The following is a 72,089-nucleotide window of genomic DNA, read 5'->3' as shown; positions in this document are numbered from 1 at the left end:
TTGCTGCATCCACAAACGGTCGGTTACTAGCAAGAAGATTAGCAGACGGCAATAATTACTGGACTGCAGGCTCATGGGTTGCGGAGCAACAAACGCTAACGACGACGACACGCCGACAGTATTAGTTAAGAGCCGATACACTTAATGAATGCCAGAAAACCTCAACTGTCGTGAACTACTGCTGGAAAGAATTTTGTAATTGTTATTTGTGTTAAAGCTATGTTAGTTCCTCATTTTTGCTGTCTTTCAAGCAATTTAAATGCCACTTAATTTTGAACAGCATTTTCCTGTAACTTATTTCGTGCATTAAATAACTTTTTGTACAGACGTTACATTTTTGCAAATTCATTATTTCAAATGAATACCTACTATTATTAGCAGTAATACTAAAGTCCAGTGTCTTTACTTTTCATTCTCTTTATTACATGTAGATATATACTTTTTGTTGTTTGATAGTGTTATTTTCTACATTTCCATGTTGCCTTGGTTTTGCTTCACTTTTGTGTTAGTCATTTCCGCGTGTTGAGAAACAGGTGTGTTGCTCAGTGTCCGCCATTAAGCTAGCGGGCTCTTGGTAAAACAATTTGGTAGGGGGCAAGTTGTGATTTTTCTAGATGTGCAATGATTTGCGTTTATTGAAATATCGGTATTCGTTATGCTACTCTTTTCTGTGCATTTTTGCGTGTGTGTCAAAGATTAGTAATTATATCAATCTGTGTGGGTGCAATATTCAGTTAATTCTGGGAAAAGGTAAATATGCTCGGCTTCAGTTACGTACATGAGATACTGGGAACACGTCTGGGTAGACTTATCAGGATTCCTCCACTTTTGTTACCTAAGCACTGTCATTTCCAGTAAGGTTAATATTCGAGGTGGTTTCTGTTGCGCCACAACATCTGTAACTGGTTCAAAAGCTTGCTTTAAACTAAATACAATTTTCTGTTTAGCTGCTGGTGAAATTAGAAATTAAATTTTAGATTATAGGTACCACCCGCCCCTCCACAGGCCTGCCGGAATCGAAGATAGGTGCGCCACATTATTTTCAGAGGACGTTGGTGCTCGCAGATCGGAAACAGAAAAATTCTGTATGGTGTTAGCAAACTGCAGAATCATCCATGGTGACGTCCCAGAATTAGTGTCGCTTGTTAAACGTAATAATGCCCAGATAGAAGTGACTGAAAATTGGTAGAAACCGGAAGTGAACGGCAGTGAAATTCTAAATAGAGATTGGAATATTTATCGTAAGGAAGCGTTAGACGTCAGTGTCGGCAATGTATTTATTGCAGTAAAGAATTCATTGTTGCTAGTGAGATTATAACGGATGTGAAATAATCTGCGTTAACCATGAAAGGTGGATGAAAAATATTAACCGCATACTTTTGTAGGCACCCTGTGTCAGGAGCTGTAGTGGCTGAGCGCTGCAGAGAGAACTTGCAGAGTATTGTAAGTTTCCTTATCACGCAACTGTAATAAGGGGAAACTTCATCTTGCTGTCTACAGAAAGGGAGTGTCATGCGATCAAACTGACGCCAGAGACGAGGATTCGTGTGACGTTATTATGAATGCCTTGTCCGAAAATTACCTCGAGTAGATAGAAAACGAACTTGTGAGGGTATCGTCTTCGACACCGGTAGCAACAAACAGATCTGAAATTTTCGAATCAGCTAACATAGAGGAGGGCATCAGTGATCATAAGACTGTGATAACATGAGTGACTACGGGTGTTATATGTACTGATAAGAAAGGCAGGAAAATAATTTTATTTAGCAAGAGTGATAGAGGATCTGCGTAGCCAACCTCAAATATTCAATGTTGAGGACGAAGATGTGGGGTAGAAATGCATAAAATTCAAAAGCATCGTTCAATATACCTTAGAAAAATACGTTCTGAAGAAGATTTTAAGGAATGGGGAAGACCCACCGTGATTCGATAGCCCTGTCAGAAAATTGCTACATAAATAAATTTTAAGAGAAGTCAAAATGTAGCTGACAAACAACAGCTGCACGAAGCGAAAGTGAGCGTAATGACAGCAATGAGAGAAGCGTTTAGTTGACTATGAAAGTAAAATTTTACCAACGGATCTGACTAAAAACCTTAAGGAGATTTGGTCCTATGTAAAATAAGCAAGTGGTTCGAAATCGTCTATTCAGTTAGTCAGTGACTATACTGGCAGTGAAACGGAAGATGAGGGAGAGAAGACCGAAATACAGAATTCAGTCTTCCGAAACTGTTTCACCGCGGAGATCGTAATACGGTATGTCCTTTAAAACATCGCACGCACGTCGAAATAGCAGAAATTGTGATAAGTGATCGCGGAATAGAAAAGCAAGTACAATCACTTGGCAGTGGAAAGGCGTCTGGACCAGATGAGTTACTTGTTAGATTTTGCAGGGGTTATTCGGAAGAATGTGCTCCCATCTAGCAGCAGATTATTATCATAGGTCGATGGAGCAACGAAAGATAGCTAACGACTGGAAAAAAGCGCAGGTTATTCCCGGTTTCAATAAAGGTCGTAGGACAGATGCAGAAAATTATAGGCCTATATCGTTGAAATCGATCTATTGCAGAATTTTGAACATGTTTTATGCTTACATATCGTGTCGTTTTTGGAGAACGAAAGTCCCCTCTATAAAAATCAACATGGATTCCTCAAACAGAGATCTTGTGAAACTCAGTTCGCTCTGTTCCTCCCTAGGATCCACAGCACCTTGACTTCAGAAAGGCATTCGATACAGTCCCGCACTGTGGAAAAAAAAAGCTTACCGAGCATCGGACCAGATTTGTAACTGGATTCAAGACTTCCTTGCAGAGAGAATTCAACACGTCGTTCTTAACGCAAGAAAATCTGCAGATGTACAGGTAATTTCCGGAGTACCGCAAGGAAGTGTGAGAGGACAGTTACTGTCTACTGTATATACAAACGATCTATAGCAGAATCGCGCTAATCCGTCCTTTGGGGGATCAGGATCATGGTAGGAACGCAAAAAAGAATTATCAGAGGAACACTTTCATTAACCCGTAACATCACAATACAGTCCTGTAAAACCGTCGGTACATTAAAAACTCTTACACGAAAGTGAAATATACAGTAGTGCCTATACAGTAAAATACGTCTGCATCGTTCGGTATATTCTTACTGTGAGTTAAAGTTTAACAACTGTACATACCTTATTAGAGTATTGCAGTTACACACAACTGACTCATTTTGGGTAGCAAGAGTTCTTGTAGGGAGCATTTTGTACACTCCTGGAAATGGAAAAAAGAACACATTGACACCGGTGTGTCAGACCCACCATACTTGCTCCGGACACTGCGAGAGGGCTGTACAAGCAATGATCACACGCACGGCACAGCGGACACACCAGGAACCGCGGTGTTGGCCGTCGAATGGCGCTAGCTGCGCAGCATTTGTGCACCGCCGCCGTCAGTGTCAGCCAGTTTGCCGTGGCATACGGAGCTCCATCGCAGTCTTTAACACTGGTAGCATGCCGCGACAGCGTGGACGTGAACCGTATGTGCAGTTGACGGACTTTGAGCGAGGGCGTATAGTGGGCATGCGGGAGGCCGGGTGGACGTACCGCCGAATTGCTCAACACGTGGGGCGTGAGGTCTCCACAGTACATCGATGTTGTCGCCAGTGGTCGGCGGAAGATGCACGTGCCCGTCGACCTGGGACCGGACCGCAGCGACGCACGGATGCACGCCAAGACCGTAGGATCCTACGCAGTGCCGTAGGGGACCGCACCGCCACTTCCCAGCAAATTAGGGACACTGTTGCTCCTGGGGTATCGGCGAGGACCATTCGCAACCGTCTCCATGAAGCTGGGCTACGGTCCCGCACACCGTTAGGCCGTCTTCCGCTCACGCCCCAACATCGTGCAGCCCGCCTCCAGTGGTGTCGCGACAGGCGTGAATGGAAGGACGAATGGAGACGTGTCGTCTTCAGCGATGAGAGTCGCTTCTGCCTTGGTGCCAATGATGGTCGTATGCGTGTTTGGCGCCGTGCAGGTGAGCGCCACAATCAGGACTGCATACGACCGAGGCACACAGGGCCAACACCCGGCATCATGGTGTGGGGAGCGATCTCCTACACTGGCCGTACACCACTGGTGATCGTCGAGGGGACACTGAATAGTGCACGGTACATCCAAACCGTCATCGAACCCATCGTTCTACCATTCCTAGACCGGCAAGGGAACTTGCTGTTCCAACAGGACAATGCACGTCCGCATGTATCCCGTGCCACCCAACGTGCTCTAGAAGGTGTAAGTCAACTACCCTGGCCAGCAAGATCTCCGGATCTGTCCCCCATTGAGCATGTTTGGGACTGGATGAAGCGTCGTCTCACGCGGTCTGCACGTCCAGCACGAACGCTGGTCCAACTGAGGCGCCAGGTGGAAATGGCATGGCAAGCCGTTCCACAGGACTACATCCAGCATCTCTACGATCGTCTCCATGGGAGAATAGCAGCCTGCATTGCTGCGAAAGGCGGATATACACTGTACTAGTGCCGAAATTGTGCATGCTCTGTTGCCTGTGTCTATGTGCCTGTGGTTCTGTCAGTGTGATCATGTGATGTATCTGACCCCAGGAATGTGTCAATAAAGTTTCCCCTTCCTGGGACAATGAATTCACGGTGTTCTTATTTCAATTTCCAGGAGTGTAGTTTAAGACAAACAAATTCACATAAAACAAATGGCATACAAAGCAGGTGCCAGACTGATATTCATAGGAAGAATCTTGATGGAATATAATTGATCAGCGAAAGAAGTGGCACACTAGGAGCTTGTTGACCGATCCTTCAGTACTGTTCAGCAGTCTGGGACTCTCACCAGGTAGGACTGATAGAAGAGAAAGAGAGAGGAGATCCAACGAAGAACGCCGCGTTTCGTTGCGGGATCGTTTAGGCGGTGCGAGAGCTTTATGCGAATGCTCGACAAACTTAAGTAGCACATGATACAAAAGGGGCATTGTGCATCACGGAGACGTTTATTTGTATGTAAATACATAAAACTTATAACCGCTCTGTTAATTAAGAACAATATTATCTGGCTTATTTTCGTATAGGGAGAGGTGATTGATAATATTGGTAACAATTAATAGCATTGAAAAAGTTTTAATTAAAATTATGGGTATATAATGTCTCATCAGAATAACGCCCGTACCAAAGTAGCGCTTCGGAGAAATCAAAGAGGGTTTAACGCCGCTACTTTTGTTTCTAAATCCTACTATATAAACCATGCGCGGGTATTGTTTTTTGTCTTGTTTTCTATGCTCTGAACGAGTCTACGTAGCTGAGGCGTGCGATATAGCGGGCATTTCCGTGTGTTATGCTACGGAACGGATCAGGGCGCTTTTGTTAAACTGCAAGAAAACTGACTAGAGTTAATTTTTACGGGACAGACTTTTGTCGTAAGGTCACGGACTAAGAATATCTGAGGAATTGTATGTGCGAGAAAAAGTAGCGCTCAGTATTAAATTCTATTATATGCCGAATAACTGATAATAGGATCTGTCGACTATACGAAGGGACGCAAAATTGAATATAGGAACGGAACTGGACACTTAGCTTTATGAAAGTAAAAGCGTACGAAGCCTGCCTATATGAATGCAAACCTAAATAATAGTCATGGCGATACATGAAAGCGTGTTTCATCTTCTTGTCACAGAGCCAGCACCTAGCATTATGTTAGAAATAGTGAGGTAACTTCCAGAAAACAATGTGAAGATGAACCTGAAAAGGTTCGAAAACCGGGTCACGGAATAATAAATAACTATTCAAAAAAGTGACTGGTTGCAGTTTTATGTATTTACATTGCATTAACAGTAACTGGTTCTAAAATATTCGTAATGAATAAGCTTAATCGTTTACTTGTACTTCTGAGAGAATATGTTAGGGAAAGAGTCGGACAACATTACTTCCTTCCACATACGTCTCACAAAATGACCAAAGCAAGAAAGTTTGAGGAATTAGGGTAATACGGAGGTCTACCGACAATCATTCTTCCGACGCGCCACGATATGGAACAAGGAAGGGTGTCTCGGACAGTGGCACCAAAAGTACCCGCCGCTATACACCGTCAAATAGCTTGCAGAGTGTTGATATAGATTTACGAGTGGAAATTGATGGCCTACTGCGACGACTTGATGGACTTTGGCGTTAAGCTAACAGCTGAAAGTCGAAAATAGTCGCTCATAAATACGCCACAAGTAATAGTTCCTTACTAAGGCTCGATCACGTGCAGTCGAAACCTATACCCCCTTTCTCAATATGACAGTAGTGCAGACGAAAGTTCTAGAGCAGTTGTAACTACTGTTTGACCATGATAACTTTACGATTTCGCTATGCTGCCAGAAGCGGAGAAAATCGCCACTACTTGAAAGATACTCATTTGTCTCCAAGCGCTGCCAACATCAAGCTACCGCTAGATGCGAATTATTACAAAATGTCTACGTCCACTAGCAAGTGACATCGGTAAGAACCTGCTGACGTGTTTACATTAGAAAATTCAAGTTTGTTTCTTCGAAGTCACTGGGGCAAGTTTATTTCAAGAACTCGCCGCAAGTACTTGTTACAGAAGTGCAGTTATTCTTAAAAACCATAGCAGTCGCCATTATTATTAATGAATAATAATGAATAAAGATCTTGACAAAACAGAAAAAATTTAGAGCGTACATATTAATGTCAGGCAAGAAACACCGTTCAGTTAACTAAAATCTGAGGCCTTCACTTAGATTAAAAAGTTTGAGGATATCGTATGAAAATTCCGAACATCTCTTGTCTATTGTCAAATCAAATTTTCGATAACAGGAAACAAAAATGTGGCGAAGCATCTCACCGAAGAGACTGCCTTTCAATTGCTCTTCGATTTTTGCAAACAGTATTTACTACTTTTATCACAAATGTAATGCATCTATGTTTATGTTAAGAGCTAGAGATCTTCACTGTAGCCTGACAATATATATATATTCACTTATGAAATTTGTTATTAACAATCCGAACGAATTCAAAAGTAATAGCAGTGTACATGGCCACAACACTAGGAGAAAGGATGATCTTCACTACTCAAGGTTAAACTAAGTTATCATCAAATCCACGCCCTCAAGCGATGATGATAGTGATCTTGAATCTAACAGAAATGACAGTGATCTTCAGTGAACATCGTTTTGACAGTTCTTCCAGGCACAATTAATGACACTTTGTAAACAAACATTACTACTGTGTTCCGTTTAATAATTACCATTTTCAAGCAGATGCCAAAAATCAATTTTTGACATTCGATTCAAAGTGTCGCAAGTTATACATTCATTTTTCATTGTCTTCGATGCATAGATAATACATAAAATGTAGGGAAAACTCTCGAGCATGGATATGTCAACAAATTAGGCGATTTCCGATCCGATGGAAGTGTGACTTCAGCGGGTAACAATTCCGCGAGTGCCGCCTCCGATATCGTGTTAAGCGCAAAACGCGGGCAGTGGTACCAGGTCTGCCGCAAGCAGCGGGCGCTGCCTTCCTATCACCGCTCCTCTGCCCTCGGCAGCCGTAATGCGGTGGCACGGCCGTTCCCGATAGCCACCGCGCCAATCGTCAACTTATCGTGGACAAACAGGCTCAGCACTGGTGAGTACAACACATGTCCTGAAGCGATGTTGAACTGAATGTGAGAGAACTAGCGAAGTCAGGTGAACATGAATAAAGGGCAGGTAGAGAGTCGTATTAACATTATAATATAGTTCCCTTAAGAACTGTGAATGAGAGAGTTCAGTCATTTTTTTTCCTATTATACTCCAGCACTGCTAACGTGATGAGGATGGAAGACTTCTTCTATAGCAAAATCTAGTATAACATGAAAACAACTTCAAAAAAAGAGCGTGGGGGTTTCCATCTTCGAATTGCATTACATACAGCGCATTTTTAACTTTGCTGCGTGAATTGTGCACTCCAGTCATATAAATAATGTGATTTGTTGCCGTATATGCCGTCCTGTATGAGCTACTGTTCGGCTAATCACGGCCGTGATTTAACTTATTTTTCATAGATTTGTTTTAGAAAAAGTATTCTGCAAATAGAGTGTCTCGTAATTCGAATATGGCGATGAAATAGTGTCACATTGTACGAAACCGTTAACTTGATAACTGTCAGGAAACATTATGCAGACGTCACCTCTGTTACGCTTGCTTCATTCTGCTTCCCAAACGAAACAGAGAAAGATTTTTGTTAAAAGCGAAAATTTACCTGCGCCCATCAGACATTAGACGAGCCCTTACAGCATGGGTGTACAGGAAACAACTTATATGTTGCACGTTAGTCGTTGTTGCCTGTACTGGTTCTACATTACTGCAAATCTGAAACATTTCTTTGTTAGTCCAGTGATAACTTGCGTCTCTCATAGTACTGATGAAGCCTATCATGACACGTCAGTATTACTGTTGCAGGGTTGCGTTGCATCGAACTATGCTGTGATGCCAAAGTAATGTTTGTTTTTCTTTCCATGACATGTTCATATTTTTAAGGCGGGGCATTAAATTTCGTGCTGCGAACAGATTTAATAAAAACCTGATTTAATAAATTATTCACGATTCATTTAATATACTGTTTTAATGTACATGAATGCTCGTAGTGGAGTTATTTTACTCTGTTTTGTTGCATTTCGACACACACTTAGCAACACAGAGCTCATTAATTATAAAAGCTATTTAGTTCCTGGAAGACGTTGTCTTGGAGTTAATCGGGAAGTAAAACGTTTATTACCTTCAATACATTAAAGAAATTACGAAATTGCGGGTTATCAGCCCAAGTGGATCGTTGCTACTAACTCAGGGAAGATCAATAACGTCCTTGTGTTGTTGGTCCTCTACGTTTCCCTTCCCTTCGCACGACACTGTTCGCAGCGAAGCTCTTAAAGGAGAATTAAAAAGTAATTGAAAGTTATAAACAAAGTAGAGCTAAGAACTTATTGTAAACACAGTGTACAGTGGTGCAAGATGCAAAATTCCTGATAGATCATTGTAATGCTGCCTAAGACAGTCAAAGAACCGTTGGTGGCGTTGTTTATAGCTGACTGGCAATCACGATTATCCGACACGAAAATGAATCGACGGCAATATCCACAGACAGTTGCTGATCTCTCTCGCAGGAACAACGATGCTGCACTGTTGATCATCACGAGACCACTGTATTCACTGTGGGGAATTCTTGGTCTTATGCCGATGAACTGCAAAGCTTTAGGGTTACTATCATTTTTATGGTTTTTGATCGCGCTTTGCGTTATGCTGTTTAGCGTATACATTGTATCAGTCGAGTTTCAGATCCTCCCGCGTGTCATCGTCGTAACGAGTATGGGTTTCAGGTTGATTCAGTGGTCGGAGTACATCGTTCTCTTCGGAAGATCAGCATTTGGTAAACTGGGGCACATCAGGATATATCTTCATAGACTAAAATATGTCGACCATCGTCTCCAGCTTGAGAATGGGAACAGAGGAAAGCCTATTGGTGCAATCATATCTGTGAGCATGATAACTACACTTGTTATTTTAAGTGCGACAGTTACCAAGGTGTATGACAGTATTATAGAGCAAGATCGTGTTTTATGGTACGTGACTTACGTCGTCTACGCTGTCTATTGGACACTTGTCACTCCACACTTTACATTGTTGGTGATGGAACTACTATTTCGCTACAGAGAGTTGAATAGGCAGCTCGTCTTGGCAATTTGTCCAAATACTGGAACAGCAGGGTGTGCAAATGAATGCCTTACAGACATCCTCCTCTATGAACCTCAGATGTGTCAGGGACCGCGAGGTGCAAACATAAAAGACCTCCGTGCCGCGTACGCTGTTCTCCACCGTGCGGCAGAAACGCTACAGCAACATTACGGTCCTGCTGTGGCGTTAATGGTGGCCGGTGCTTTCTTCGGCGTCATATACAGCTCGTACGAAATAATTGCACTGCTGATGGAAGACATCGGTAGGAACACCGGTGCCCTGAGTCATTCCCTGCTCGTCTCTTCCCTGTGGCTGGCCTACCACGGAGTGAAGCTGGTGGCGGTGTCCATGTGCTGCGCCGCAGCGTGCGACGAGGAACGCCGGACGGGAGTCCTGCTGCACAGGGCGGCAACGGCGTTTGCTCTGTGTGGGACGCCGCTACCAGAAGCAGAGGCCTTCCTGCGTGAAGTGCGGAGGGGACCGCCTCTGAGCTTCACCGCCGGTGGCTTCTTCCACATCCGCAGGAGTTTGGTCATCTCCGCCTTGGCAACCGTCATCACCCACATAGTCATCCTGACCCAGTTTGCAATCGCGCCACTGAGGACATAATTTTGGGCCGTTGTAGCAAAAGTAAGCACGTTTTGAGAGAAGTGAAAAATCTCTGACTGAATTTTTGTGCGTTTAAACTGACGACAGAAATAGTTTTCCTCATGATTTACACTTGTTAAGAAATGAATCGTCTTGTATCTAACACACTAATAAGGAAATACTTTTAGTTCAGTAATCAAGCACTCGGCCTATGGCTGCTAGGAGGGCTATTATTTTGTGTAGTGTAACTTATTAGTGTGTAGGTTAAATTGTAGTTCTGCTGAAGAAGTTCAGTTTTACTGATGTAGTATAGATATCACACCAAGTGTGTTTATGTACACAACCTATCAATAAGTAAGTATCATGTAGTGATTTCATCACCCAACGCAGAAAATAGTAGACTAATTTTCTGAAAATTTTGTTTCTCATGTAATAATAATAGAAAATCCAAAATATTCAGCTTGAAATTATACATCATCGATGATAAGTGTAGTCATGAACAACAGTGAATAAGGGAGGTAAACATTACAAAATTTAAGCTGTAACGTGTAAAATTTAGTAATAAATAAAGGGTATCTCATTAAGAGTGACACTTCTTAAAATTTAGGAAAAATGAAACGACATAATGTATCAAAGTATGATGATAATGATGATGATGATGATGATGATGATGATGATGATGAAGAAGTCCCATACTCCTTGACAGAGCGTAAGGGAACGATGCGGGAGACCCACACCGCCGTACGAGGCAAGGTCCTAGTGGAGGTGGTTTGCCATTGCCTTCCTCCGACCGTAATGGTGATGAATGGTGATGATGAAGACGTATCAAAGTATACTATGCGTTATTTTGAAGCTTAGAACTGCAGTTACGTTGTGATGCTCACCCACTGACACACACGACGTGTCGAATTGTTAATCGCTCTGTCCCACGTTAGTGACGTTATGTCTGGGATAGCCTGGCGAATGTTCACCTCAAAATGTTCCAAAGTTTGTGGCTTGTTAGAATAGAGCAGGGCTTTGATGTAGCCACAAAGAAAAAAATCAGGATCACCTTCCAGCAGCCGTACGGCTCAATCAGCGAACTCTTTACTCGTTTGGCTTCAAATCTTTAGTCAATACAACTTCGTACAGATACATACCCTCCCAAATCCTTTATCAGTATTCGACAAGTTGATGTCTCAGCCGGCCGCGGTGGTCTCGCGGTTCTAGGCGCGCAGTCCGGAACCGTGCGACTGATACGGTCGCAGGTTCGAATCCTGCCTCGGGCATGGATGTTTGTGATGTCCTTAGGTTAGTTAGGTTTAAGTAGTTCTAAGTTCTAGGGGACTAATGACCACAGCAGTTGAGTCCCATAGTGCTCAGAGCCATTTTTTTGATGTCTCAGATAGCCTCAACCGTTGAGATCGTCTAGAAACTCAAACATTCGGCTCTTCCTTAATACTGAGCGCTGCTGCTGCGATGTTGTGCTCAGTTTGCGCTTTTCGTTGTCATTTTGGTGGCTTCTGGTCGTGTAGAGTGAAATTCCGCTGGAACTTGGGCAGAGTGCGGTGTATAGCCTGAATAGAGAAACGGTGTTGGCGACCCAATTCTCTGGTGAACGAACGATGAGCACCAGCAACCGAGCTGCCACTTCGATAAACATTTCTTATGGTTGCTAGACGTTCAGGAAGCATCATTCGCAGCAGGATTAAACTGCAGATTCCACTAAATATATTCACACACAGAATCATACAAAAAATATGTGTTAGAAACTTGGGTTACAATTTAAAAGGTATCTCTCTTCATGAAAGACTCTTTATTTTCCTGAAGTTCTTGGAAATACCCAGTTCATTTACTTTCATACTATAATATGTGGTTTTCACTCACTATCGTCATATCACACAACTAAAGCTAAGAGCTAACAAAACGAAATCATTGTGCTCATGTTTTATGAGGTACCGAAAGATGGTAAGCAGTACAATAGGACACGGCTACCACTGCAGTTTTACTTGTGAACTGTTATAACATAATCATTCCAATTAATAAAGAATTTTTGTTCATCGCTGTACTTTTTACTACTGAAAATTCGTGATCATGTTTCAGCTGATGTGATATAGTTCGCAAAGGGACAGTAGATACCTATATTCCTTCCTTTCATTTATACAAGTGTAGAATTACCTCTTCGAAGTCCCACAGTACAGGTGCATATTGGTTCAACAGTGTAAGTAACTAAGTCCAGTCTGAGCTTTTTCTCAGGAACAAGCGCATTTCTTGAAATTTATGCAATTCTGATCTGCTGTTAAAGGTTTGCTCTTGTTCTCTGTGTAATAAATACTAATACATAGTTTGGTGTAAAATTTTGTTAATGCAAACATTGCAGCACTAATATATTCACGTTTCATTGGAAACCTGTAATTAGTTTCTGGTAACAGCCGCACAAAAAAAAAAACTGTCCGAAACAGGCCCTGAAGGCCCTACCTACCGTGTCATTCTCAGCCCTTAGGTCTCACTGGATGCTGATATGCAGAGGCATGTGGTCACCAAACCACTCTTCTGGCCACTGTCAGTTACTGTGACCGATGTCGCTACTTCTCAGTTGGGTAGCTCCTCAACTGGTCTCGCAAAATCTGAGTGCACCCCACTTTCAAAGAGCACTCGGCAGATCTGGGCGGCTACCCACCCAAGCGTAAGCCAACCCTGACACTGCTTAACGTTGATTATCTGATGGGAACCGGTATTACCGCTGTGGCAAGGCCGTTGGCGATAATAGCAGCATACTGAATATGAATTATAGGAGAACCAACAACTACAAAGCAAATGTAAGTAAATGATATTTAATAGTAAATGTATGGATATATTGCAAGAGTTTTAGAAAATGCTTCTTTCTTTTCTGGTTTATATTTTACACATATTTGAATTATAAATGTAAAGGCATTGGGTACAACAGATTCAGATACAAAGATCAGTTCTCATCGTATATCACAAAAGGAAATTTTAAAAAAAGTAGTTTGTCGATATGTTACGCACTTACAATTTGTAAACTGATACTGCAATTATTGATAAGAGTGTAACTCTGCAGCAGAATGTGCACTGATTTTGAAACTTCGTGGCAGATTAAAACTGTGTGCCGGACTGAGACTCGAGCTCGGGACCTTTGCCTTTCGCGGGCAAGTGCTCTACCAACTGAGATACCCAAGCACGACTAACGATCCGTCCTCACAATTTTACTTCCGCCAGTACCTCGTCCGGCACACAGTGGGATGTTTCAATAGTGTAACAGTTGGCGTCGATGCTGCTGTAGCTACTTTGCATGTTAGTACTCACTTGGTACCTTGTGCAGTGATTGAAAAACAACTTTGTGTTTCATCCAAAATCCCACTTGTCCACCAATACTCAGGTAGTATCATTTCCTGAAACAAAATTTAAAAATTTGTCATTACTAATTAACCTATTGGATATAGGCATACAGCTAAAGTGCGAGAAAGAAGCATCCCACTACAGTATTAACTAGGAAATGGCTAATATTCGACTGATTGTTTGCCAAGTGGCCTGCGACTATGTCTCAGTCTGGTGTCCAAAACTGTATATTTTAAGAGCATCCAACATTCAAATAACAGCTATAATTTGCAAACCTGTGTTCTAAATTTCTTTGCCTTTTAGCGTGTTTAAGTACGCCATCTGTAATTTTATTCTCATATACCTAATAACTAATTTGCTTCAAATGAGCACCTCTGAAGGACCAGTAAGACTTTTTTGATAGTGTTATCCATTTAAAATCCTGTTTTGTGAAGTTTTAAACCCCTTAAATTGGAAATGAATGTCGGTCAACTGGATTCACTGATAGACGCCACAAATATGTATCTAACTAGCGACTCATCTCGACTTCACATGGGTAGCACTAGTTGTCTACAGTTGGACGATTTGTCTGGTGCAGCAGTAATAAATTAGACACACAAACGTACCACATGGCTCAGTCTGTCTATTAGTGAAAACCGTATCAAAATTCCTACAGTAGTTTCTGAGATGAGCCTTAACATACAGACAGAAAAATATGGCAGGATTCTTTAATTTATAATATGTATAAATATAGGGTTTCGACCTTATTTGTGAAAGTGCTCACTGCATTCACACTAACTAATTAGCATCAGTATCACATTTTGTGGATGACTGCACAATTGTAAAATACAGATCAGTTATTTTATTTTTGACTCTCCTGTGACTACTGTATTCAGTTATAATATTGCACAGCTTTGTGTTTCTGTGACTTTCGACTACGTTGTTGATGTTGTTGTCTTCAATCCTGAGACTGCTTTGATGCAGGTCTCCACGCCACTCTATCCTGTGCAAGCTTCTTCATCTCCCAGTACCTACTGCAACCTACATCCTTCTGAATCTGCTTAGTGTATTCATCTCTTGGTCTCCCTCTACGATTTTTACCCTCCACGCTGCCCTCCAATGCTAAATTTGTGATCCCTTGATGCCTCAGAACATGTCCTACCAACCGGTCCCTTCTTCTTGTCAAGTTGTGCCACAAACTCCTCTTCTCCCCATTTCTATTCAATACCTCCTCATTAGTTATGTGAGCTACCCATCTAATCTTCAGCATTCTTCTGTAGCACCACATTTCGAAAGCTTCTATTCTCTTCTTATCCAAACTATTTATCGTCCACGTTTCACTTCCATACATGGCTACACTCCATACAAATACTTTCAGAAACGACTTCCTGACACTTAAATCTATACTCGATGTAAACAAATTTCTCTTCTTCAGAAACGCTTTCCTTGCCATTGCCAGTCTACATTTTATATCCTCTCTACTTCGACCATCATCAGTTATTTTGCTCCCCAAATAGCAAAACTCCTTTACTACTTTAAGTGTCTCATTTTCTAATCTAATTCCCACATCATCACCCGACTTAATTCGACTACATTCCATTATCCTCGTTTTGCTTTTGTTGGTGTTCATCTTATATCCTCCTTTCAAGACACTGTCCATTCCGTTCAACTGCTCTTCCAAATCCTTTGCTGTGTCTGACAGAATTACAATGTCATCGGCGAACCTCAATGTTTTTATTTCTTCTCCATGGACTTTAATACCTACTCCCAATTTTTCTTTTGTTTACTTTACTGCTTGCTCAATATACAGATTGAATAACATCGGGGACAGGCTACAACCCTGTCTCACTCCTTTCCCAACCGCTGCTTCCATTTCATGCCCCTCGACTCTTATAACTGCAATCTGGTTTCTGTACAAATTGTAAATAGCCTTTCGCTCCCTGTATTTTACCCCTGCCACCTTCAGAATTTGAAAGAGAGTATTCCAGTCAACATTGTCAAAAGCTTTCTCTAAGTCTACAAATGCTAGAAATGTAGGTTTGCCTTTCCTTAATCTATTTTCTAAGATAAGTCTTAGGGTCAGTATTGCCTCGCGTGTTCCAACATTTCTGCGGAATCCAAACTGATCTTCGCCGAGGTCGGCTTCTACTAGTTTTTCCATTCGTCTGTAAAGAATTCGCGTTAGTATTTTGCAGCTGTGGCTTATTAAACTGATTGTTCGGTAATTTTCACATCTGTCAACACCTGCTTTCTTTGGTATTGGAATTATTATATTCTTCTTTAAGTCGGATGGTATTTCGCCTGTCTCATACATCTTGCTCACCAGATGGTAGAGTTTTGTCAGGACTGGCTCTCCCAAGGCCGTCAGTAGTTCCAATAGAATGTTGTCTGCTCCCGGGGCCTTGTTTCGACTAAGGTCTTTCAGTCCTCTGTCAAACTCTTCACGCAGTATCTTATCTCCCATTTCGTCTTCATCTACATCCTGTGCAATTTCCATAATATTGTCCTCAAATACATCGCCCTTGTGTAAACCCTCTATATACTCCTTCCACATTTCTGCTTTCCCTTCTTTGCTTAGAACTGGGTTTCCATCTGAGCTCTTGATATTCATACAAGTGCTTCTCTTTTCTCCAAAGGTCTCTTTAATTTTCCTGTAGGCAGTATCTATCTTACCCCTAGTGAGATAAGCCTCTACATCCTTACATTTGTCCTCTAGCCATCCCTGCTTAGCCATTTTGGAGTTCCTGTCGATCTCATTTTTGAGACGTTTGTATTCCCTTTTGCCTGCTTCATTTACTGCGTTTTTATATTTTCTCCTTACATCAATTAAAATCAATATTTCTTCTGTTACCCAAGGGTTTCTACTAGCCCTCGTCTTTTTATCTACTTGATCCTCTGCTGCCTTCACTACTTCATCCCTCAGAGCTACCCATTCTTCTTCTACTGTATTTCTTTCTCCCATTCCTGTCAATTGTTCCCTTATGCTCTCCCTGAAACTCTGTACAACTTCTGGTTTAGTCAGTTTATCCAGGTCCCATCTCCTTAAATTCCCACCTTTTTGCAGTTTCTTCACTTTTAATCTACAGTTCATAACCAGTAGATTGTGGTCAGAGTCCACATCTGCCCCTGGAAATGTCTTACAATTTAAAACCTGGTTCCTAAATCTCTGTCTTACCATTATATAATCTATCTGAAACCTTCTAGTATCTCCAGGGTTCTTCCATGTATACAACCTCCTTTTATGATTCTTGAACCAAGTGTTAGCTATGATTAAGTTATGCTCTGTGCAAAATTCTACAAGGCGGCTTCCTCTTTCATTTCTCTCCTCCAATCCATATTCACCTACTATGTTTCCTTCTCTCTCTTTTCCTACTCTCGAATTCCAGTCACCCATGACTATTAAATTTTCGTCTCCCTTCACTACCTGCATAATTTCTTTTATCTCATCATACATTTCATCAATTTCTTCATCATCTGCAGAGCTAGTTGGCATATAAACTTGTACTACTGTAGTAGGCATGGGCTTCGTGTCTATCTTGGCCACAATAATGCGTTCACTAAGCTGTTTGTAGTAGCTTACCCGCACTCCTCTTTTTTTATTCATTATTAAAGCTACTCCTGCATTACCCCTATTTGATTTTGTATTTATAACCCTGTATTAACCTGACCAAAAGTCTTGTTTTTCGACTACACTATTTGAAATTTCATTATAGTTTTTGTTCACATAGTAGTGTTGAGGAACATCTGTTTGGATATAGTAGATACGTGACTGTTCTCTCTGGGAAATAAAATTATATTGTACTTAATAAAGTTAGAAAATGAGATCATCTATGTAATTAGTATTAATATGAGGACATCACAGAGTAGTTGAAATCTGAACTTTGGGAGTTTATTAGACCCATATAACAGAGCTAACAGATAACTAGTGTGTGTGTATTTTACATGGGCTGAATGAGGTTAGTGAATGACTAGTTCCATTTTGACATACAATTCTTTCAATTATTTATTTGCAGATTAGAGCATCTGAAGGAATTGAAAGAGATGAGAGCAGGAGGGGAATAGGGCTTATGGACAGAAATTGAAATTTGAACTTCAGTTTGTCTATGTACAGTGACAGGGCACACACATGACATCATCTTGCCCCATCTCTCTCCTAAGCCACACCTCGTCACCATTCTCATCTCCCCTACAGACTACACACACACACACACACACACACACACACATTTATATCTCCCAATCAGAGCTCCGTATTTGCAGGCCCTTAAAGTGAAACTGCCAATTGCGATGTACCCTATTACTGTCGTATTACTTTCCGTTATGCACCTGGGGGCGATTAAAGTATGATATTTGTACCACACTTGATGCAAGACACATGGTCTCTCTTATCAAAATATGTAAAGACATTCACAGTACTGACTAACTTACAGGTTAGGATATACTTGACACCTGAAACACAAGTGTGGGCTCTTTTCTTTTCTACATGTAAACTGTATATATTATTTATGAAAAATATCTAAAGACATTGAGGCTACAGGTGTAAGCTACGTGTTAGGATGCATATGAGGTCAAAAATATTACTGTGGACGCTCACTTTAAGTGCCAAAATGTTAATATCACGGCTATTTCCACTGTAATAAATATCAAAGATGTGTAAAGATACTGACATTTCAATCTGAGGCTGTAGCTATATTTCTGGTACTGGAAGAACGGAATTTCATAACCTGACCAGGCACCATTTTATGGAGGCAGAAAATAATGCGTCATGTTCCACACTAAAAAAGTACAATTGACTTTATTGGATGGATAATACAGCCGTTTTTATTACTTTTGCTCTTGGACCTACTTGAGTTTATTTTCCACTGGTGCTATAAAAAAGAACTTTCATGAAAGGTATGAGATTTCTGTACGGACGTTCGCAGACTGTCTCTCCTTTCCTTTTCATAACCAGCCACTAAATAATACAAGATCTATAGCAAGTTTATCCGTCATTGTCATATATTCAGACGTCCGCCCCCGGTAGCTAAGTGGGATGCCGGCACGGTAGCTCAGCGTCATTTCATCTTCATCGACGCGCAAGTCGTCGAAGTGGCGTCAAATCGGAAGACTTGCACCCGGCGAACGGTCTACCCGACGGGAGGCCCTAGTCACACGACATTATTACTATATATATATATTCAGACATTTTAGCACAGCAAAGCATACTAAAAATGATGTATTTTGGAGATATCTTTGATGTTGTGTGTCACTTAAACAGCAAATTTTCGTAATATGCAAGTATAACTATGAAAAGACCAAATACGATGTATTAGCTTAGTAAACACTTGGATCGAAATGGTGGCTGCTTGGTTTGCCTCTGTCAAAGAGAACGATGGACAAGGTTCCATACAGAGCAAAGCACAACCCCTGATCGTGGATGAAAATTCGATCTTTGCTCGAAAATAAAACGGAAAAAATTGACTGCATTATTTTTCCACAAAAGTACAAACCACTTGTGGCTGGTTTATTGGCACTTCTGATTATTGTATCGCTTAAGGTGCTCTTGTCGATCACAATAATTTGACACCTGTACCCCACTAGATGAAAGGCCCAATGGCCCCTCAAATTAAATATCTCAGTGTTATTTCCATGTTTAAATCCGTTCTGTCGTTCTATAACAGCACAAAACATATGAGGGTCACTTATTGCCACTAGTTATGTAATTTGCGGGTTAAGGTATATTTTGCGGTGACTGACTGACTGATTTACTTATGCTGTTGTGCAATGGAAACTACTTGACGCTTCGATGAAATAAAATACTGAACAATGGTTTTAAGATCTAAAGTTTGTACACTTACATATAAATAAGAAACGATGGTTGCTACGCTTACAGCTACCCACATTCAGCTACGTTTTGAAGTCAGTCAACCGTTATAACGACTCTATGCTGGGGTATCAATTTTATCTTTAGTGCAAAGCATTTTCCATCTTCTACTGATAATGCTAGTTCATGCTTCACACACTGGAAGTCGACAGTTAATACACTTACAAAGGACTGGTCCAATCCCACATGTCAAAATCTACCCTGAATTTTTTCACACACGAAGAACACATAAAAAAATGCATTCTCCAAATTTTAGCTGCTAAGGCGCACTGCAAGTATTTCAAAAATATTAAAATCACTCATTTTTGCTGCACGAAGATTCGCTTATGACATCGGTTTGTAAAGCCTTTCCTGCCAAAAGCGCGAAATGCCTAATACACTCACATAATAGCGACAGGAAAACGTAGCGCAGCATAGTATGAACTCTGAAGTGCGTATACGTAAATTTTTAAGCTCTTCAGCCATAAGAAAAATGCCTCAAATCATTAATTTTTTGAGTAACTTGTAGTTCAATCGATATCTAAAATGTTGTAGATGGAACTGTTACACAATTGCCTAGAAGAAGAAAAAACTCAGGGCAGTGTAAGACGTTGCTCTGCAGACAATTTTCATCATTCGGGACTTTAATTTGTTGACTGAAATATTTTATAACAATTCCTGTAGCGCAGTTCTCATGATAATTTGTTATTAATGTATATTGTACTCATAATGAAGAAGTTCCTCGTTTAATCCATATAGTCGTCACAAAAATGTTTAGTCTATATTGGTTGATGGGAACAAATATTTTCCTTATAACACACACAACTGATAACAGAAAAATTAATGCATTCAGGCACTTCACACTAGTTATTAGTTTTATTTAGACAAAAGTAATGCCCACTTTTTTTTCGGAACGTATTTATTGTTAAGAGTCAGAATTTGGTGACAATATATATCAACATGTCTTGTCCAGCTCCTGTTTTTCCATTTAGCCTCCATCACGTTCTATGTCTGTACGCCAATGTTGTGGAAGAACATGTATTCACTGTTGGTAAAAGCTCTTGTCGTGTAGGTGTAGCCACGTTTTCACTGCATGACTGCCACTCTCGTCATCTTCAAATTGTGTTCCCCGTAGAGAATCTTTAAGTGGCCCGAAGAGATGGAAGTCGAAGGTGCCAGGCCTGGACTGTAGGCTGGATGAGGCAATGATGTCCAACCCAATTTGGCAATGTGTTCCCGGATTCCCAGACTTGTGTGTGGGCGTGCATCATCGTGTTGGAGCAATATTTCTGCTGGATTCTTGTCCGATCAAACACCTCGGAACGGTTCTTGAGTTTATTCAGTCTTTACGTATGCCTCTGAATTGATGGTTGACTTCTTGGCATCAAGTCCACGAGAATGACGGCATCACACTCCCAGAAGACTGTCACCATAACTTTTCCGGCAGAGGGGGTTGTCTTGAATTCCTTCTTTTGTGGTGAATGAGGGTGATGCCACTCCATGGACTGCCTTTTTGTTTCCGGCGCGAAGTGTTGCACCCAGTTTTCGTCTCCCGTAACTATACGTGACAGAAAGGCCTCTCCGCCGGTCCGAAAACGCTCCAACAATTCAGATGAAATGGGCTTACTTTTTATCTTGTGGTTCGCTGTTAGCATTCGTGAAACCCATCGTGAGCATCTCTTTGAATATCCGAGAGTATCGATCATTGCAGACGCACTTCGAATGCTGACCGACAATTGTAGAGCCAACTGTCGATTTGTGATGCGCAGGTCGGCACGATGTGACATGTCTGGAGCGGTGGCTGTGACGGGACGTCCCGAGCGTGGCTGATCGTGAAGCTCTATTTCTGCATTTCCTGAGGCTCTAATTTTCTTTACCCATCGCCCAACTGTACTCCTATCAACTGCAGCATAGCCATACATTGCACACAAACGTTCATGGATGGTCACCGCAGTTTCTTTGCTGGCCACGGTAGCCGAGCGGTTCTAGGCACTTCAGTCTGGAACCGCGCGGCTGCTACGGTCGCAGGTTCGAATCCTGCCTCGGGCATGGATGTGTGTGATGTCCTTACGTTAGTTAGGTTTAAGTAGTTCTAAGTTCTAGGGGACTGATGACCTCAGATGTTAAGTTCCATAGTGCTCAGAGTCATTTTTTTTTTTTTCAGACTCCGATGGATGTCCACCGGTGTTTGTCCTTCAGCAGCCAAGAAAATAATAATAGCACGTTGGTCTTGTTTGGACGCTTTTGGTAATAACGTCGCTGTAGTTTACGTTTCCGCATTTACTGATTGCATGTCAGAAAGACATGAATCCCACATTAATCCCATGCCTGCATGTCACTGCACGTTAGAGTCATACTACGTTGTATACGCGCTGCACAAAGACCAGAAACGGAAACCTTTTGTTCGCCCCTTATAGAATTGGAGCTCTTCCACAGTAAACTGTCTATTCCAATTATCTTATCGTTATTCACATTCACAACGCTGGTTCCCTGGTAGTCTTGTTCCACAAAGAAGTAATGATTAGATCTTAGGTATTATTAAATCTCCATTTTGTTAACAGTTTCAATAAGTGAGAGGGACTGTTTTGAGATGCGTATGTCACAGAATTAGTGCTACAACTTCGTTTTACAACGTAGATTCAGACACAAAGCAACCACCACTTGGCGCTTCGAACAAAATAAACAATCGAAAAGAATAAAACACATCCAATTTCACTATCATGTCAGTACGAACACACACTTCATACTTTTGCACTCACACTACATTTGAAGTAGATAGTTGATATTAAGCCATTTACTGAAGTGCAATGTAGCTGCCAGTTGTCTCTTAAGTTTCACTATGGTTATTGCTAAGTGCCATGCAACCTAATTCTAGTACTTTAATTTAAACCAACAACTACTTGAAGAACTTTAGGAATGTCCCTTTAACTTGGTAACTGCAGAAGTAACAATGGTTCACTTCGGTAATACAGCTGAGAGAAACAATTATTGGCTCTGGATTAAACATCCCGCAATAACAGAAAAACACATCTGAAATTAATTTTAAAGAACCGTATTGTTCTTGAGAAAGTGAACGAATTTACTGACTGGTCGGTTCACAGTCTATGTGGGGCCAACCTGAAGCATAATAATTTACGCAAATCGCTGACTGTTGGTAAAATGTCAGCGTTTGCAGCTTCATGAATATTCCAATCTAGCTTTGGTGAAACACACTAAATACTGTCGAATAATGACCTTATGGTGTCTTCCACATATAAAGTTTTCAACTGGATCATTCAGCAAAGCAGAATCATCCACAAGCATCTCCATGTTTTCGCGGCGCAATGAGTGCTCCATTAAATTTCGGGCGTGCCGCCACATAAATTACATTTCTTCTTCTGATATTTCAGCTGTGTATCGTTCAACGATTTTCAGAGTGAGCCGAATGACTCCTAGTACCCTACAAACCAAAAACTCCACACTGCCAGGTCGACGAACTAGCTAATGCTAAAGGGCATAATTTAATCAGGCTTCCTCCTTATCATGTTCATTTAAATCTGACTGTAAAAATATGAGCCTAGGTTGAAAGTAATGTGGCTAAAAGCAAACACTAATAAGAAGGCTGACTCTGGAGTACATACTGGCTGACTGTTTCTCTATAATATCTCGTAAAATACTGGGTTGTGATTGTGAGATCTAAGTATGCTTTTAACGGTTTATACGTTGTCTGATTGGCCGGCCTATTTCCAAGAAAGGAGCATTGTTTAGGAGTATTGATGGGAGGGGAGAGGGGAGGAGCGTGTTGTCGTCATGCATTTGCCCCTGAATGTGGGCCGTCCGAAGGTTCGAAGTCAATATTGGAGCAGAAACTCCATTTTCTTCCTACTGCTGAGACGTATTGTCTTGCTCCGTGATAGTACAAGGTATTTTAATAGTTATTTTTTGGAGTATCAGCGAATTTACCCTACTTCAAGTGCAGTAAATATACCAACTAAGGTAAGATGACTACAGAAATGTGAAACAATCTGAAGTTTTGAAATTAGACAAGTTGTGAAACTTTGTGATAAATAAAGCAAACAGCACCAACTGCTCCACACTACGAGCTTCATAATACACACTGACATGTCCTTCCAGTCACCAGGAGCAGTCTGTTGACGTTACGACCCGATCGTAGACCGGATACGTAGATGTGCTTGCTGAACTTGTTATGGCTCAAAATGCTATTTGATTCTTTATATCTCCTGAGGATGTCGCCAGGGCTCTTGACAACGATGAGTGTGTCAGAGGCACATTCTAAGATCTCTCTAAAGCTTTTTGTATTGTTGATCATAATATTCGACTAAATAAGATAGACTCGCTAGAAGTAAGAGGCATACCTAGTGACTGGTTCTGGTCATACATGGCAGATGGGGTACAAAGTGTGGTGATTAACAAGCTTTAAATAAGGCTAAGCTTTTAGTCAAACACTTATCAAAATCAAAATACATTAATGTAGGTGTTTTTCAGGCTAGTAAATTAGGACGAATACCATTTAAGATATACATTAATGACGTTCCCAGTAGTGTTAGCCATGAGGAAAAATTCTCTTTGCTGTTGGCAGTAATATTATAGTCATTTAGAGAACAACAGTTTTTCTTTCTGGGAAAGCAAACGAAATTCTTAAGAACATATGTAGTTGAACAATACTCAATAAAGTGACACCAAACACAAAGGAAACAAATTCCATGAACTTAAGTTCGAAGAGGGAAAGTGACACTGTTATAGACTGTGTAATAAACACAAAATTTCTAGGACTAAATGTTTATTCTCATTTTAAATGGCGTGGACACACAAGCACAATGTCATCAACATGTCCTGCCATCAATGTGTAACAGACAGTATCTTTTAGTTATAAGACATTCAGTCCTTTTCTGTGGAATTCTTTTCTAGGGAACGAATGCAAAAAATATGCCACAGTTTTCAAATTACAGAATAGGGTCATAATAACACGAGGGCTTGCTGAAACGTAATGCCTCCCAATTTTTACGTGGAAACTATAAATGCTTTTTAAATAAAACAGACGTTATTAACATTCTACATCTTTTTTCTTCTTGCCTACGTATTCGGAGCACTCTGCTGCTAGCAGCGTGTAACGTTAACTGTGTCGGTGCGTGAGAAACAGCATGTTGTAATCAAATTTCGACGTAGTAGAGTTCATCCACACACGAATCACCCTCTCCTTCAGGATGAGAGTGCCAGACCACACACGAGATCTGCGTCATTGCAACAATCCGACGCCTTGGGTTTTACTGTCGACTATCACCTCCCATACAGTCCCGACAAGGCCTCATCCGACGTTCATCTGTTTCCAGAACTGAAAGCAGTGCAAGCAAAGGTGAACTTGAGGCTCCATTAACAGAGTCAAGCATTCTACAGTGACGGTATCAACAAACGTCTCCCGCTGGGAGAAATGTGTTCGTCGCCAGGGTGACTACGTAGAGAAATAAATATGTAGACAAGAGGGATAAATATGTAGAATGTTAATAGCGTTTGTTACATTATAAAGCTGTAAGAGTTCTCATATAATAAAATCAGAGGCATTGCTTTTCAGTAAGCACTGGAAATAACAAAAACCCGTTGTCGAGCTCATTGCAAAGATCTGATCAAAGCACGAGGGATTTAATTACACAGTGTGAGTACATTTACCAGTAAGTTATGCACATCAAAAACAACATAGTAATTACTGCTCAAACATCTCTGTGCTTGACCATGGAACAAGATCTCGACTGAACGCGCATTTACCAAGAAAGAATAAACATAAAACTCGAAACAGCATTTTCTGCCGGGAAATAAAACGATGAAATAAATTGTCTAAGGAACTTGAAGAGATTTTCTAAAAGGACCACTCTTTCACGCTGTTTTTCCTTTTCTTTTTTCTTCTATTTCCTGATAAACCCTACTCTCTAAGCTATGCCGTAACGCCTTATCATCTTAGTCATTATAGAAGAATGCTGACTTAGTGTTTTAGGATAGAAAATGGGAACTTATGATACACAAAATTGAAATCAAACGTCGTCCTTTTGATCCTGATGTCAGTTAATAGTGTGTGTTGTATTACCTTATGAAATAATGTGGGTATTTTGAGTGCGGTGACTGGGAGTGACAAATGAAAGAACAATAAAACGCTCGCCTTTTACGTTATTAAATAACTTCTTTACAGAACAGTATTGCACACTAGGAATAATCTGAATGAAGTAGCACTGTCTTAAACACATTGACCTTGTATTTGCGAGAATGGTGAATCCAGTTTCATCCGGCCGTCATGTTTTAGGTTTTCTGTGGTTTCTCTAAATTATTTCTGTGAAACGTCGGGGTGGTCGGCGCTATAAGACCGCAGCCGATTACCTGTCCCATTCTTGTCATCTAGAACTCGTGGTCGTGCGGTAGCGTTCTCGCTTCCCACGCCCGGGTTCCCGGCTTCGATTCCCGGCGGGGTCATGGATTTTCTCTGCCTCGTGATGACTGGGTGTTGTGTGATGTCCTTAGGTCAGTTAGGTTTAAGTAGTTCTAAGTTCTGGGGGACTGATGACCATAGCTGTTAAGTCCCATAGTGCTCAGAGCCATTTGAACCATCAAACTAGAACTGCAAGCACGGAAATACCTGTAAATATGAATTACTTTGTTTTCGTTGTGAAATTATATCACCATCACATATCCAAATTCTCGTAGAAGCGATCCACATATGAACAAAACTACCGCCACCACAACTACTTTAAGCATTCTCACATGGGACATTGTACTAAAATGCTTCACAATTTTTTATTCTGCATGAAACTGTTGTTGTTGTGGTCTTCAGTCCAGAGACTGGTTTGATGCAGCTCTCCATGCTACTCTATCCTGTGCAAGCTTCTTCATCTCCCAGTACCTACTGCAACCTACATTCTTCTGAATCTGCTTAGTGTATTCATCTCTTGGTCTCCCTCTATGATTTTTACCCTCCACGCTGTCCTCTAGTACTAAATTGGTGATCCCTTGATGCCTCAGAATATGTCCTACCAACCGATCCTTTCTTATAGTCAAGTTGTGCAACAGATTTCTCTTCTCCCCAGTTCTATTCAATACCTCCTCATTAGTTATGTGAGCTACCCATCTAATCTTCAGCATTCTTCTGTAGCACCACATTTCAAAAGCTTCTATTCTCTTCTTTCTAAACTATTTATCGTCCACGTTTCACTTCCATACATGGCTACACTCCATACTAATACTTTCAGAAATGACTTCCTGACACTTAAATCTATACTCGATGTTAACAGATTTCTCTTCTTCAGAAACGCTTTCCTTGCCATTGCCAGTCTACGTTGTCAAAAGATTTCTCTAAGTCTACAAATACTGCATATTGAACCTGAATCTGTCGCTGTATTTCACAACATATAATTGTGTTCAAATGTGTGTGAAATCTTATGGGACTTAACTTCTAAGGTCATCAGTCCCTAAACTTACACACTACTTACCCTAATTTATCCTAAGGACAAACACACACACCCTTGCCCGAGGGAGGACTCGAACCTCCGCCGGGACCAGCTGCTCTCTACTTCGACCACCATTAGTTATTTTGCACGCCAAATAGCAAAACGCATCTACTACTTTAATTGTTTCATTTCCTAATCTAGTTCCCTCAGCATCACCCGACTTAATTCGAATATATTCCATTAACCTCGTTTTTCTTTTGTAGCTGTTCATCTTATATCCTCCTTTCAAGACACTGTCCATTGCGTTCAACTGCGCTTCCAGCTCCTTTGCTGTCTCTGACAGAATTACAATGTCATCGGCGAATCTCAAAGTTTTTATTTCTTCTCCATAGATTTTAATTCCTACTCCGAATTTTTCTTTTGTTTTCTTTACTGCTTGCTCAATATACAGATTGAATAACATCGGGGACAGGCTACAACCCTGTCTCACTCCCTTCCCAACCAGTGCTTCCATTTCATGCCCCTCGACTCTTATAACTGCAATCTGGTTTCTGTACAAATTGCAGATAGCCTTTCGCTCCCTGTATTTTACCCCTGCCAGCTTCAGAATTTGAAAGAGAGTATTCCAGTCAACACTGTCCAAAGCTTTCTCTTAGTCTACAAATGCTAGAAACGTAGTTTAGCCTTTCCTTAGCCTATGTTCTAAGATAAGTCGTAGGGTCAGTATTGCCTCACGTGTTTCAGTATTTCTACGGACTCCAAACTGATCTTCCCCAAGGTCGGCTTCTACCAGTTTTTTCATTCGCCTGTAAAGAATACGAGTTAGTATTTTGCAGGTGTGACTTATTAAACTGATAGTTCGGTAATTTTCACATCTATCCACACCTGCTTTCTTTGGTATTGGAATTATTATATTCTTCTTGAAGTCTGAGGGTATTTCGCCCGTCTCATACATCTTGCTCACCAGATGGTAGAGTTTTGTCAGCGCTGGCTTTCCCAAGGCCAGTATTTCTAATGGAATGTTATCTATTCCTGGAGCATTGTTTCGACTTAGGTCTTTCAGTCCTCTGTCAAACTCTTCATACAGTATCATACTTCCCATTTCATCTTATACTCCTTCCACCTTTCTGCTTTTCCTTCTTTGCTTAGAACTGGTTTTCCATCTGAGCTGTTGATATTCATACAAGTGGTTCTCTTTTCTCCAAAGGTCTCTTTAATTTTCCTGTAGGCAGTATCTATCTTACTCCTAGTGAGATATGCCTCTACGTCCTTACATTTGTCCTCTAGCCATCCCTGCTTAGCCATTTTGCACCTGCTGTCGGTCTCATTTTTTAGGCGTTTGTATTCCTCCCCGCCTGCTTCGTTTACTGCATTTATTTCCTCCTTTCATCAATTAAGTACAATATCTCTGGTGCTACCCTAGGATTTCTATTAGCCCTCGTCTTTTTACCTACTTGATCCTCTGCTGCCTTCACTATTTCATCCCTCAAAGTTACCCATTCTGCTTCTGCAGTATTTCTTGCCCCCATTCCTGTCAATCGTTCCCTAATGCTCTCGCTGAAACTCTCTACTACCTCTTGTTCTGTCATTTTATCCAGGTCCCAGCTCTTTAAATTTCCACCATTTTGCAGTTTCTTCATTTTTAATCTACAGTTAATAACCAATAGATTGTGGTCAGAGTCCACATCTGCCTCTGGAAATGTCTTACAATTAAAAACCTGGTTCCTAAATCTCTGTCTTACCATTATATAATCTGAAACCTTCCAGTATCTTCAGGCGTCTACCATGTATACAACCTTCTTTCATCATTCTTGAACCAAGTGTTAGCTATGATTAAGTTATGCTCTGTGCAAAGTTCCACCAGGCGGCTTCCTCTTTAATTTCTTACCCCCATTCAATATTTGCCTACTACGTTTCCTTCTCTTCCTTTTCCTATTATAAAATTCCAGTCCCCCAGGACTATTAAATTTTTCCAGAATGAGATTTTTCACTCTGCAGCGGAGTGTGCGCTGATATGAAACTTCCTGGCAGATTAAAACTGTGTGCCCGACCGAAACTCGAACTCGGGACCTTTGCCTTTAACGTACAAGTGCTCTACCAACTGAGCTACCGAAGCACGACTCACGCCCGGTACTGACAGCTTAAATTTTTGTCTCCCTTCACTATCTGAATAATTTTTTTATCGCGTCATACATTTCATCAATTTCTTCATCATCTGCGGAGCTAGTTGGCATATAAACTTGTACTACTGTAGTAGGCGTGGGCTTCGTGCCACTTGACCACAATAATACGTTCACTCTGATGTTTGTAGTAGTTTACCCGCACTCCTATTTTTAATTCATTATTAAACCTACTCCTCCATTACCCCTATTTGCGTTGTGTATTTAACCCTGCATTCCTCCTGGCACCCTGTATTCTTGCTGCCACCGAACTGCACTAATTCCCACTATACCTAACTTTAACTTATCCATTTCCCTTTTTAAATTTTCTAATCTACCTGCCCAATTAATGGATCTGATATTGCACCCTCCGATCCGTAGAACGCCAGTATTCTTTCTCCTGATAACGACGAGTAGTCCCCGCCCGGAGATCCGAGTGGGTGACTATAAATCACCCCCTGCAGCGCCTTGGTTATGCACTACTGAATCATTTACGGTCGTTTATACTTTGCAAATCGAATATGAAATTTAATGTAGCACATAGCTTACGAAAAATCGAACAAATGACAATAGCTGGACGTAAAAAGCCAAAGGAAATAAAAACTACTGAACCACTTTTACGTCACACCTTCTACCCCAAAAGTAGTCTCCATGTACATCGATACTCCGCAAGCCACCTGATGGAGTATGGCAGAGTGTACTACTGTGATACCATCAACTTAATCCCCCCTCCCCCCTTTCCTTGTTATATTCGCGAAGGGCGCCTGGGAAGAATAACTGCTGATAAATCTCTGTATTAGCTCTAATTTCTCGAATTTTCTCCTTGTGGTCATTTCACGAGACATATGTGAGAGAAAGTAAAATGTCCGACTCTCCCCAGAAAGTATTCTCTCGAAATTTCAATAGCAAACATCTCCGTGATGCACAACGCCATTACAGTTATTTGAGCATCTCTGTAACGCTCTCGCACCAATTAAACGAGTCCGTGACGAACGCACCGCTCTTAGTTGGATCTTCTCTCTCTCTCTCTCTCTCTCTCTCTCTCTCTCTCTCTCTCTGTCCCCCTCTCCCTCCCCCTCCTGTCAGTCTTACCTGGTATGCACCCCAGATTGTTGAGCAGTACTCAAGAATTGGTGAGATTCGTTTCGTAGGGTGAAACAAACGCCGGGTAAGCCACTTCTTTCATGGGTGAACTTTCGTGAATGAATTAAATTTCCTTAAGATTCTTCATATCAATCTCAGTCTCGCATCTGCTTTTCCTACTATTGTTTTACGTGTTCATTTCAGTTAAGATCGCTGAGGGTGGATACTCCTAGACATTTTACGATGGTTTTCAGCAATTTATCGTCAATAGTGTATTTGTACAGTAGGGATTTCATTTACTATGTATGCGCAATATGTTACATTTACTTAAGTTCAGGGTCAGCCGCCAGTCTCTCCACCATTCATCAAAGCTCTGTAAATCCTCTTGCACATAGTTACTGTCTTCTGGCATTGTTACCGTCTTGTAGACAACCGCATCATCTGCGACAGCCTTAAAGAGCTTCCGACGCATTGTACTAGATCATTTATATACATTTTAAACAGTAATGACCTTATCACGCTTCCTTGGGATACCCGCGAAAGTACTTTTACATCTGTCGATTTTGTTCCGTTAACAGCAATGTGTTAAGTTCTACCTGCAAGGAAGTCTTGAATCCAGTCGTAAATTTGGTCCGATCAATACTCCATTGTTGTTGTTGTGGTTTTCAGTCGAGAGACTGGTTTGATGCAGCTCTCCATGCTACTCTATCCTGTGCAAGCTCCCAGTACCTATTGCAACCTACATTCTTCTGAATCTGTTTAGTGTATTCATCTCTTGGTCTCCCTCTACGATTTTTACCCTCCACACTGCTCTCCAATACTAAATTGGTGATCCCTTGATGCCTCAGAATATGTCCTATCAAGCGATCCCTTCTTCTTGTCAATTTGTGTCACAAATTTCTCTTCTCCCCAATTCTATTCAATACCCCCTCATTAGTTATGTGATCTACCCGTCTAATCTTTAGCATTCTTCTGTAGCACCACATTTCGAAAACTTCTATTCTCTTCTTTCTAAACTATTTATCGTCCACGTTTCACTTCCATACATGGCTACACTCCATACTAATACTTTCAGAAATGACTTCCTGACACTTGAATCTATATTCGATGTTAACAGATTTCTCTTCTTCAGAAACGCTTTCCTTGCCATTGCCAGTCTACATTGTCAAAAGATTTCTCTAAGTCTACAAATACTGCATATTGAACCTGAATCTGTCGCTGTATTTCACAACATATAATTGTGTTCAAATGTTCAAATGTGTGTGAAATCTTATGGGACTTAACTGCTGAGGTCATCAGTCCCTAAGCTTACACACTACTTAACCTAAATTATCCTAAGGACAAACACACACACCCATGCCCGAGGGAGGACTCGAACCTCCACCGGGACCAGCCGCACAGTCCATGACTGCAGCGCCCTAGACCGCTCTGCTAATCCCGCGCGGCTATAATTCTGTGAAGTGGTGACTGCTGACGTACGAGTGTTGTTTGAGAGTGAGTGACATAATCGCTTTTATACAAACTTCATGGCGTCATCCTAGTGTCATATATCAAAATTATCTCCAGTAATCAGTTCTGCAGAACTCTTGTTGTGAGAGTCAACAGCAAAATTTCAACAGCGCGTGACGAAGAGGTGGGAGCGCCTCAAACTCTGTATCAGACACTTCTGCTGATGTCTGTTACCACCTGGTCACAGATGACCGACCGAGCGAGTTGCCTCAGTGGCTAGCACACTGGACTCGCATTCGGGAGGACGACGGTCCAGAACCGCGTCCGGCCATTCTATTTAGGTTTTCCGCGATTTCCGCAAATCACTTCAGGCAAATGCTGGGATTGTTCCTTTGAGAGGGCGCGGCTGACTTCCTTCCCCATCCTTCCCTAATCCGATGGGACCGATGACCTCGCTGTTTGTTCCCCACCCCGAATCAGCCAACTAACTACAGATGGCCATAGGAATTTAGCCGTATTGGCTTTTGTTACCTTTGGCAGCTGATAAGTATGCTGGACGCCTTACTACAAGAACATGTAAATCTCTTAAAATCTGAAGAGGGGTTTTTACTAGCAAACTAGAACGTAATACGGAATCCGTTATCCAGTCTAGTGCAATAAGCAAGCCAAATATCCACACGTGATAATAGACCATAAATGTACATGCAGAAAATATGTGGACGTCATCGTAAGAAATGCGTAATTGAAGTTAGGTATTCTGTATCAAGTGCACAATGACGACTCACCTGCAGCTGAAAAGTGCGTACTTAAACCAAGTAGCATAAAGACTAGTGAGGGTAGAGTCCGCAGCTGCATATGTTTATCGGTTGAAACTACATTCCATCGAAAATAAGTATCTACGATGGGCATTTAATATTTCCTGAAAATTTTCTACTCCCATCGTCTACGACGCAGTGGGAAAACTATATTAATTACATGTGTCACGGAGTTTGTCGTGGGAACAATGAATGTTAATTACAATGAAGGAAATAAATAACTCTGTATCAGTCACGAAGTTTAATTACATCCGCTTCGCATTTCGATGATTAATCATCATTATCAGGTCGAAAGGATGTTTCACATGTTAGTTGGTAACGGTAAGCATAGACAGTTTCGTGAAGCAGCATGTCAGGTGGCAAAGAGATAAGACTGTGACTTTCACTGTTAATAATTCAGCTAATTTACCATAGAACTTATTGATGTTTTCATGTTTAGATGGCGACTGTTCACTTTTGAGCCTGGAAAGCTTTTCTTTGTGCCTTTTATCATTTTCATAATGTTAACTGTGAACGAAAACATCCGTGAGGCAAAAAACAAATTTTGCATAGTTATATACACTTCAAATGCAGAACGTAATGATAATGAACTAAATCTACTAGACAATGGCCTCACATGTAATATTCATCAACCTCTGAACTATAAAAATTCAAAGGATTTAATAATAGCCACCAAAAGCGCAACATATACAAGAGAACTAGATTCTTAACACTAAGATAGCTATTGCGGACAAAGTGAAGTTCTTTCTTGAGAATGAAAACAGCAATGACAAAGTGAGGGATAAAGACATCTTAAGTAAAAAAAAAAGTCATCCATAAATACGGAAAGTCAATTTCTGTAAGAGATCTATGGCTGACACATTCCTCATCATTGATGGAGACAATATACTTTTAACAAAATCCAGAAGAATATTAACTTCGTCTATGGGCATAAAATAGAAAACAGAAGAATTTTCCTTGATCAGAATATACGCAGGCAAAACGAGAAACGTACTCTTATACGCTGGCCAATGAAGCGGAATCTCACCACCACTGGCATAAATACACTCTTCCCTCTATCACCCAAAGACACACAGAGTAGTAGGATACAGCTTCCTGATCCACAGGACATTTAAAATCCATATGCTTGAAGGGAATCGACCCGAGAAAAAAAATATACCCACTGAATGTATCCCATATTTAAGCGATATTCCTCAAGAAACTGCAATGTCCTTAAGCGACATAAAATAAGAATACCTATGTCAACCAACAACAATGTGTCACAGACCGCCCCATAATCTTAAAACTAATTATGACAAATTCAACACATCTCACACTTACAAAATTATCTACAACGCAAGCTCTGCTTGATATGTAGAATAGACTAGAATGAAGGAATGAATAGTAGAGTTCAATGTCCCGTTGACATCAAGTCCGGATTGTTTCAGGAATGTGGAAGGAAATCGGGCGAACCGTTTCGAAGGAACCATTCCGGCATCTGCCTGAAGCGATTTAGGGAACTCACGTAAAACCTAAATCAGGGTGGTTGGACGCGCATTCGAAGTATCGTCCTCCCAAATGGGAATCCAGTGTGGTAACTGGGCCACTTCAGTCGGGTACAGAAAACTGGCCTGACTTTCCCACTAGGTTCAAAGAATATTCTGGTATCACAAATACGGGCCACAATTCTGAGAACATTTCAAACATGGGCCACAAAATTTTCGTTTATAAAGAGAAGATATTTACAACCATAGAAAGAAAGCATGATTTACTCATTGACCATTCTGAATGCAAATCAAGTAAGTTCTTCAAAAGTATCGACACAATATTTAAAGATTTTTAGGTATTTAACTCTTTCCCATGTAATCAAGAGTGCTGTACATCTTATATCCATTATCTTTACCCAAAAACATTCTGTTGGCACTATGTATCACACCTTTTTCGTGTATCTGTAGAGTTACATAATTTACATAGCTCTATTTTATTTTCATTACGCTATTCCACAGAAATTTCTAACAGTGGAACTGTGCGACATTCAGACGTAGTTTAATCGATTCCTACTGTTGTTAAATGTTTATCAGAAATCCTCTTTATCACAGTACACACAGTAACACAAGAAACCCACATACAGTATATGTCTTAATAAATGTTCTGTTTGCTATGATTGGTTTAAAACTCTTTATCGAACAAATGAAATTTCTTTGCTTCATAACAACGTCATTGTGTGGCTGATGTCCTGGGAGAAGCATATGCGAATTAATGGCTCTTTTTGTTCTTTAAGAACTTTTGATATCATTAGATGAACGTCGGCCGAAGAACCCGAGACAGAAGCCAATAGGCAGTTTGTCAACAAGTGGCCACGAAAGCCTTAACAATTTTCTTTGATATCTTTTAACCACCTGCTTCGTCTTGCTATAAGTTCTGTGTTTAACGCTCTTCATTATTAACAGTGTAAGTAATCTCTCGTTTGCCTCACATGCTGCAGCACGAAATCGCCATTGCGTACCACAAACAACAATCATATAAAGGTCTTCCACTGGATGATGATGATTAACCATCAAAACGCGTAATGGATGAAATAAAATTTCGTGACTGACGCAGAGTTATATATATTTTTTTCGATCAAGAGGAGAATGCTGACGACTGAAAGATTTAAAACGGCGGTACAAAAACTCTTCGTCAATGTAAGTAGCTGAAGTCACGGCCAAACATAGTCTTCCAAAAAATCGATAAGCTAAATGTGTATAAAATGTAACAGTAATAGTTGAGAGTAGGTAGAGTCAGTTAGCCTGACGCTACTGAAATTATATGTATAAACTATGTAGGTTCAGTATGTACTGACTGTTACCGTAGCTCATGAATCTATAGTGGGAAATAGTTTGAGATATGTCGGCACGCTGTAGAACATTTCGAGGCTTGCGGGAAAAGCTGCATCCTAGGTTTTCGTTACGCTCGTTACTCGTTTTAGTTCATAATACAACCCGTGAGTCGCATTTGCAACCATTGCTGTTGAAAAGTATTTGTATCACCCAGACAGAAAACGACCGTTTAGAATGGAAGACAGTCCGCAAGCCTGATGATTTGTCTTCCTCGTTCCGAAACTACACAACAGTGGGTCCTTCAGTAAACGTACTTGACAGATGACTGTACTTTCGTCGTTACCGTTGGACAATGTTCCACTACACAATTAGACATGCAATTTCAAACCTGTACATCTCACCGAATGAGATGACAATGACAGTCAAAGATGTTCGAAAATAAATCTTGTATCTCGAATTTCTAGTATTTTTTATACGCCGGCCACAAGTTTTTTTCACCGTGCCAACCACCTTGCCCCCATGAAATGCACACCTATGACGGTTGTGCAAGAACGTTTTCTCGCACTGTCCGTCCTAACATTGCTCTATCTGAATCGATACTCTGTAGTGAGAATAATTCAGTTAGATCTGCATAGAGTCTCATAAACCTGTCGTTCTTCCAGACATACTAGAGTTTGTCTGTGTTAATGTTCAGTATATTAACAAAATGTGCGACGGGATGGGCAATGCGGAGTAGAGGAATCACGTAACACGCATCATACGGAGCCGCGTATAGTAAGAAGGAAGGGAAATAGGAGTTTAACGTGCCATCAACAGCAAGGTCATTAGAGACGGTGCGCATAGCAAGATTAAGCACCACGTCTCCCACAGAGCAATAACAAGGAGAGTGGGACCTTTGTTCTGGATCGAACACCAACAATAAACTGAACTACAGATTTTAGAGGTCCCGTGACTAGTTCAAATCACATTTTGCAGAAAATATCCTGAAAGCGGTAGAGAAATCAAAATATGACATTTATAAATTACCCTGTGGCCGCTACTACTGCCTAACACGTTGTTAAGAAATCCTCTGATGACTACCGTTTCAAGACTTCGAAGCTCAGAGGCAGAAGAAAAATGCACAGAAACTTTAGTGCAGTGGTTGGACGTACTGGCCTAGCGAGGCTTTTCGTCAGTTAGCATTGGACTGCTAAGCTTTACGGACCACGGAGCTGCATGCTGAGCGCCGTTGCGGGGGGTCCTGCTGACAAGGTCAGTAGCGGTTAGCAGTTGGCCACTAAGTAATTCAGTTCCAGTCTGTGCTTGAATACCTGCATGCTGGTAGCTTCGATATCAGGAATAGTGTGCACTACAGTCTCGATTGCTCCTGAGCAGGAAGTCGTCTGTTCTCCACGAACGGTGAGAAGCTGTGGTGTCCGCTGATTTGCTTGCTGCCCACGTCACTATGAATTGTTTCATTGTCAAAATGTTGGGACGCATTTCTGCTGTCTGCCCGCCTCGATAATTGACCTTCTGGCGGCTCATATACAAGTCACTCATTTGTAATTGTGTGCAACGTTACCGCGCTAGTCTCAACTGTTAATTTTTCCGTCTTCACCGTAGTTGCAATACCCGTTCTCTAGTTTGAAACTCTAATATTCAGTGTAAATCTGATTTAAAAAAGAATTCGTCGCATTTCTGCTTATTTTAAATACCCATTATTCTAAGCGTAACTATCGTACGTCTAATGGTTAATGATATCTCCAGTCATTTAGCTCTATTTAACCTATTTCATGTCAAAATTTTAATACATAGTGATGCGCAGATTAATTGGGGATGTTAGGAGTGGTGTGAACGATACTCTATTAATTCCGATTGGAGATGTGAAGACTTTTAAAGGCATTGTCCAATGAGACTGTGGTGTTAAGGTAACCTTTCGCAACATCTAGGCGCAAAACCGTTTACCATTACGTACCAACGGCTTCCACGAGTTCCGGAATAATCTAAGCAGATGAGCGGGAAGGATTCCTTTAAAAACACACGGACGACATCCAATCCTTCCTTCCTTCTTCTTGCAATGTAGTAACACTGGCACTCCTGGTTCTATTCCATTCACACAAGGATTGAGGGAAAAGATGGCCTGTATGGGTCAGTCCATACTATTGCTTCTTATCTCATTCTTGTTCTGCCTTGATTGTCAAAACTTTTGAAAAGGTTTTTCCGAGACTGGTACCAGTCAAAAATGTTTTGTCTAATGTGCTTAACATATTTCATTCTGGAACATGTTTCGAGACATAAACTTACCATCATGCAAAAATAATACAAATACGTTTAACGCAAGCAGACATACATCTCAAAGTGGTTTGTATTCTGTCTTGACACATGCTGAAGTTTGCTCTGTTCATCTGAAATGGACAGACGTGTATGTTAAATGTTTTTGTATTACCATTTATGCCTAATGTCATCGAAACATGTTGCAAGATTAATAATTTAAACAACTTAACGAAAAACTGTGAAGAATATTGATCTCTGGAAAACCTGTTCATATACAGGACAACTGTTTTGCACACTATAATTCGCTAATTTTACCCCACAAGGTTTCACAAAAACAACACTGCGTTGCGTCAAAACGTCCTCATCTGTTCTACACTGCCCTGTGGATTATTTCGCCCTGTTATAATGCAAAGGGTGCATCATGGAGTTATTCAGACTTATTTCGCCAATCCGACATGTTCAGGTCAACAAGTATTGCAGCACTATTCTACGATAGGTACATAATCGATGAACTAGTACAGTTGCTGAGTCTACTTCGAATACATCCTGTGTGCTTTATCCTCAACTCTTAGGCAAAAAGAATTCACTTCTTAAAAGAAAGTGGTTAGAATAACGTGTGGGGCTCGTAGTCGCACATCTTCTAGGAATATGTTTGAAAGGTTAGGAATTCTTACAACAGCCTCACAGTACATTTATTCAGTAATGAAATTTGTTCTCAACAACGTGGACCAGTTTAAAAACAACAGTGACATTCATGATTATAATACCAGAAGAAAGAAAGACTTACACTATTCTCCACTTAACTTATCTTTGGCACAGAAAGGGGCAAAATACTTTGCCGTAAAACTTTCGATAAATTATCAAATGAAATAAAATGTCTGAGAACAGCAGTAAAAGTTTTAAAAATAAATTGAAATCATATCTCCCTGACGACTCCTTTTATGCCAAAGATGAATTCTTGAGTAGGAATAAATAAATCTACAGGTATAATATAAGCATTTTGTGCCATTTAAGGGAATGGGGTAGGTAATAAAAATTTTAAGCTTTTTTTTAAAAAAATAAACTTTGACCCATGTGTGTATTTCTTATGCACTTGACATGCTCCACATCATAACGGTTACCATGAGATTGATCAATGGAACACGTAACTAACTAAGTAACTAACAAACTACGGCCAAACAAAAACTATTAGAGCGTTTGATTCCTTTATCTGTGCAAAACGAAGAGATACAAAAAGTCTCCGAATGAAAGGAAACGTACGAGAATCTAATAGCGTCAGTAGAACAGTGATGAACATTTTAATCTCCTGAACAAAACCAAGAGGAATAGTTTTGCGGGAAATGTGCGTATATCTTCATCTTATTCTATTTAGCATTAAAAATATTGCTCTATAAAATGGAGTAAACGTGAAAAATATTCCAGATAGTGATCGTAATAATACACTGAACTTTCCCCAGATTAAAGTGTTATTAATTTCATAATCAGGAGCGTATCGTGTAGTAATAGCTTAATTCTACTGGCTGACGCCTCAGAGTCCCAGATCTTATCTTATTCAGCGATATCTTATCTGAGGTAAACCGCATAAGAGCGAAGCAGGTAGAGCAGAGGTACGTGTCACATGGAGTACGAGGCAAGGGAATGATGTGAGTACGAAGTATTAATTATAACACTGAGACACGAGCGACACTTCATTTTCATCCACATGTCGTGTTCGGTACATGCTTGTACCTGTAGAATGGAACTGTGATAAATGCGAAACTGTCAGAGGATACACTAGTAAACATTCATTCCAGGCTACTTTACGTCTTCTGTGTCTGACCTGGTTATGCAGTTTTAATCAAAGGTATCAGCTTTATTCTGTTTGTACACAATATTTAGTTACTATTAATCGTCTGAAGCGTATATATATATATATATATATATATATATATATATATATATATATATATATATATGCTCTGCATCAATGTGGTTTATTGAAACATTATTCCCACATTATTTGTGGAGATTAGAAACCGCAGATTCAGGATATTCGGAGTAGAGTATATGACTAAGAAGATATTCGTCTAATACATTATGAATTTCCGCATTTTTGTAATTTCTTACCTTACTGGTAGACCTGTGAACACCTTTCACATCAGAAGATAATAATGTGTTCTGAACTACAAAGAAGAATCAAAAGTCCAAGTGAAACTTATTATGTATCTTGTCTTGTGGTTGTGTATACATTGTTATGAACTTTGCTATCAAACACAAATGGCTTCAAGAGTCAACGAACTGGCTTGTAAGTCAAAGAGCACCACGGATACTGACTTGCTATATATTCTTGTTTTTCGCTAGTGCAACATAACGACTCTTCTTGTTAATTATTTGTGTCATGTGCACGCAAAAGCCGTTTTAAATACTAAAAATTGCAGTGCTTACAGGGGCGATTCTAGAAGTCGGTCAAGGGAGGGGGGGGGGGGTTGAGGCTAATAAGGAAGGGGGGGGGGGGGAATGGGGTTTGGAGGAATGGAATATGGCTTAACAAAAGGAGAGTTGTTGTCCTCTGCCGACAAATTGGTAAAATTTGGTGATTCTTAAAGTGGTTTTTGGCGACAGTTGAGTTCTGGGTAAAAAATGTGTATTAATAAATAATAAGACGACTATTTTCAGTTAAATGATATTTATTGGTTTAGGTAGTAAGCTATTTGCCGCTCTTATTCTTTTGTTAAAATGTGTTTGGAATACATTGCAACCTATATTGCTATATAATCATTAAAAAAATGATTGAATCTGTTGGAATAATATATTCGCTGATTTCTGAAATTTTATGCAGTGTAATATGATACTCCATGGGAGGCTTTCAGCAATTCTCTTATTTGTAGTCCAGCAAATATACCCTCTTAATTTGGGAAACTTTACTTTTAAGTGATTGAAGGCCTCACCTTCTTTATCCAGAGCTTTTACAAAGTTGTTGATAAGGCGCAACTTGCTATGAAGGGGAGGCAAAATGAATTTATCGTGCGCAACCAATCGGGTATTGTTAACATTTACGTTTCCAGTAATATCTGACTTCCTTATAGGCCATTTCTTGACTGTATAGTGGTTCATGGTGTCACGGCTGTCCCAAAGGCACAAAAAGCAGCAGTATTTCGTGAATACAGCCTGTAAACATGTAAGGAGTACAACAACTTTTAAATCACAGCAAAGCTGCCATTCATGATCCTTATATTTGATGCCTCTAGCAGCAAAGACATGGTTTCATAAGTTTGTTTCATGTTTACTGCGTAAGACAAACGTACCGATGGAAATGCGTTGCCATTATGTAGTAGTACTGCTTTCATGCTGGTTTTACTGGAATCAATAAATAGTCGCCACTCCTGTGGATTATGTTGTACATATAACTGCATCATCAGACCATTGACATCTCTACATAACACACACTGAATTATGCATATCGAAATACTGAGCGAAGGAAGCAACTCTTGATCTGAAACAGGAAATTTTTGTCCCTGGAGCTAGAAGGTTCCGTTGTTGCAAATGGTTCAAATGGCTCTGAGCACTATGGGACTTAACATCTATGGTCATCAGTCCCCTAGAACTTAGAAATACTTAAACCTAACTAACCTAAGGACAGCACACAACACCCAGTCATCACGAGGCAGAGAAAATCCCTGACCCCGCCGGGAATCGATCCGTTGTTGCAGCCTCGACACCAAGAGTTCAGCTTGCTGTTTCGGAAGTTTTAGATCGCGAACTATATCATTCAGTTCCTTTCGATTAAAGAGCTGCGGCGAAGTGTCATGATATTGAGGGCAGCACTCTTCTATATGTTCAATACTTTCTGATTCACTTGACATAGTGTCTGGTTCCGTGGCTTTCAAGATGCAGACAGGAACAGGCAACCCCTCATCATGGGGCACAGGCAAATGCACTGAAGATACATTTGGATACTTTATTTTATGTCTAGTTTTGTTAGAATGTCCCGAAATATTTGTAAGACAGAAGTAACAGCCTGAACAACGGTCTTTAGGCTCACACCAAACCATCGGAACGGCGAATGACATGGGTCGGTGTTTTACTTTCAACCACCCGGTTAAGGTTGTAGTACAAGTTATGCAAGCAATATGAGATGCAAAATTTTTATCTTGATCACCAACAGGACAACCAAGATACGATTTATATGCCTTCTTAACCAAATCAGTGATTGGTTTTCTTTGGGCTTTTGGAGTGATTTTCCCACACACATAACAAAAGTTGTCGGGGTGGTTTCGACAGCAACGAGATTTACTAGTTCCCATTTTTCTTAGTGTAAGTTTAAACACAAAAAGTTGCACTATCTTTCAGAGGAAACACTTTCTGAGGATCACTTTCACACCACTGTATTACCACACCAACCATTTACTGACGATTTGTAGATTTTCTAGCTCTCCTCTGCAAATAAGAAACAACAATTAAACATCAAAACAGAAGAACAGCAAAAAGCGAAATACTGAATACGAAAAATAAAAAACCTTTGAAAACTCAAAAATTGTACGTGCTAGAACATTTTGAAAGGTATATTCGGATTCTTCACAGCAAAATACATACTAGTTGATGTATCATATCCCAGATGCAAAATGGCTGTTGAATAGTGTCATTTGTATAATTAAAGAGAAACAGAGGTTTGTTAGTAATTCCTGTCCATCACCATTGACGCATTAGAATAATAGGTAATCTTCCTCGGAACAGGAGGAGCTATCAAACAGAACCGTTTTCAGTTTAGTTTCAAATTGTGATCTAGTATCACTGAGTAAGTGACAAAAAATTTTGGTTCAACATTGTGAACCGCTGTTTGTACTACAGATAACCTTAATCTGGGGTAGCGAGTATCATCTTTTTCTTCTGATATTGTAATTATGTACATTATTGTTTCTTCTGAAGTGCAGTGAATTGTTTACGACAAACTTCGTAAGGCAATAACTGTGCTGTGAAGTTGTTCGATTGCTATTCACACGCCGAACAGCAGGCAGGCGCAACGAAAAAAGGATTCATATTAAGTTTTCGGTCAAAGCCTACTTCAGAAAGGAAGCAAAGCGCAGACACACATTCATACAACGATAGACACAAAGCTCTCACACACATGACCTCTGTCTGCGGTTGTTCCATCCAGAATCTTTTGAAAAGGGAGGTAATGTGAATAACGAATAATTAACGGCGGAAAGAAATTAGGGCAAGAGATGCTGCAACAACAGTTATCGCGGACTCGTAGCAGTGTGTTGTGCAGGGACGAGACCGTTGATATAGTGGGGCTCGGATGTCGGAGCGTTTGCGGTTTGGAAGGCAATGAAAAACACAGAAAAGAAGAAAAGTAAACAGCGCAACCATAATTCGTGTATACAAAAGAAAATAGTGCTTCAACTGCTCCACTTACTAAAGAAAATGTGTTTCCCTTAAACTTTAGATTACGATCGGATCGATTAGTACACCCGTAAACGACGCAATCTGGAATTTTTGGTGCAATAACTACGTCCGCAGCTCGTGGTCTTGCGGTAGCGTTCTCGCTTTCCTCGCACGGTGTCCAGGGTTCGATTCCCGGCGGGGTCTGGGATTTTTCCTCCCTCAGGATATTTGGGTGCTATTGTGTCGTCATCATCATCATCATCATTCATCCCCAATACGGCTTGAGGAAGGCAACGACAAACCACCTCCGCTAGGACCTTGCCTAGTCGGCGGTGCGGGTCTCCCGCATCGTTCCCCTACGGTCCTCGGAGTATGGGACCTAATATCATCATCAACTAAGTCTCTACACAAGCAAAGCACCACATGCTATTTGGGATACGACCACAAACGTGGTAGATATCCCCCATTGTCGAAACTGGCCACATGCACGAGTGACATCACGCCATGGAGTAAATCATTGAGTAGAAACATGTCTGGAATGATCCCTGCATCCTGTGCACGTTTCCAACATTAAGCTGGAATTTTCACGTGGTTTTAGGACGACGACGTTCGTTTACGGCCAGTCATTGCCCATTACGTCACGTCACGTCAGTTCACGTCACAACAAAATATTTTCCAATTCATTTCAAATGGTGGCATCCACGCAGGCCGTCAACGGACTGTCACGTCACATTACGACACGTCGAGGGTTCTTGGGAAGAAAGCTTTGATATTAAGTTAATCTGTTTTCACCATCCTCATTCGTTTTATAGTAGTGGATCCTCTGCTTTTGTGTGTTTTTAATTCTCATTTTTTTATTTTGCTTTTTTTTTCGTGGCAAACTGAAAACGTTCCACGGCGACATGGATATTTGTTTCCACTTGTTACACATGCGAGATAAGATACCTAAAAGTGAAAAATTATGTAAGTTTTACAATAACAGAACAGAGCTGATACACAGAATGTATATAAGAACGTAAACAAGGAATTTCCAATAAATAACCTTTTAAGTGAAAATATCAGCTTCAATGAAGGAGAAAAATACAGTTGTTTATGACATTATTAGGTATGTAGGAAAAAACATAACTGATAAGGTAAATAGGCTTCATTTATTCCTTTATAGCTATTGTTGGAGGTGTTTCTATGTATAGAGTTTGTCTAACAAATAAATGTCGATTTTTTGAAAAGTTGTTTCACTCCTCAGCACTTTAACAAACGAAATTGATCAAGAACATACGTTATGAATTTTACTTTGACCGTTACAAAATGTTGTTGTTGTTAGTGCTTCAATTTCGATACTATGCTTCGATTTCTCGCATCATGAATGGTGATTCGTAACCTCACTTTCGTAGTTCGCTAGTGGGCCAAGTCAGTTGACGTGACGTGACGTGATATGATATGACAGACAGTGTAAATGTACGCTAACGTGACGATGCCGTTACGTGATGCCAATTCCTTTTGCTCTTCAGAGCTAAGGAGTATACTTTATTCCATACGTCACGTGCAAATTGTTTGTGTCTACAAAACGCCTACACCAAATCCACAGCCGGCCGCGGTGGTCTCGCGGTTCTAGGCGCGCAGTCCGGAACCGTGCGACTGCTACGGTCGCAGGTTCGAATCCTGCCTCGGGCATGGATGTGTGTGATGTCCTTAGGTTAGTTAGGTTTAAGTAGTTCTAAGTTCTAGGGGACTGATGACCTCAGATGTTGAGTCCCATAGTGCTCAGAGCCATTTGAACCATTTTGAACCAAATCCACAGCACCTACGAAGGGAATCTATCTATGTTAGTGATATAACGAAATTCAAAATTTATAGGATGCATTACCCACACAGGCCAACGGCCTTGCCGCAGTGGTAACACCCGTTTCCGTCAGATCACCGAAGCTAAGCGCTGTCGGGCTGGGCTAGCACTTGGATGGGTGACCATCCGGTCTGCCGAGCGCTGTTGGCAAGCTGGGTGCACTCAGCCCTTGTGGGGCAAATTGAGGAGTTACTTGACTGAGAAGTAGCGGCTCCGGTGACGAAAACTGACAACGGACGGGAGAGCGGTGTGCTGACCACATGCCCCTCCGTATCCGCATCCAGTGACGCCCTGGGCTATTAGGATGACACGGCGACCAGTCAGTATGGTAGACCATCCGTGTATGTACAGATTATAAATATCCAGACATTCGTGATACGAGGTTTATAGTACACTAGTTGCGCCTTTTGTTTTATGGAAAAAAAGGCATATATGAGTATAATATTATTAATAGGCTTTTCATTTGTTTGAAGTTTTTTTTTTAATATTGTTGATACTGTTGGCTCGAGAGTAACGTGAGAAAAAGAAGGGTATCTGTGGTTTGTGGTTTATTTTTAGTAGTTATTTCTACCAGTTTCAGAAAGAATATGTGTCTTTCTGATCACTAACTCTGCCTGTCCCAAAGATATTTAGCGAGAAAGTGAATCTCATTTGACATCCTGTGGCCACCCTCGCTATACGGGCTGACTCGTGTCGTACCCTGAACTGAAGTGCAGAAATACTTGCAATCTTACGAAAATCAGAGGACTGAGGTTTTATGTCCTATGACATGATACATTGTAATTGAAGTAACTGTCACATTTTATTTCACTGGACACTTGAAATAAACTCACACTTATAATTTACAACGGATAAGTTCATTTGGTTACGTACTGCGTTTAATGTTCATATTATGCAGCAAAAAATACTGAGCCCATCATGTGTACTGCTTGTTATTAATCAGAGTTAATGCGAACTTTCGACGTTATTTAACACAAGGGAATTCCACTAACCATTTCAGGGACTATGTTTCTCTTTTGGAGTTTCTTTCGTACACAGAAAGGGTGCACCAGTGGCGTGCTAATATTCACTTCCTGCCAATCCTCACGATTGGGTTAACGTGGGAAAGGCTCGGAGTAGAACGTTTAGCGACGTTCCTGAATCTCGTTTAAAGCGGAAGATGTGCAACCTGCTCTCGAGCCCCCCCCCCCCCTCCCTCCCCTCAAAGAAAAAAAAGACTCTAAACCTTTTGACGTTACATGTGTTTTCAGAATGAATAAATAAAAATTGCAGAGCATTATAATAAAATAAACATCTCCTGCGACAGAATCTGTCACAGGGGTATGAAATTTTTATTCATTGCGAAGTACTTATACGCTTCTAGGAGCGATTTTCCATGACTCCGCTAAACCTCTTGTTTAGAAAAGGTAACATCACGTTGCTGACCTCGCTGAGACAATACTATGGCTTTAGCAACAGCTGTATAGTCGTTTGTTGTTCTGAGTGCGGTTTCGACCTATAAAATTTAGTTCTTTGGACATGATACGTTCCAGAACTGACGAACTCATTTACATGAATAGTAGAAGTATTAGAGTCTTGCATTCCACCCACCTCCTCCATTTCCCCCCCCCCCCCCCCCCCAAGCTACCTCGGGCAAATTTCTGTGCACGCTAAAATCCCCATGATCAAAAAACAAAATACTACATTCAGAGACGTAATTCCACAAAGTCAGTGTTTACCTACAATACATTACCATTAGCAATCCTTTCGAAGACTTTAAATTTACAAGTGCAGTTTCACCTTAAAGTATTTGATTCAAAATTATGGAAACGTGTCATTACGTGCATTGGGTTAGTAAAAAAAATAGTCCTTCGTGACATTTTCCAGTATTTTCTGAGCAGCAGCTCACACGATTCATTCTTGGTATTTCTGTTTTTATGCTCATCTTCCCTAACATCCCACAGTGCAAGTAAGTGCATATACATTTCGATGCACTCGTATGATAACACTCTTTCGTCTTGTTTTGAACTCATGCTCAACATCGTAACAATAGCGAACAGTGACAACAGTGATACTCAATAGTCTGAAGCACGTGAGAGACTGGCGAAGATAATGTCAACACTGCCCACAGACGAATATGCCTCTTGATACTTCTGTGTGTATTTCTGTAACTGTCTTTGTCGCTATCGTATTCGAAAACGGTTTTAGAGCACTAACAAAAAATGATTGAATTTATATATTGTTTCATAAATTACCCTGCTGTCCCTTTGCTTCTTTTACAGTAAAAGCTAGTTTCCGTATTATTCTCAGATATTTTAAAATTATGTTTTTTACTTGCAACCCTCTCTTATTTATAGCATTGCAAGAGATACAATAGTAGTTACAAAGCCTTCTCTTGAGAATAGAATTCGACGTATCTTAAGCGTAACCAGTGTTGCACAAAGCGCAAATTTGTGATCGTTGTTGTTGTGGTCTTCACATGGTTCAAATGGCTCTCAGCACTATGGGACTTAACATCTGGGGTCATTAGTCTCTTAGAATTACTTAAACCTAACTAACCTAAGGACATCACCCACATCCATGCCCGAGGCAGGATTCGAACCTGCGACCGTAGCGGTCTCGCGGTTCCGGACTGAAGCGCCTAGAACCGCTCGGCCACCATGGCCGGCTGTGGTCTTCAGTCCTGAGACTGGTTTGATGCAGCTCTCCATGTTACTCTATCCTGTGCAAGCTGCTTCATCTCCCAGTACGTACTGCAGCCTACATCCTTCTGAATCAGTGTATGCATCTCTTGGTCTCCCTCTACGATTTTTACCCTCCACGCTGCCCTCCAATGCTAAATTGGTGATCCCTTGATGCCTCAGAACATGTCCTACCAACCGGTCCCTTCTTACAGTCAAGTTGTGCCACAAACTCCTCTTCTCCCCAATTCTATTCAATACCTCATCATTAGTTACGTGATCTACCCATCTAATATTCAGCATTCTTCTGTAGCACCACATTTCGAAAGCTTCTGTTCTCTTCTTGTCCAAACTATTTATCGTCCATGTTTCACATCCATACATGGCTACACTCCATACAAATACTTTCAGAAACGACTTCCTGACTCTTAACTCTATACTAGATGTTAACAAATTTCTCTTCTTCAGAAACGCTTTCCTTGCCATTGCCAATCTACATTTTATATCCTCTCTACTTCGACCATCATCAGTTATTTTGCTCCCCAAATAGCAAAACTCCTTTACCACTTTAAGTGTCTCATTTCCTAATCTAATTTCCTCAGCATCACCCGACTTCATTCGACTACATTCCATTATCCTCGTTTTGCTTTTGTTGATGTTCATCTTATATCGTGATCATTAGGCAGTTTTATTTACCAGAGAATACGAAAACCTGCACATTTTATTAATATATTTCAACCTCAAATCATGCGAGTGTATCATTACCGGTTTCTAGTTGTTACCAAATAATCATCGGATGAAATGTTTAAGAAGAAACAAAATAGGAGATAGCAAAACTGTAGGAAATTGAATTACAAATCAGACTTGCTTCTGTACACAAGTAAATGTACTTGTATACATGCATTCACAATGTAAACGTGTCTGTGCCTTGACTGTTGGAACTGAAGTTACACAGTTCGTCAGATGATGACTTGGTAATAATCCGGAACCGTTAATGATACCACCTGAGCTACGTGAGGCAGAAATGGATAACAAGCATTACATGGCGCCCACTGTGGGTCCCTAAGGCAGTATGCCGAATCTGTGTACACTGAAACATACGCTTACACGCACGCTCTTTTTTCTGAAAATACATTCTAAGATAAAAAAAGGTGTACGCTACGAGAAGAAATTATAGGAATGAGACAGTAATCGGTAGATGTGGTGTACATGTATAGCCAAACAAATGATTACAATTTTAGAAACATTGGATGATTTATTGAAGAGAAAGGGCGCCATAAACCGAGCAAGTCAGTAACGCGTTGGTCCACCTCCATCCCTTATGCAAGCATTATTGGATTTGGCGCTGATTGATAAAGTTCTTTTATGTCATCCTGAGGGATATCGTGTCAAGTTCCGTCCAACTGGCGCGTTAGATCGTCAAAACCCCGAGACTGTTGGAGAACCCTGCCCGTAATGCTCCAAACGTTCTCAATCGGGGAGAGATCCGGCGACCTTGCAGGCCAATGCGGGGTTTGGCAGGCACAAAGACAAGCAGAAGGAACTCTCGCTATGCGCGGGTGGGTATTATCTTACTAAAATGTAAGCCCAGTACGGCCTGCCACGAAGGGCAACAAGCCGGGACGCAGAATATCGTCGACGTACCGCTATGCTGTACGGATGTCGCGGATGACAACCAAAGAGGTTCTGCTAGGAAAAGAAGTGGCACGCCAAACTTCACTCCTATGATCCGTTCATCATAAGAATAAACCTGATGCAAACAAACACAAACGCAATGATTGGTCAGAAGCCGTAGCACACGTACACTGGTGTTGTTACAGTTTTGCAGGTAGGTCCTACTTATGTTTTAGATATCTTTGCTAACTTGCGTTAAATGAAACTTTAAGATATTCAAATGTATTAACAGCCATCAACATTTTCTTAATCACGTTTTAGGTCCGTAGTTTTTATTTCAAAAATCGCGTACAGTCACAGCTTCTGCAGCGTTGTGCTCTGATTGTCGCGCTGTTAATTCGCAGTACAGAAATGGCTGAGGCTGCTTTTGTCCAGTAGTGAAACACACGCGTGGAACACGGTTAGAAGTGCCGATAAATAGGCTGTTCTTAATGTTTATAATAAATTTACGGAGATAATCGGCTTTGAAGCTTTCCCAACGGCGTATATACTGCAGTTGAAGAGGTTGCAAAATATGGCTCTGAGCACTATGGGACTTAACTTTTGAGGTCATCAGCCCCCTAGAACTTATAACTACTTAAACCTAACCAACCTAAAGACATCACACACATCCATGCCCGAGGCAGGATTCAAACCTGCGACCGTAGCGATCGCGCAATTCCAGACCGAAGCGCCTAGAATCGCTCGGCCACACCGGCCGGCAGTGAAGAGGTATTCTACCTTGAACGAGTCAGTAGCGTGAACGAATCTCAACCAAATGCGGTTATACGTGCGTTGAATCAAATCTCCCCAGTATCAGTTTTTTTCTCATTAAATTTGAAATACGTACGTCTCGTAACTATAAAACTCATCACCATTTTCTATGAATAATGCACGTCTTCTTTTTTCTAATTGCATATTTCAAAAGCAAATTCTTAATTATCGATGTTTTATGAAAGACTGTTCAAATGGTTCAAATGGCTCTGAGCACTATGGGACTCAACTGCTGAGGTCATTAGTCCCCTAGAACTTAGAACTAGTTAAACCTAACTAACCTAAGGGCATCACAAACATCCATGCTCGAGGCAGGATTCGAACCTGCGACCGTAGCGGTCTTGCGGTTCCAGACTGCAGCGCCTTTAACCGCACGGCCACTTCGGCCGGCCTGTTCATAAAAGTTGTTAAAATTAAGAAAACATAACAGTTTAATTTTTAAGGCAAAAATGAAAAACCATATCCTCTTTATTTGAACTATGTCCATCGTTTTATACCACAGAGGTAAATAAGTATCGTAGAAACATGAAAAACAATCATTTTCACAGCATCGAGCACAACATACAAATGCTGCGTTTTTACGTTTGCTACTGTACCATTACAATATGAACCCAACAGAACTGATCTGACGGCAAGCTGCGGGATTTGGCCCGAGAAGTAACTAGACTGTTAAGCTGCCAGACGTACTGGAACTAACGCATGCAGCTTTTTCACACGTCGCTGCCGAATGCTGGCGAGATGTAGAACGGCTCGTCACAAAAGAAGAATAGAAAATGCTGCGCCTGGTTGGCTTCGTGGATTCTGTTGTTGATAGGCTCGTTATCAACGCAGCAGGTGACACTTCCAGAACTGAAATGTATTTCTCGGATTCGAATAAGGAAGGAGCTAACAGAATACCAGACGACTGACTGTAAGTAATACCTTCAGTGGCTTGAATATTTAAGTATACGGTGAAATCCTTCAGTACTCTCTTACGTTACACACAGCTTAAGCAGAAAAATTATCCTGTGGTTAAGTCAGGAATTTTCGTCATTCTTGTTTTTAATTACAGTAGTACATTAGCTAAAAACGATAACGTGTTGCGGTTTTCGTCTAGTCGTCTAAGGACCGTATTGTGGGGGATTTGCAGTGTATTATTTCATTCTGCTTAAAAATGACATTGTTTCTTTGTTCGTCTGGTTTTACGTGTGAACTGTAGCTGGCCACGTCACTGGAGGCTAGTGGAACCAGCTGACCGGCCAGTGATGTCCAAGTTAAATTCGCCGGTAAAGCTGTTGTCCAGTATTGTTGCTAAGTCGATGTGCGCGTAACGTACAGCACAAAATGTACACTTATTATCGTACTTGACAGTACTCGAGACTGCTTGGCTGCAGTCTCACGTAAAACGGAAATCAAATGAGGTTCCAGCAAACGCGGAAGAATACATAGTGCAGTGTTTACATCAGCTTTATTCTTATGATGAACGGATTATAGTTCTCGGGCCATACGGCAGGCAGCCGTCAGCCTGGTATCCCACCGCTGTCCAGGGCGACTTCACACACGTCTTCGGCTTGGAATCTCATTGACTGAAGTAGAATTGTCTTCAGTGATGAGCTGACCGGGGTGGCCGAGCGGTTCTAGGCGCTATAGTCTGGAACCGCGCGACCGCTACGGTCGCAGGTTCGAATCCTGCCGCGGGCATGGATGTGTGTGATGTCCTTAGGTTAGTTAGGTTTAATTAGTTCTAAGTTTTTGGGGACTGATGACCTTCAAAGTTAAGTCTCATAGTGCTCAGAGCCATATTTTCCAACCTCTTCAACTGCAGTATATACGCCGCTGGGAAAACTTCAATGCCGATTATCTCCGTAAATTTATTACAAACATTAAGAACAGCCATTCTTCAGTGATGAGTCCCGCTTCGAACTGAGCGCCGATGGCCAGCGAAAGTAATAAAGCTGGCAGTAAGCTCGTAACTTTTTCGGTTTTCCGCAGTTTCGAAGTCTATCAAACACGGCAAGAACTTGGGTTCCCTTATCTAATAGTCCCACTGGATTTAATGCCGCCAAAAGAGCGCACTGCTTGCGGAATCCATTTTGAATCCTTTAGAGAAGTACTTTCTCCAAAAAAGTCATGATAAGCCATCATAAAACGTATTTCAAAGTTGTTCAACAGACTGAAGTCAACAACATGGGCCTATAACTACATGCATACGAGGTGCGACAATAAAGTAATGAGACTGATTTTCTTTGCAAAATGTGGCAACCCTGCAGGCTTGTGTAGGCACAATATCTTTGACCTTGGTCTATAAGCTGCTTCTAGTCCAAGCGGCACATCGATGCAACTGCTCAGTCGTGAGTTGTGCTTTAAGAAGTTAACATGTGTTTCTGTCTCTCGTCACGGAAATGGTACTGCGTAATATTGCGCAACGGTATGCCATTTGTTTTTGAGTTAAATTGGGTGAAAACACGACGACAACTTACAGAAAGCTTCAGAAGGCTTTTGGAGAGGAAGTTATGTCAAGAGCTCAAGTTTTTCATTGGCATAAAATGTTTAGTGAAGGCAGAACGAATGTAGAAGCTGAAGACTGCACTGGACGATCGTCAAACTCACGGACGGATGTCAACTTGGCCAGGGTGCGTGAACTCGTACGATTTGATAGAAGATTATCCGTGAAAATGATTGCAGAAGAACTGAACATCAATCGAGAAACGGTTTGTCTAATAATAACTGAAGATCTTGGTATGAGAAAGATGTGTGCAAAAATGGTCCCCAAAAATCTCACACCACAACAGCGAGAAACATAGAAAAATGTGGCAGCCGATCTGTTAGAGCAAACGGAAATCAATCCAGAATTGTTGAGCCGTGTTATCACTGGTGGTGAAAGTTTGTTTTTTCAGCACGATCCAGAGACAAAACGCCAAAGTTCGCAATGGTGCTCAAAGGGGTCACCAAGGCCAAAAAAAGCTCGCATGTCAAAGTCAAGAGTGAAATGCATGCTTGTGTGCTTCCCACACAAAGAGTGGGTACCTCCTGGACAAACAGTTAACCAATATTACTACAAAGAAATTTTAGAAAGACTTCGTAAAAGAGTTCTTCGTGTCTGTACCAACATTGCTGATAATTGAATTCTGCTTCACGGTAATGCGCCATCCCATACTGCTCTGTCTGTACAGCAATTTTTAACCTCAAGACAAATTTCAGTACTACCACAATCACCTTATTCACCAGTTATATTTCAAAAAGTCAAAACGGCGGTCAAGGGACACTATTTTCAAACAACATAAGATGTCCAAAAAGCTGTGACGAGAGTCTTGGAAGATATTACAGAAGATGAGTTCCAGAAATGTTACCATGAATGGCAGACGCGCTGGAAAATGTGTGTGAAATCAAAAGGGAACTTCTTTGAAGGAGACAACACTAAACTTGACTAAAACGGTAAGCAACTTTTTTTTCACATCAGTTTCATTATTTTATTTTCGCACCTCTTATGTGTGAAGCTCCTCCTTGAAAATGGGAACAAACTGAGCCTTTTTCGAAACACTTGGTACGTTTCATTACCCCAACTACGTACGATAAACTACTACCGGAAGGGGAAGAATTTTCTCCGCATAATCTAAAGGAAGTCATACATATATCCTCATCTCGTCAGGTACAGCCACCTTTCCTCTGTTGAAGTATTTTGATTTTCTGGTCCTCGATCACTTATGCCAGTATATAACGTTTATATAAAAAAACCAGTAGAGCTTAAAAAGTTGCGCGCGGTGACAGACTGTTCATTTTTGCAGAGGGAATCCCTGCCTGAAAGTGCACAGTTGCGGTGCAATGGGGAGTAGAAGTCAGAGTACTTGCTCAATCTTCCTCAGATTGGTGAGGGATGGCACTGAATACTGGTGTTTGTTACTTGTTCTCGGATGTTAGGCACTGATAAGAATGTGTTGCGATGTGCTCGCTGCACAATACTGCGTTCCTCCTTTATGATGATCAGACTTGGTCGATCTTGACGACTAGTATACATGTACCTGTCCTGACGTTACCATGCAGCCCAGCACCGCCCCGCTTTCACATGCAAATGCTCTACAAATCTGAGTAATGCACGATTCTACCAGCCGGCCAGTGCAGACTCAGAATCAGAGCCAATTCAAAGTCTCTCAGGTGCTGCTTACACAACTAATCAGTACACCAAACAAAATCCTAGGAAACTGATGCCACCGTTCTGTAACTTTTACTTACCGGAGCGCATTTCTCGACAGAAGTTCTTTCTAGAAAAAAAACATTTTGCCGTCCTGCACAACATAATACGCGTTGTCGGTGTGTTTTTCAAACCACTTTATGTTATTTCGGTATTCATCTGACGATTAAAAGTAAGAAACATAGTACTACCTTCATAAATGAAACAATTTCGGAAGACCTAAGTGTGTGTTTAAATTTCAGAAGACCCAAGTCTGTGTTGGATGCACAGACAGTCATTTCTGAGTCATGTTACCGTTAATAAAAATTCGTTTGGTAAGTGCTGTTGTCCGTTCTTGCTACTTAACGAAAGAACCTGGCTTGCCCTTTTCTTAACGTATCGGATAACTTTTCACTTTCTCTCGTTCCTACTGCCCACAATAAATATCTTTGCCCTCTTTTACTTGCACACTTACAGAAAAGGAAAGTTTGACACTAAGAAGCAACAGTACGATGTTTATGGAGGTGACTGTCACATAACAGATATTAAAAGATAAAACTTCCGCTTCATTCAGAACTGATGCCCACCGTCAGCATCAGTATGTATAACCTCTATCGTCATGAATACATTATTGTATTCGTTGCTGGCTGGACGCTCGTTGAAACTATACGTCTTTTTGTCACATCCCATACATGCTGTATGGATGACTGGGTAGGCAAGTCAAGAATCTATATATTACTCAAGGCGTTTGTGGTGTGAACTGTAGTACGAGATTTTGGATTCTTGCGCTGAAAGATGCGATTTGGTTTTCTGGTCAAGAATGTTATAACTAAAAAGTTTACCATTCATGGCTCGTATTGGCAAGTCTTCCTTTAACAATACCATACCATTTTTTGCTATCGTATCCAACGCCTTTCCACGACATCACACAGGAACTGGGGAGGTACAGCTCTCAAGAATCACTGCTTCCTTTGAAAGTCGTTTACCGATACATTGGCGTTGATGTGACTGTCACAGCAGAAGCGAGGCTCGTCGCTGATAGCACAGAGTTCCAGTCAGTGTCCCATTTGACTCTGGCTCTACATCTTGCAAACAAGAGTGCGTGCAGAATAACATGGCTAGTAGATGTGTAAATGACAGGGCATGCGTTGGGAAAGCGGCAGTGGTGGGGATTGCAGGCAGGCTCTGTAGGAGAAATGTCCAGCGTTGAAGGGGAAGCCTATTGTCACAATTTTAGTAAATATTAAGTGAAGCGTCTCCTCGCCCATACCTGTATGGCGACCATTCAAAAAGATCTGCTGTTATCTCTGCTTCGGTTAGTATCTGGCAAGATTGCTGATGAAAATGCAACAAAAGCAGCGATTTATTTTCTCCTGGCTTTTTAACCATTTGTAACTCTCAGAGAAGCATCGTGAGTGGAGAATTTTGATTAAAATTTCTTGTTACTATGATAAAATTTGCTTCTTTTGTTGAAACACAGTGGAGTTTCCAGTGTCAACTTACTGACATGTGGCCGGCCGGAGTGACCGAGCCGTTCTAGGCGCTACAGTCTGGAACCGCGCGACCGCTACGGTCACAGGTTCGAATCCTGCCTCGGGCATGGATGTGTGTGTTGTCCTAAGGTTAGTTAGCTTTAAGTAGTTCTAAGTTCTAGGGGACTTATGACCTCAGTAGTTGAGTCCCATAGTGCTCAGAGTCATTTAACTGACATGTGCTGATGCAATTGCAAGAAAATTCTGAAACCATGGTTTATCAAGTGTATTGAGGAACTGTGAAAAAGTAAGGTTAATACCTTATGAAAAAGACACATTATCAGTACAAAAATAAACGTGTAATGCCTTCACTTATGCTTCTCCAAAACCCACAGCATTTTTCGTTTCACCAACTATCCATGGCCCTTAAAAATTACATTCTTTCATCGAAAAAGTCCTTAGTTAGTGGAATAACATGGTAGGGAATGAAGCTTTGCATAGTAACGATATGGCAAAATACTCTCTCCTCTCTGTGTGCTATCATTGGCCAAAATCTCATTCAGATACCTCAAACTATTTATGAAACATGAGGAATGTTGTGCATATTTCATTCTGGCTATATCACTGGTGTGCCACATCAGATCAGTTTTCTCGAGATTGGCGACAGACGGAGATCTCTACCCAAGTGTAAAGAAAAATTCAATATCATACCAAAATTTTATGCGCAGCAACATATTATGTGATATGTACGAAAAATAAAATCATAGCGACTCCTATTTCGAACTTTTTCGAAGTTCGTGCAGTGTCTTACTTAAATGCAAATATCACTGTAACAATGACCATTAACGAAATGATGGGCCATCGTCGTGAACGTGACAAACGAAGCATAAGTAAAGCAAAAATTAATTTTTTTGTGTCATTGCAGAGCATGGTCAACTTGCGGAAAGCGGTCAAAAAAATGGCTCTGAGCACTATGGGACTTAACATCTGAGGTCATCAGTCCCCTAGAACTTAGAACTACTTAAACCTACCTAACCTAAGGACATCACACACATCCATGCCTGAGGCAGGATTCGAACCTGCGACCGTAGCGGTCGCGCAGTTCCAGACTGAAGCGCCAAGAACCGCTCGGCCACACAGGCCGGCGAAAGCGGTCAAACAATGTCGACTTTCCCTTCCGGACTAATGAACTTGCCCAGTGCTTCAGACGAAAACTGTTCACTGCATTTCGGCCGTCGTACACTGCGCGTACTCTGTCCACTGTCTGTAGTATGATGTCGGCGGCAAACGGAACATGACAACTCTATATCTCAACCTAGCTTCCAATAATCTGCTCCTGCCGGTTCGTTGTTACTCTCTGCCTGTAACCTCTGCCCGGATTTCAGCCGATGCCGTCCATCTATTAGTCAGAGCCAGTAGAGGAATCGTTGTACTTTCTCGTTGTTTATTCGTTCTGGAAGGACTTGCGTCAGCTCTTCTCGTTACAGTGTTGTACTCAGAACGTCACGTCACCACACGTTCTGCAGTTATTGCACTACAGACAACTGTCTCTGCAATCTATTTATATGAGAATCCCATGTCCCTCATGCCAATGGCTCGACCTTTTTCAGAGTCCTAAACCATGGCGATAAGATGCACGTGTACTTCATCTGGTGGTGCTGTATTGTGTCCTCCACCTGAAAAAAATTCTAGTAACGTTAAAAACACCCAATAACAATAGTCCATGAACCATGGACCTTGCCGTTGGCGGGGAGGCTTGCGTGCCTCAGCGATACAGATAGCCGTACCGTAGGTACAACCACAACGGAGGGGTATCTGTTGAAAGGCCAGACAAACGTGTGGTTCCTGAAGAGGGGCAGCAGCCTTTTCAGTAGTTGCAAGGGCAACAGTCTGGATGATTGACTGATCTGGCCTTGTAACAATAACCAAAACGGCCTTGCTGTGTTGGTACTGCGAACGGCTGAAAGCTAGGGGAAACTACGGCCGTAATTTTTCCCGAGGGCATGCAGCTTTACTGTATGATTAAATGATGATGGCGTCCTCTTGGGTAAAATATTCCGGAGGTAAAATAGTCGCCCATTCGGATCTCCGGGCGGGGACTACTCAAAGAGGATGTCGTTATCAGGAGAAAGAAAACTGGCATTCTACGGATCGGAGCGTGGAATGTCAGGTCCCTTAATCGGGCAGGTAGGTTAGAAAATTTGAAAAGGGAAATGGATAGGTTAAAGTTAGATATAGTGGGAATTAGTGAAGTTCGGTGGCAGGAGGAACAAGACTTCTGGTCAGGTGACTACAGGGTTATAAACACAAAGTCAAATAGGGGTAATGCAGGAGTAGGTTTAATAATGAATAGGAAAATAGGAACGCGGGTAAGCTACTACAAACAGCTTAGTGAACGCATTACTGTGGCCAAGATAGATACGAAGCCCACACCTACTACAGTAGTACAAGCTTATATGCCAACTAGCTCTGCAGATGACGAAGAAATTGAAGAAATGTATGATGAAATAAAAGAAATTATTCAGATAGTGAAGGGAGACGAAAATTTAATAGTCATGGGTGACTGGAATTCGAGTGTAGGAAAAGGGAGAGAAGGAAACGTAGTAGGTGAATATGGATTGGGGCTAAGAAATGAAAGAGGAAGCCGCCTGGTAGAATTTTGCACAGAGCATAACTTAATCATAGCTAACACTTGGTTTAAGAATCATGATAGAAGGTTGTGTACATGGAAGAACCCTGGAGATACTAAAAGGTATCAGATAGAATATATAATGGTAAGACAGAGATTTAGGAACCAGGTTTTAAATTGTAAGACATTTCCAGGGGCAGATGTGGACTCTGACCACAATCTATTGGTTATGACCTGTAGATTAAAACTGAAGAAACTGCAAAAAGGTGGGAATTTAAGGAGATGGGACCTGGATAAACTGAAAGAAACAGGTTGTACAGAGTTTCAGGGAGAGCATAAGGGAACAATTGACAGGAATGGGGGAAAGAAATACAGTAGAAGAAGAATGGGTAGCTTTGAGGGATGAAGTAGTGAAGGCAGCAGAGGATCAAGTAGGTAAAAAGACGAGGGCTAGTAGAAATCCTTGGGTAACAGAAGAAATATTGAATTTAACTGATCAAAGGAGAAAATATAAAAATGCAGTAAATGAAGCAGGCAAAAAGGAATACAAACGTCTCAAAAATGAGATCGACAGGAAGTCCAAAATGGCTAAGCAGGGATGGCTAGAGGACAAATGTAAGGATGTAGAGGCTTATCTCACTAGGGGTAAGATAGATACTGCCTACACGAAAATTAAAGAGACCTTTGGAGATAAGAGAACCACTTGTATGAACATCAAGAGCTCAGATGGAAACCCAGTTCTAAGCAAAGAAAGGAAAGCAGAAAGGTGGAAGGAGTATATAGAGGGTCTATACAAGGGCGATGTACTTGAGGACAATATTATGGACATGGAAGAGGATGTAGATGAAGATGAAATGGGAGATACGATACTGCGTGAAGAGTTTGACAGAGCACTGAAAGACCTGAGTCGAAACAAGGCCCCCGGAGTAGACAACATTCCGTTGGAACGACTGACGGCCTTGGGAGAGCCAGTCCTCACAAAACTCTACCACCTGGTGAGCAAGATGTATGAAACAGGCGAAATACCCTCCGACTTAAAGAAGAATATAATAATTCCAATCCCAAAGAAAGCAGGTGTTGACAGATGTGAGAATTACCGAACAATCAGTTTAACAAGCCACAGCTGCAAAATACTAACACGAATTCATTACAGACGAATGGAAAAACTAGTAGAAGCCGACCTCGGGGAAGATCAGTTTGGATTCCGTAGAAATACTGGAACACGTGAGGCAATACTGACCTTACGACTTATCTTAGAAGAAAGATTAAGGAAAGGCAAACTTACGTTTCTAGCATTTGTAGACTTAGGGAAAGCTTTTGACAATGTTGACTGGAATACTCTCTTTCAAATTCTGAAGGTGGCAGGGGTAAAATACAGGGAGCGAAAGGCTATTTACAATTTGTACAGAAACCAGATGGCAGTTATAAGAGTCGAGGGACATGAAAGGGAAGCAGTGGTTGGGAAGGGAGTGAGACAGGGTTGTAGCCTCTCCCCGATGTTATTCAATTTGTATATTGAGCAAGCAGTAAGGAAACAAAAGAAAAATTCGGAGTAGGTATTAAAATCCATGGAGAAGAAATAAAAACTTTGAGGTTCGCCGATGACATTGTAATTCTGTCAGAGACAGCAAAGGACTTGGAAGAGCAGTTGAACGGAATGGATGGTGTCTTGAAGGGACGATATAAGATGAACATCAACAAAAGCAAAACGAGGATAATGGAATGTAGTCGAATTAAGTCGGGTGATGGTGAGGGTATTAGATTAGGAAATGAGACACTTAAAGTAGTAAAAGAGTTTTGCTATTTGGGGAGTAAAATAACTGATGGTCGAAGTAGAGAGGATATAAAATGTAGACTGGCAATGGCAAGGAAAGCGTTTCTGAAGAAGAGAAATTTGTTAACATCGAGTATAGAGTTAAGAGTCAGGAAGTCTTTTCTGAAGGTATTTGTATGGAGTGTAGCCATGTATGGAAGTGAAACATGGACGATAAATAGTTTTGACAAGAAGAGAATAGAAGCTTTCGAAATGTGGTGCTACAGAAGAATACTGAAGATTAAATGGGTAGATCACATAACTAATGAGGAGGTACTGAATAGGATTGGGGAGAAGAGGAGTTTGTGGCACAACTTGACCAGAAGAAGGGATCGGTTGGTAGGACATGTTCTGAGGCATCAAGGGATCACCAATTTAGTATTGGAGGGCAGCGTGGAGGGTAAAAATCGTAGGGGGAGACCAAGAGATGCATACACTAAGCAGATTCAGAAGGATGTGGGTTGCAGTAGGTACTGGGAGATGAAGAAGCTTGCACAGGATAGAGTAGCATGGAGAGCTGCATCAAACCAGTCTCAGGGCTGAAGACCACAACAACAACAACAACAATAGTGTATTCATCATTCTTCATCTGTAGGAGTGACATTTTTCTCTACTGAAAAGGAGCTTGCAAGAGGATGAAATTGTAACCAGTATATCATACAAGCATGGAAATACTATAGTATCAGTTTGTTAGCGTTTGATCAATGTGCGGATGGTGTAACACTTCCCATCTGAGTCAGTTTGTTGTTACTGAGAACATGTCTTGTCTAACAAAAGTACTTGGGGGTGTGACTACTGTGTTGTAATGTCTGTATAACGATGTACATTGTGAGATTCTTTTTACTATTAGCATCTTTTCAGTTGGTAAGACTCTTACAACTTTGGCACTCTCTATTTATGACTGACTTAATGAAAGCAGAAAGCTTTCTGTACTGTAACTGACAGTAGGATGTAATAAAATTGACTGCCATGTAATTGCGTCACTGGTGATTTTTGGTATGTGGGCCGTTTAAGTCATATTTCTGTGCTTATTGTTTCGTCTTCTAATGGTGAAGACATCACCAGAAACTAGAAAAACTCTGATAGTAGTTTCAAAGTTAAAAAAATCTTGGCAAGTCAGTTTATGCCTATCCACGCAACAGTGGAGCCGTGACATCATAGACCGAGGTAAGAAGAAACGACGACATCAGACGCATTCGGTCTGACGACAGGTGAAAATTTGTGCATGACTGGGATTCGAACTCGGATTTATCACTTAAAGCGAGCGGTCGCCTCGACTACCTGTGCTATCCTGGCACGCTGCCCATCTGACCCAATTTCCCATCCTATCGTACACAAGTAGCGTGCCTGTACATTCTCCACCTGCCGGTAGCTGAACATGAATCTAACAGGAGTTCGGACATAATGTGCATCGGCATCGGCACTGAAATAATCGTAAGAGCCGTCGCGCTCATATACATGAGGATATACACATGTACATATGCCCATGATGTCTGTTCCGTCGGACATGTCCGACCGAAGAGAGACCTTGCATAAATATGCGGGGTGTTCAGAAATTCCCGTTACAAACTTCTATGACTTGTAAAGGGAAGGGAGTACGTAATATTTTGAATGGGAATCCATGTCCGGAAACGTCGTCCAACTACGCTACAGAGCGTCAAAGTTATAGACGCCGGCACCTGTAAATACATGTACCTACAGGGTGATTCCATGATGATGTTACAAACTTTCTAGGGTGGTGGAGAAGGGTAAATGTATCAGTTTGAGATGAGTGTCGGTGTCCTGAAAACGAACGAGTCGAAAGTTATACATGAAAACCCTTCTGATACCTCTGACAGTGGACTGCGTGTAATGGTACTGTTGTTGCTGAGATTGTAGTTTACGCAACTTCCAGAGTTTTTAGTATGGATCAAAACAAGAAGAAATATCCACTAAACATGGGCTCTAAAGTGCATAACTTAAGAGCCATGAGCACCTGTTCAGTAGTGATGTGTTTCACAACATCGAAAATGAACAAGTGCTTATAGCTCTTAAGTTATGCATTTTAGAGCCCATGTTTACTGGATATTTCTGCTTGTTTCGGTCCATACTGCCACCTCTGAAAGTCGCCTCCCACAAAATCTCACCAACAACAGCACCAGTACATGTATTCCACTGTTAGAAGTATCAGAACGGTTTTCGCTTGTAACTTTCGACTCATTCGTTTGCGGTACAGGGACCCTTACCTCATATTGATACATTTATCCGTCTCCATCATCCCAGAAAGTTTGTAACATCATCACGGGGTCACCTGTATATGCCTATTTCCACAGGTTTCAGCGCCTATAGTTTTGACGCTCTTTAGCGTCGCTGGTAACATTTTCGGACATAAGTTGCCATTCAAAATATTTTATACTCTCTCTCCTTTACAAGTCGTTGAAGTTTGTTATTGGAATTTTCAAACACCCTGTATTGCGTATATCTTCATCATCAGACTATACACCCCGTAGGAGGAATGGAAATGGTACAAAACACTCACATTAAAAAAAATTACTTGACACCAAAAGTGCAACTTGTTTTTAAAAGAAAACTTACGGTGAAAGGGTGGCAAGTTTATATACTAAAATGATCATTTAAATAAAAACCCATGAAATGCAGTCTTACATAAAATGTACTAACATGCCCTACATTACACACATACCGTCTCTGAAGATGATAGGCAAGATAAAAACATATTTCAGGAATTCGGCCTTTACACCTTAAGCAATAAATTCGTTAACACCGAATCCGACAAACATGACAGAGGCAGCTATTAACGTATGGCAGATCGACACAGACAGACAGACAGACAGACACTACCTGCCTAACAAATGCGAACGAGAGACAGACGAGCAAGCTGGGGACGAGAGACTGACCAAGAAAAGAAGTAGAATTTAACACAAATCACTTAACTTTTAACAAACTGCGATGTCTGGCGAAGACCTGGCGCAGCAACCCAAAACGCACTCCCGAACCGTCCGCTGCCAGCCGCTTCAACGGACGCAGGAAGACGCGCCGATCTCCCGTCTCACGGCGTCGCAGCTCACCCCGACCAGACCGATGTCGTGGGTTGACTCCTGTTGCTCTCGTGTCGGCCGCGAAGCCACTACCCCTCGCTATACGGCGCGGCCCACTGGAATGACGTGGCGACCTCACATGCGCCGACGCTCAAGACGGTCAAGTCATCTTGTGTCCCAGTGTGGGACCGACCAACCGATCGATCCAACCGCCAGTGACCATTGCCTGAACAAACTCCAGCAAACTGGCGGCCTAACACATACTAGCACTCCGGAGGACAGACACTGACTGCCCCACACTGACCCGGTTGACCAACTGACCAGACTCGCCGCCGAGCGAGTTTTTTTTTTTTTTTACTTTATTGTCATTTTAAAGCCTATACAATAGGCAGGCTGGCAGCAGCACACGACGCTGCTCTTCAGCCAAAGAAGACATAAGCAGCAAAAACATGAGAAAAACATAAAAGTTACAAAATGGTGGGCGATAAAACAGGAGACACAGAGAGACAAACACGGAGCCGTTCACACTCGACGATAAAAACCACACTGCAAACTGTTGAGACGACGCACAAACACCGAAGAAGACGATGGCACTGGTGAACAATGGAGTGTGACGGTGAACACTGAACACTAAACACGACGGCACACACGAGACACTGATGGCGGCGATCTCCGGCGCGCGAAAGTCCACGTAGCGTGTGCGAGTCCGGGGACCTGCCAAGAGGGGAACAGGGGTGAGGTGGGGGAGAGGGGAGAAAAGGATGCCAATGGCGGAGGGGACGGGGGCAGGAAGGAGAGGGACAGGGGAGGGGAGGCCCGGGGGAGGAGGGGAGAGAAAAGGAGGAGGGAGGGAAAAAAGGGAGAGAAGGGAGGGAGGGTGCCCTGAGGAGCAAGCACAGGAGGAGGGAGGGAGGATCAAAGTTGGTAGGAGGGGTAGATGGAGGGGAGGAGGGCATCATCAGGGAGGGGGAGCTGGCGGAAGCCACCTTGGGAGAGGGTGAGGAGGGTGGAGAGATGGAGACCGGGTGGGACATGGGAGTACAGGCGCGGCAGCGGGCGGGGGTGGGAGATGATCGGGGAGACGAGTGGGTGAGGAGGATCGAGTTTACGGGAGGTGTATAGGATTCGTATCCTTTCGAGGAAGAGGAGGAGGTGGGGGAAGGGGATAAGATCATACAGGATCCGCGTGGGGGAGGGGAGACGGATGCGATAGGCAAGGCGGAGAGCATGGCGTTCGAGGATTTGGAGGGATTTATAAAAGGGAGGGGGGGCGGAGATCCAGGCTGGATGGGCGTAACAGAGGATAGGGCGGATGAGGGACTTATAGGTGTGGAGGATGGTGGAGGGGTCCAGACCCCACGTGCGGCCGGATAGGAGCTTGAGGAGACGGAGTCAGGAACGTGCCTTGGCTTGGATTGTCTGGAGATGGGGAGTCCAGGAGAGGCGACGGTCGAGGGTGACGCCAAGGTACTTAAGGGTGGGGGTGAGAGCGATGGGACGGCCATAAACGGTGAGATAGAAATCAAGGAGGCGGAAGGAAGGGGTGGTTTTGCCTACAATGATCGCCTGGGTTTTGGAAGGATTGACCTTGAGCAACCACTGGTTGCACCAAGCGGTGAACCGGTCAAGATGGGATTGGAGAAGGCGTTGGGAGCGTTGCAGGGTGGGGGCAAGGGCAAGGAAGGCGGTGTCATCGGCAAACTGGAGAAGGTGGACGGGGGGTGACGGCGGCGGCATGTCCGCCGTGTACAACAAGTACAGAAGGGGGGAGAGGACGGAGCCTTGGGGCACACCGGCGGAGGGGAAAAAGGTGTAGGAATCGGTGTTATGGATGGTGACATGGGAAGGACGGCGGGAGAGGAAGGAACCGATCAGACGAACGTAGTTAATGGGAAGGGCGAAGGTTTGGAGCTTGAAGAGGAGACCGGAATGCCATACGCGGTCATATGCGCGTTCGAGGTCAAGAGAGAGGAAGATTGCGGAGCGACGGGAATTGAGCTGGTCGGAAAGGAGATGAGTGAGGTGAAGGAGGAGATCGTCGGAAGAGAAGGACGGCCGAAAGCCACACTGGGTAATAGGGAGGAGGCGGTGCTGGCGGAGATGCTGGTGGATGCGGCGGGTGAGGATAGATTCCAGGACCTTGCTGAAGACCGAGGTAAGGCTGATGGGACGGTAGGAGGAGACGGCGGACGGCGGCTTGCCAGGTTTGAGGAACATGAGGATACGGGAGGTTTTCCACAGGTCGGGGTAGTAACCGGTGGACAGGACTACATTGTAGAGCCTGGCCAGGGTGGAGAGAAAAGAGACAGGAGCTTCACGAAGGTGACGGTAGGTGACACGATCGTGACCAGGAGCGGTGTTGCGTTTGGTGCGGAGTGTAGTAATGAGATCCTGTGTAGTGATGGGGGCATTAAGTTCCGTGTGTGGAATGTTGTCCAAGTACTGGAAACCAGGAGCAAGGGGAGGGACAGAGGTGTCAGTTCGATCGCGGATATCTGGGAAGAGGGAGTAATCGAACTGGGGATCATCAGGGATGGAAAACACATCGGACAGGTAGGAGGCAAAGTGATTAGCCTTACTAAGGGCGTCAGGGAAGGGGTGATCATCGTGGAGAAGAGGATAGTAGGGGGAGGGCTTAGTTCCGGTAAGGCGACGGAAGGCGGTCCAGAACTTGGACGAGTTTATAGGGAGGGTAGCAGTTAAACGGGTGCATGTCTGTCGCCAGTCCCGGCGTTTCTTAGCCGCGAGCAAATTTCGAATGTGTCGCTGTAGTTGCCGGTGGCGTCGTAGGGTGTCCGGGTCACGCGTGTGGAGGAAGGCACGGTAGAGACGACGGGATTCACGGAGGAGGAGGACGGCCTGTGGTGGCAAGGTAGGACGGTGGGGGTGGATGGCAACAGTAGGGACGTGGGCCTCCACGGCCTCAGACAAGGTCTGCTGGAGAAAGGAGGCAGCATGGGAGACATCATCGGGACGGCGGTAGGCGAGAGGGTGGCTGTCGACCTGAGTGGAGAGGGTATCCCGGTAGGCATTCCAGTTGGCACGGGAATAGTCATGGATGTACTTGGGGGGAGGGTCATGACGAGGGTCGGGGCGGGGGCGACGACCGTCTGAAACGGTGAGGAGGACAGGGAGATGGTCACTACCAATAGGCTCCAGGACATCCACCGTAATGCGACCAAGGAGGTTGGGGGAGGAAAGAATAACATCGGGAGTGGAATTGGATTCGGGGCGGGTGTGCTGGGGGATGGGGATGAGGTCGCCTTGAAGGGAGGAGAGGAACCGATGCCACCGCCGTAACTGGGCAGCGGAGCGACTATGGATGTTGAGGTCGGCGGCGATCACATAGGAGGAGAAGGTACGGTCGATGTGGGAGAGGAAGTCGAAAGGAAGAGGGGCGTTGGGGCGGACATAGATGGTGGCACAGGTAATGGTAAGGCCGGGGAAGAAGAGACTAAGGATCAGGTGTTCGGTGGGGTCGGGAAGGAGAGGTTGGAGCCGAACGGGGATCTGGCGGTGGTGGCCAATGGCAACTCCGCCACGCGCAACTGGGAGGGGATTATCGGAGCGGTGGAGGAGATAGGGGGAGGTGTGGATGGAGTGGTGGGGTTGGAGGAAGGTTTCATTGAGGAGGAAGGCATCCACACGGTGGGTAGCAAGGGTGTGCAGGAAGAGGGTCTTGTTGGCGGGAAGGGAGCGGATATTGTTGAAAAGGATACGATGCTGTCGCGCCATGATAAGGATTTAGACGAGGGTGTCAAGGCGGGAGAAGGTGAAATGGGCCTGGTTATTGGAATAGGTGGCGTACATTTTAAGGTGGAATATGGAACGGGCGGCGAGGGAGATCTGTTGGAGGGTGTGGGGGCGCTGAAAGGGATGGACGTTTTGGAGGACAATCGTGAGGAACCTGATGATGTCCTCAGCAGTGGGGGGGGGGGACGAAGGGAATTGCCAGGAGGGGTGGGGGCATCCAGGGGACGGACAGGTACGGTGAGTTCAGGGGTGGTGGGAGGGGGTCGGGCTTTACACTTTTGGGAGTAGGTAGGGTGGGGGAGGCTGCAGGTATTACAGGAGGGAGGGGATTGGAGGTTGGGGCACTGCCGGAGGAAGTGCACTTGTCGACAATGCGGGCAGGTGGGGGCCTCGCGGCACTCGGCTGTTGTATGTGCATTGTAGCGCAGACATCTCTGGCAGCGCAGGGATTGAGGGGGGGAACGGGAGGGGTCTACCTTGTACCGCTGATTGAAGAGGAGGGCACCCTCCTTCAGGAGGCGGTCAATGGAGGGGGCGTCCTCAGAGAACACCCGCATAAGGCGGGTGGGGCCGGTCGCGTTAAAAATGCGGCGGACTGCCCGCACCTCCAGGTTGGGATGGGTCTTCAGCTCCGCCAACACCTCCTCCTCCGTGATCGACGGACTAAGCCGAGTGATCACGGCGGTGAGGGTCGGCGGGCGACGCGGGGGTTGGGGTTGGCGGGTAGGAGATGGGGAGGGAGCAGGGGTGAGGGAGGCGTTAGGACCAAAACGGGTGATGGGGAGACGGGAGAGGATGTCAGTATGGAGGGTTGGGCTGGGGGAGGAGATAAGAACAGAGTCCCGTCTGGGAGTAAGGAGAGATATGGGGGCGCCAGGGAAATGTTGGCGGAGGAGGAGGGAGAGATTCCGGGCCTCGAGGAAGGAAGGATCGGGACGGGACAGGAGATATTTGTAGAGACCGGGTGGGGAGGAGGAGGAGGAGGGAGCGGGGCCTGGTGGGGAGACGTCCATGGCATTTTGGGGTGGGGACGGGGGGCGGGGTGGAGCCTTTTTAGGAGCAGAGGAAGTGGGGGCGCCACTAGGGCGTTTGACAGCGGCAGATGGGCGGGTGGTGATAAGAGGGACGGGAACGACGGGGAGGTGGCGGGAAGGGGCAGGTCCCGGCACGGACGCAACAGTCGGCGCCGGAGAGAATGACCGTGACGGTGCAGGCGGAGGTGTCAGTGATGGTGACGGCGACGATGATGGCGGTGGTGGTGGTGGTGGTGATGGCGATGGCGACGGGGAGAGCTGGGCGTGGGCAGTGGCCCGACGGGCCACCACCCGAGCCGGAGCTGCAGTGACAGGCTGGGGGAGTGGGGGGAAGGGATCAGAACGAGAGGAAGAAGCGGGAGAGGGGGCGACAAAGAGCGAGGGCGAAGGGATAGAGAGGAGGGGAGGGATGGAAGGAGGGGGGTGGGACTGGGCACACCAAGTGATAGTGGTGGAGGCGGCGGAAGGGGATGTATAGACGATGGCGGTGGTGGGAGTAGTGACGGTGGTGGTGGGGGCGGACATGACGACAGGAAGAAAAAACGCACAGCACGAAAAGGAAAGGACACAAACTGGGAAACGGCGACGACGCAGATGGACGAAGACCGGCGAAGACGCAGACGGACGCAGAGGGACGAAGACCGGCGAAGACGCAGACGGACGCAGAGGGACGAAGACCAGCGAAGACGCAGACGGACGCAGACCAGGGCGGACGGCGGCGGCGACGGCGGCGGCGGCGGCGGCGGCGGCGGCGGCGAGCACCGGCTGGCGGCGGCGGCGGCGGCGGCGGCGGCGAGCACCGGCTGGCGGAGCGGCGGCGGCGGCGGCGGCGAACAGACGGACGGACGGACGGACGGACGGACAGCAGGCGAGACGGACAGCGAGCAGGCAGGCAGGCAGGCAGGCAGGCAGGCAGGCACACGGACGGACGGACGAACAGCTACAACAGTAAGCGGCGGGCTGACAGACAGACAGACAGACAGACACAATCTTCGAAAGCGAACATTCCAACCAGAGAGTAGCCCAGGCTTTGGAATCCGGCGCCTTCGAATGAGGGAATCCAACCCTCTGATGCGCCGCCGAGCGAGCTCATACCGCCCCTTAAATGCACGTGAACAGGCTACCTTTCCCCTTTCCCACCTGAGGGAGACACCCAAGCTGCGATTGCCACAGCGGCGCCACTGCCAGAAACGGAGGTCGACTGCTTCACACTACGCGCTGCGGCGCGCTCTTCAAAAGAGCAATTCTTACCACAGCTCACGCATGCTGAGCCCGCTGCTTGCTGAGATTTTTCCTGTTGGAAAGTACTAGTTTGTAGCGTACGATGATGTGTTCAGCATTAGAAGACAAAACGTTAGGCTCAGACATATACATTAGACCACAGTTTAAGGCCCATGTAGCAAGTTACCAAGGATGAAAATACTGTCCGTGAAAGACTGCACTGCATGTTACGTAATTTTATGTTGTCAGGAAGACTTGCAAAATGAAAGTGACTGAGGAGGACCTGACGGTGGAAGAGGTACTGCAGTGGACGCCATTGCAGTTTGCCGAGGAAACGAATGCCTGGTATTGGGTGGATTTGTTGCTGCAGGCTGGTGTACCGCAACAGGATCTGACAATTACGAAGACGAAACTCCGCAACGAAGAAAGTGCCGCCCAAATAATGAGGGCAGCTTGCGAGTCGGGGTACGTATCCCTGCTGAACTTCGCACTGTCTGTGGACCCGTCGCTGGTGGAGGCGATGCTGGACTCGTACGGCTCGACGGCGCTGCACGTGGCGGCCTCGAACCGGCGCAACGCGGCCGTCAGGATCCTGCTGGGCGCCGGGGCCGACGTGGATGCCACCGACCTGCGGGGGCGGACGGCGCTGCACGCTGCTGCCGAGAACGACGCCATCGCGTCCATCCACGTGCTGCTCGAGCACGGCGCCAACGTCTGCGCCAAGGACTGCGACGGAAAGACGGCCACGCTCCTGGCCCAGGAGTGTGGCCACGTTGCCGCGGCCAACACCCTCGACCTGAGCGGCTGCATGCAGTGGTCCATGCGCAAGCTCATCATCGCGGCCGAGGCGGGCAACGTGGAAGCCGTCCGCCAGATGCTGCCGACCGTGAAGACGGTGGTGAAGCCGGGCGAGTGGCCGCACCTGCACTGGGCGACGCTCAACGGCAGCGCGACGGTGGTGCGCACTCTGCTGGCCGCGGGCCTCGACCCCAACGACAGCGACCGGCACGGCAACACCGCGCTGCACGTGGCGGCGGCGCGCGGCCGGCCCGCCACCACGGCGGCGCTCGTCGACGCCGGCGCCGACCTGGACGCGGCCGACTCGAGCGGCTCGACGGCGCTGCACTACGCGGTGCGCACCGACAACGTGCCGGTGGCGCGGCTGCTGCTGGCGGCGGGGGCCGTGCCGGACCCGCGCGACGACCAGGGCCAGACGCCGCTGCACCGCGCCGTCGCCAGGGGCTCCGCCGCCGCCGTCGCGGCGCTGCTGCGCGCCGGCGGCAGCCCCGACGTCGCCGACGCCGCCGGCCGGACGCCCGCCGACCTCGCGCGCCAGCTCGGCTACAAGGACGTCCTCAGGTGCCTGCGGCTCGCGCCGCACTGACCGAGTGCGCGATCTTCCACCTCTTGTCTACAGAAATAAACGAGGCGTTGCACACACGGATGAAGCTGTTCTTCACCTCCCTTTCCTATCCACCACTGGATCGTATGGTCCACTGTGGCTTCTGTCCACCTACTGCCTGATCCACAAACATATCTCTTCCTTTTGAGTGCAAATGTAACATTCCATTAGGTAATCGTTCTTTGGTCATCCACTGTACGTAATTCATTCATTTCTGTGATATGTAAACATTTATTCTACATTTATACCTATACTCTGCAAGCCACCTTACTACGTGTACTGCAATTACTTCCCCCACCACTGTTTCATATGTGAACTGTGCTGGGGAAAACCAGCTGTTCATGAGCCTCCGCACCAGTTGGAGTAACTACATTTACCTTCATGGTCCTTTTGGCAGTTGTATGTAGCAGGAACGAATATGTTGGTTCACCCTTCTGTGAACGTATGCTTTTGGGGATTCAGTGGTAAAATACACTGTAATAAACAACGCCTCTCTTCTAACCTCTGCCACTGGAGTTTGATGAGTACCTCTGGTATGCTTTCGCGATTACTCAACGAACCTCTGACGAAACATGCTGCTCTTCTTCGAATCTTCTCAGTTTCCTTCACCAGTCCTGCTGGTGTCGATTCTGGATTGAAGAGGAATACTCAAGTATCAGTCGTCCGAAGGTTTTTTTAAGTTACCTCCTTTGCGACTGTACTACTTATCCTGAGAATTCTTCCAATGAATCATAGCACGCCATCTGACGATACTACGATTAATATTATTTGGGATTTAAATTTCCGTGTACTCATACTCCCAGGTATTTAAACCATGCAATGATTTTCAGTTATCGTTCGGTTGTGGTATAACCAAACAATAATGTATATCATCACGTATTTATGTGAAATATTTTAAAGTTATCACTACAGCCGATATACTCAGAATGAGAGAGCAGCAAATATGTTGCTCTTTAAAGCAATTCCCATTTATCATTCAGTCTCATCCGGATATTTTAAATACATGACGTGTTTCAATCTCTCTGGATGATCTTCCGTCAGCAACCTGTCGTAGCTGTGTCATCCATGCACCCTCAAAATATTGTCCTACGTTTACATTACCTACACTGTGAACAGCAAGTTAAATATTACAGTTTAGGCCGGAATCGTATTTCCAGGTAGACTCATATCAGAGTAGTGAAGTGATCTGAAGATTATCCAGAGAGATGGAAACGTACCATCTATTTAAAAATGTGTAACTGAGACTGAAGAATAAATCAGACTTCTTCTAAATACTTCACAATTGCTTGCGTTGAGAATCAACTGCCACTCCCTGCACCAAAAGTCACCTGTGGCAGTTTGTCTCCTTTACCACTCTGCTTTTTTTAAAGACAGCTAGAACTGACGCCAAACATACATGTACACAGTGTGATTCAGACTGTTTAATTCAGTTCTGGACGTTGCAAGAAGGATTAGTGTAAGAAATTTGGACATATAGGTTGTGACAACTGGGTATAAGTGCTGATATTTCTGTTGGTGACTGACAATGGTGTACTGAACAACATCATCTCAGCAGTTTCATCATTTTCAGACTATTAATTACAGCCACTACATGTCTTACTTTTTAGGTCGGTTAGTACCTCCAAATACATTGGCAAGATCATGCCAGTAATAGCATTTCCCCTTGCGCAGGTGTTGAAGCGTGGGCGCAGGATGGTTATTCCGTAGTGATAAGTGTAGGCCACCTAGTGCTGCAGTTGCGACCGTGCAGAAAACTTCAATTCGTAATTTTTGTGACATGTTTATGGGAAGACTCTTCGACGCAGAGGAAAACAGCTAACATACTGATGTGTGGACGTATTAAGATACCACATAT

General features: G+C 43.2%; 1 protein-coding gene and 1 pseudogene across 1 annotated transcript; both read left to right on the top strand.

Annotated features, from left to right (window-relative positions):
• The first annotated feature begins 39,034 nt into the window (after positions 1 to 39,034).
• LOC126235182 (CARD- and ANK-domain containing inflammasome adapter protein-like) lies at positions 39,035 to 70,216 on the top strand. Its single transcript, XM_049943913.1, has 2 exons — positions 39,035 to 39,080; positions 69,082 to 70,216. The coding sequence occupies exons 1-2, from the start codon at positions 39,076 to 39,078 to the stop codon at positions 70,214 to 70,216; spliced, it is 1,140 nt and encodes a 379-aa protein (XP_049799870.1). The 5' UTR covers positions 39,035 to 39,075.
• LOC126237819 (5S ribosomal RNA) lies at positions 44,674 to 44,791 on the top strand (annotated as a pseudogene).
• Positions 70,217 to 72,089: the final 1,873 nt, after the last annotated feature.

This window comes from Schistocerca nitens, chromosome 2 (assembly GCF_023898315.1).
Source record: "Schistocerca nitens isolate TAMUIC-IGC-003100 chromosome 2, iqSchNite1.1, whole genome shotgun sequence".
In the NCBI taxonomy this organism is placed as follows: Eukaryota; Metazoa; Arthropoda; class Insecta; order Orthoptera; family Acrididae; genus Schistocerca; species Schistocerca nitens.
This window is presented reverse-complemented; position numbering and strand designations above follow the sequence as displayed.